Genomic DNA, 72089 nt, shown 5'->3' on the forward strand with positions numbered 1-72089 from the left:
AGTTGGTAGGGGGGTGAAAATCCTATGGGGTGGTCCGGATCGTGAGAAGACGAGGCTATTACTGAAAGGAACTGGGAAGGAGGTCAGAATAGCTTTCGGTATCCTAACGGGACACATAGGACTAGGAGCTCACTTAAGCAAAATAAGTGCGACAAGTGATAGCCTGTGAAGGGCGTGTGGGGAAGATGGTGAGACGTTGGAGCATCTGCTATGTCATTGCCTGGCTTTTGCAGCTAACAGACACCAGAAGACGGTGGCGACACAATACCAGACATGAATTATTTATGGGCGTGGTATGGAAAACAATAAGGGATTTGATTTTCTTTTTCGAGGTTACTTCTTTGCATTGAGAGCACACAAGAAGCCCATAGTGGCATGAACGGATTAACAAACTCTCTATTCAACCTTATCTAACATAGCCTACCCTAGATTTTCACCGTTTCTGTGGAATTTCGTGATAAACAGAATTCTTTTGGATCTCATCAAGAGTGGCACGAAATGAATCTCTTATGTATTCGAGAGATCGTGTTACTGATCCGAGGTAAGTTCCTGTAGACAATCGGCGAGATCATAGAAAGAACCACTGTGCGGCGGCTAATATTGACACTTTGTTTAGATGATTGTTTCATTTACTAATTGGAAGATTGCCAGTGCAAATTTGCCTATGAACATTCTATTAAGGAACAAGGGCAAATTTCTCACATATCAATGAGTGCTGTCCGGTTCAAGTTTAATCTCAATGATAAGGGGCCTCCTTTTTAAAGCTGAGTTCGAACGGCGTGCCGCAGTGCGATACTTCTTGTTGACAAATATTAAAATGGCTGTCATACCAAAGGGTACAGCACCTCACAAATGTCGCTAGCACTTGAAGGGGAAAACCACCGTTGAAAATTTTTTCTGATGTTCTCGCCTGGATTCGAACCCAGACGTTCGGCGTCATGGGCGGACATCTACCATTTTGGCCTCTGCGGGTTTTTAGTTTCTCGCATGTATCGCCAGCACAGAAGAGGGCACGACATAGGCATTTTTATACATTTTCCCGCTGAGACACATACCCTGGTATTCACCACAACTATCCTTTAACCACTGTGCAAGTATGCTTGAAAAACAAGACAATGAGTTTGCACAATCCATTACCAACTGCTAATCAACCCCACCAAGTGGCTTGTAGTTTTTTTGTTCTGTTACTTTGTGGGTGGATTGGATGCCGGTGAACAAGTTTAACTGGCAATAAAAGTGTTAATTTTATTGTAATCTATTTACTTCCATGGGTGTAACGATGGCTACCTCCTTTCATAGCTTCGGCACACCATTTACCCCGCCTGACCTTTGTTTAACGTTTTTGCTTTGTTTAGCCTTTAAGTTCAGCCCTATGGCCCATGGCGTTTTTGCCATATCTGTCAATGTCAGTCATTTATGGTTTTGTTGGCCAAAAACCATGAAAAGAAAAACGAGCCAAAGTTTATGAGCAAATTAGAAAGTTATTTCAAGCAGACCGAAACAAAAATTGCTATGGCTTTGAAACGTTGCTCCAAAGGAGTTAATGTTTTTGAAGAGTTTCATTTCTGGAAGTTCATTCAACAACAGCACGAGCAGAGAAGAGCACAGTAGAGTAATTAAAAAGCCAGGAGTTAGGATGTGAATTTAGGGTTTTCGATTTCTTGAGCTAAACGAAGCGGAAAGGCAGCGAATGAAAAATGTGTAGCGATATTTTGGCGTTGTTTTTGTTGCTGTAGGCAATTTTGATAATATTAAATTAAGGGTATGGAAATTGAATAGATAAGATATGAAGATAAAGCTAAATTTGCTTTAAAGATATTTATGGTAAAGACATATCCTGTCTCCTAATTCAAAAATAATCCAGACCTTGTTTCATCATAAAATATTATCAAGCACGAACATTTTTTTTATAATTAGGAAAATTATATCAAATCAGAAAAGTTTATGTCGGTTATAGACATCCAACAAAACTTACAGCATAGAAATATCCACATTATTTTATGTTATATTCTGTCCACTGGTTAGGTTGTTTCTACCTGTTTCTGTTTTGGGGAACACGCGTATTCCGCAGGTCATAATGGAAAGGACATTTTCGTCATTCATATCATCGAAACCCGATAGAATATTTCCGGTATTACAGCAGAAATAAGCGGGGCAACTCGAACCTGTGCATATAGAGCCTAGTCTTGAGCTCATAGTCACAGAAATTATGTCCAAACAGACAATAAAAACCTTCCTGCCAAATTTCACCGAAACAGGATGAACAAGTTAAAAGGCGTTAAGATCGGCCGGGCCGAACATTGGATACCCAGCACCTCGGGAATATACGTAAACCACCTTTCGCCATAATTGAGTGGTCTTATAATTAAAAGTCATTGTTCACTTTTGTAGAACCAAATATTGGTCTTTTTGGAAGCTATATCCAAATATAGACCGATCTAAACCATATACGACACGGATGTCGAAAAGCTTAACATAAGGCACTGTGTAAAATTTCAGCGAAGTCGCATTATTCGCCTTTATGGGCCCAAGACCTTAAATCGAGAGATCGATCTATATGGCAGCTAAATTGAAATCTGCACCGATCTGGGCCAAATTGAAGGAGGTTGTCGAAGACCCCATCACAACTCACTTTCCCAAATTTCGGCGACATCGGACAATAAATGCGCCTTTTATGGGACAAAAGCTCTAAATCGAGAGTTCGGTCTATATGGCAGCTATATCCAAATCTGAACCGATCTGGGCCAAATTGAAGAAGGTTGTCGAAGACCCCACCACAACTTACTGTCCCAAATTTCGGCAACATCGGACAATAAATGCGCCTTTTATGGGCCCAAGACCTTAAATCGATAGATCGGTCTATATGGCAGCTATATCCAAATCTGAACCGATCAGGGCCAAATTGAAAAAAGATGTCGAAGGGCCTAACACAACGCACTGTCCCAATTTCGGCGAAATCGAACAATAAAAGCGCCTTTTATGGGCCCAAAACCTTAAATTGAGAGTTCGGTCTATATGGCAGCTTTTTCCAAATCTGGACCGATGTGGGCCAAATTGAGCAGGAATGTCGATGGGCTTAAAACAATTCACTGTCCCAAATTTCGGCGACATCGGACAATAAATGCGCCTTTTATGGGTCCAAGACCATAAATCGAGAGATCGGTCTATATGGCAGCTATATCCAAATCTGGACCGATCTAGGCCAAATTAAAGAAGGATGTCGAGGGGCCTAACTTAACCCACTGTCCCAAATTTTGGCAAAATCGGACAATAAATGCGACTTTTATGGGCCAGAGACCTTAAATCGAGAGATCCAAATCTGGACCAATCGGGGCTAAATTAAGGAAGGGTGTCAAGTGGCCTAACACAACTCGCGGTTCCAAATTACAGCAAAATCGGATAATAAATGTGGCTTTTATGTGCCTAAGACCCTAAATTGGGTGATCGATTTACATGGGGGCTATATCAAGATATAGTCCGATATAGCCCATCTTCAACCTCAACCTGCTTATGGACAATAATAGAATCTGTGCAAAGTTTCAGTTCAATATCTCTATTTTTAAAGACTGTAGCGTGATTTCAATAGACAGACGGTCATACGAACGGACAGACGGACAGATGGATGGATGGACGGACAGACGTACGGACAGACGGACGGACAGACGGACGGACAGACGGACGGACAGACGGACGGACAGACGGACGGACAGACAGATGGACAGACGGGCGGATGGACGGACGGACGAACAGACGGGCGGACAGACGGACGGATGGACGGACGGATGGACGGACGGACAGATGGACGGACGGATGGACGGAAGGATGAACGGACAGACGGGCGGATGGACGGACAGATGGACGGACAGACGGACGGACATTTTATGGGCTCAGCAATTTCTATCGGGAGAACAATCTATATGGCAGCTATATCAATATATGGTCCGATCTTAAAAAGATTCAGTAAGAAGGTGTACGGGTTACCTGAACTAACTGTGCCAAATTTCATTTCAAAATCGGGTGAAAAATGCTCTTTTTATAGGCTCATGACGCTATATCGGGAGATCGGTCTATACGACAGCTATATCAAAATATCGACCGATTTGGTCACATCTCACAGAAATAGGTAGGGGTCTATCAAAACCCGCTGTGCCAATTCCATTGAAACCAGATGATATTTTTATAGGATCAAAAAACCCCATCTGGAAATCGGTGTGGTGCTCGTGCCGGGATAGCTGTGAGCACCATACAGGCTGGAACATTAAGGTCCGATCTGTGTGGTATTCATTGCTGTCACGAGAAGCTTAGCTGCGATCAACCGGGCGCATACACAGGTTGCGGATGGTGGAATGCTCCATACGGAGTAGCTGCAACGGCATTCGCTGACAATCAGCGGTATTAAGCGAAGAGTCTCAGCGAGAGACCGGGCAGCAAAGACTCTTGCACAAATACTGAGTGCCTATGATGCTCCATATGACAAGGCGAGTTATTGGCGCCAGTAAATAACTAATGGTAACCCTGTTCCAGCGGCGATCGGTCTTTTGGACTGGAACGATCTTACTCACACAGAAGCTTGACGAAGATCGCTACCTCCACATGAAATTGTGGCTACAACAGCAACAACAACAACATCGGTGTATATGACAGCTATATCCAAAAACGGTTACAGAAATTGGTAAGAGCCTACCAGAATTCACTGTGCCAAAGTTTATCGAAATTCCATAAGTTTTGGCTGAAATTTGGAACAAAGACTTGAGTTATGACTTCTAGCATCTATGCCAAGTATAATCCGAATCGGTATATAAAGAGATATAGCACCCATATAAACCGATTCCCGGATTTGACTTCTTGAGCCCTTAGAAGTCTAAATTTTCGCCTGATTTGGCTATAATTTGGCCCAAAAACTTTTCTTATGACACACAACATCAGTGCCAAGTTTTAACCGAATTAGTCAATATGGTGATATAGGTCCCCCTAAGTTATTCTTGAGACGAAAATAAATCAAATCCAAACTCTGTCAATACGGGGACATTTGTAGCGGAATCCATGGTGATGGGTAAACAAGATTCGACCCGACAGAACTTAGCAAGCTTTTGCATTTTATACCCACCACCGAAGGATGGGGGTATATTCACTTTGTCATTCCGTTTGCAACACATCAAAATATCCATTTCTGACCCGATAAGGTAAATATATTCTTGATCAGCGTAAAAATCTAAGACGATCTAGCCATGTCCGTCTGGCTGTTAAAATCACGCTAAAGTCCTTAATAGAGATATTGAGCTGAAACTTTGCACAGATTCTTTTTTTGTCCATAAGCATGTTAAGTTCGAAGATGGGCTATATCGACCTATATAGACCGATCCGCCAATTTAGGGTCTTAGGTTCACAAAAATAACATTTATTATCCGATTTTGCTGAAATTTGGGACAGTGAGTTGTGTTAGGGTCTTCGGCACCATTTTTCAATTTGGTCCAGATCGTTAAAGATTTGGCTATAGCTGCCGTTTAAACCGATCTAAAGATTTAATGTTTTGGGCCCATAAAAGACGAATCTATTGCCCGATGCCGCCGAAATTAGGGACAGTAAGTTGCGTTAGGCCCCTCAACATTTTTCTACAATATGGCCCAGATCAGTCCAGATTTGGATAAAGCTGCCATATAGACCGATCTCTTGATTTAAGGTCTTGGGCCCATAAATGGCGGATTTATTGTCCGATTTCGCCGAAATTTGGGATAGTAAGTTGTGTTAGGCCCTTCAACATATTTTTTCAATTTAGCCCAGATCGGCTCAGATTTGGATATAGCTACCATATAGACCGATCTCTCGATTTAAGGTCATGGGCCCATAAAAGGCGCATTTATTGTCCGATGTTGCCGAAATTTTGGACAGTAAATTGCGTTAGGCCTCTCAACATCTTTTGCAATTTGGCCCAGATTTGGATATAGCTGCCATATAGACCGATCTCTCGATTTAAGCTCTTGGACCCATAAAAGGCGCATTTATTGTCCGATGTCACCGAAATTTGGGACAGTGAGTTGTGTTAGGCCCATCGACATTCCTATTCAATTTGGCCCAGATCGCTTCAGATTTGAATATAGCTGTCATATAGACCGGTCTCTCGATTTAAAGTACTGGCCCCATAAAAGGCTCATTTATTATCCGATTTCGCTGAAATTTGATATCGTGACTTAGGATAGGCTTTTCGACATCCGTGTCGTATATGGTTCAGATCGGTCTATATTTGGATATAGCTACCAAAAAAAACAATATTTAGCACTACAAACCTTAACAATGTCTTGAACTTATTAGACCACTCAATGTTCGTGCAGAATCTGGCCCAAAATCGGACCATATTTCAATAAAGCTGCTATGGGGCCATAAATTATGCCTTTTGTTACCGGACTTTGACGAAAGGTGGTTCACATATATACCCGAGGTGGTGGATATCCAAAGTTCGGCCCGTCCGAACTTAACGCCTTTTTACTTGTTACTTCAAATATTCGTCTTAAATATACGTGATAGGAAATAAAGATGAGGAGGCCACCGTAGCGCAGAGGTTAGCATGTCCGCCTATGACGCTGAACGCCTGGGTTCGAATCCTGGCGAGACCATCGGAAAAAAATTTTCAGCGGTGGTTTTCCCCTCCTAATGCTGGCAACATTTGTGAGGTACTATGCCATGTAAAACTTTTCTCCAAAGAGGTGTCGCACTGCGGCACGCCGTTCGGACTCGGCTATAAAAGGGAGGCCCCTTATCATTGAGCTTTAACTTGAATCGGACTGCACTTATTGATATGTGAGAAGTTTTCTCCTGTTCCTTAGTGGAATGTTCTTGGCAAAGTTTACATTTTACTGCAAATCGGACGAACACATATATGGGAGCTATATCCAAATCTAAACCAATTTCTATGAAATTCACCTGCAATGTCGGGAGTCATTAGAAAATCCTTCCCGTCAAATTTAGAGAAAATCTGTTAACAAATGACCATTTTATTGCAGTATTACTGCAAATCGGACGAACATATAGATGGGAGCTATAGCCAAATCTGAACCGATTTCAATAGGCTTCGTCTCTAGGCCGAAAAACACGCCCATACCAAATTTGAAGACGATCGGATGAAAATTGCGACCTGTAGTTTGTACACAAATTAACATGGACAGACGGACAGACAGACGGACAGAAAGACAGACAGACAGATGGACAAAGCTAAATCGAATCAGAATGTGATTCTGAGCCGATCGGTATACTTATCAATGGGTCTATCTCTCTTCCTTTTGGGTGTTACAAAATAATTCACTAAGTTATAATACCCTGTACCACCGTAGTGGTGTAGGGTATACAAATTGAATTTTAGCAACTACATTTATATGGGTATCCAAAGTTCACTGCATTTTTACCTGTTTTTATGTAATTTGGAATTATGTTTTTTCTTACGAAAATTAAACTTTTTATTATTCTCTAACAATTTTACCCTTAATAATATTTCCCAGGATAATAAAGTGCTCCATCATACAATGATATATAGTACTAGCGTAAAACAGAAATTTTCCTAAGGAGCTCAGCTTAGCATTTTCTTTGGGCATAAGTTTTTGTAAAGAATTATATTCCTTTGAGGTAGCACTAACTTTAATCCTTAATCACTAGGGTAAAAACCAAGTTTTGTGCTGCCTCGAATCAATTATTCCTGTGTTTTTGCCAATAGCGTAGAATGTCTTAAAAGTGGCAAATCATTCGCCGCCACTTTATCTCTTGTGCCATCCATTTGTGGCGGCATCCTCCTTCTTTGGCAATCTTGTTGAACATCTTGGTAGAGGGCAAGTCATCAGACTTATTAATAACATTCATTAAAAATTAATTAAATAACTTTCCCTCTTACTAGCAACAAATAATTTCCTCCTAATAAATAAAACATTTCACTGAAAAATTTAAAACAAAACTGGTTTCATGGAAAACGTGAAACAAAAGGAATTTGCGCCAATGGTGAACTCATGGCAGAGGCCATGAGTTCAGGTTAGAATGTCAAAGTTTAAAATAAATTTAAACTGTTGAAAATTGGCCTACATCGCTTCTAAGGGAGTCAGTGGGCAGGGAGGGGATGAGTTGCCAACGTTTGGCAAATTTACACCTTAACTTCAATTTTTAATTAAAATCGATTCTCATCTGTCGCCATCCCCCGCAGCAAAACTTGACTTTACTATTTTAGCGTTACAAATCGTTTGAATGGCGGACGGAATTTTAATTTCCATAACATTTGGAATGTAATTCATTTGTCTGGCAGGTATTTCAATGTTTTGTGTGTGTGTCTGTACGTTTGACATTTCGAGATACAATTGAATTTTATAAACAATGCATAACTGCCTAATTAGGCAGTTTGTTTGGCTGGCTGTCTGGCTACCTATTGAGGGGAATGTACCATGACTTAAACGTTAAGAACACAAGTAATTGAACAAGCAGCATTGGAATTTAAAAGAACCCAATGTGAAAGTTCAAACCGCATAACTGCAAAACGGTTAAGTGGAAAATCCCGTTTAAGTGAAACTTAAGGAAAGCAAATATTTTGGGTGTAATTCAATGCAATTGAATTCGCTTAGGTGAAAACACCGCTAAACTGAAAAAGATTTTACATCCCAAATTCCGTAATTATATGAAACAGAAATCGTTTAAATGAAAAATTTATTGCTATTGAAACTATGCGGAATTAAAAAAAAAACAATCGCGTCACCAATAAAATTCACAGAAACATATTGGGTTGCCCAAAAAGTAATTGCGGATTTTTCATATAGTCGGCGTTGACAAAGTTTTTCACAGCTTGTGACTCTGTAATATAATTTTTTCTTTTGTCAGTTATCAGCTGTTACTTTTAGCTTGCTTTAGAAAAAAAGTGTAAAAAAATTATATTTGATTAAAGTTCATTCTAAATTTTAGTAAAAATGCATTTACTTTCTTTTAAAAAATCCGCAATTACCCAATATATTGATATGACGCTTATGATTGTCTATTACTTTTATGGTGTACTACTGTGCATAGCTCTTTTTCAACTCAAGTAAAACCATACGTAATTAGAACGTTGGTGAGAAAATGTTCTTGCACTCATGTTTATATCGCTTAAATGAAAACTAATACCATTTATCCGAACTACGTTTAACTGAAAACCAGTAAGGAAGGACAAAAGTCGGGCGGTGCCGACTGTATAATACCCTACACCTTCCTTATAAGTACAAGGTGGAAGCTATATCCAATTCTGAACCAATTTTGATGGACCTCGGCCGATGTTTTCAGATGGGTTATTAAACAACCAGCATCAAATTTAGAGCAAATATGTTCAAACTGTAATAAATACGGTGGACAAATGACAACATAATTGCAAACTACCCAAAATCTGACGAACATATATACGGGAGTTATTTCTAAATCAAAACCGATTTCGAGTCATTGAGGAAAGAGTTGTGCAATATTTTGGCAAGATTGGTCAATAAATTCGCTTGCAGTGGCCTTTGGAGTCAAAATCGGTCGATATACATAAATGACAGCTATATCTGAATCTGAATCGATTTGGAGCAAACTTCTAAGATATTGTGATAGTTGATAAGGAAAACGTTGTACAAAGTTTTGGCAAGATTGGTCAATAAATGCGCTTGCAGTCTCCATAGAAGTGAAAATCGGGCGATATACATATATGGCAGCTATATTTAAATATGAACTGATTTCTGTGAAATTCACCAGCAATGTCAATAGTCAAGAAAAAAATCCCTCCTACCAAATTACAAGGAAATCGGTCAACAAATGAATTTTTTTTTTTTTGCATTATTGCTGCAAATCGGACGAACATATATATGGGAGCTATATCTAAATCTGAACCGATTCTGAGCAACCTTCTCAGATATAGTGGTAGTAGTCGGGGAAAGCGTTGTACAAAAATTTGGTAAGATTGCTAAATAAATGCGACTGCAGTGGCCATAGAAGTGAAATTCGGGCGATATATAAAGGGTGATTTTTTTGAGGTTAGGATTTTCATGCATTAGTATTTGACAGATCACGTGGGATTTCAGACATGGTGTCAAAGAGAAAGATGCTCAGTATGCTTTGACATTTCATCATGAATAGACTTACTAACGAGCAACGCTTGCAAATCATTGAATTTTATTACCAAAATCAGTGTTCGGTTCGAAATGTGTTCATTCACAACATAGATGAATTTAAGCCAAAATAATAATATGGCATTGGGCAAAATTTCAGCCTGATCGGACTAAATGTGAAACGATATGACTCATTTACATTCCCAGCTGGCCTACATCAATGAGAAGTATGTGTGCAAAATTTCAAGATGTTAGCTTTAGGTTACGTTAGGTTTAAGTGCCAGTCTGCCATCAGACTCACTCAGAGGTTTTCGCCCCTTGTGATATCACAGGAACAGAAGAAGGGAGATGCCTTCAAGTTCCAACCGTTTTACCATTCAGATCGCTTTAAAAGCTCAACATCTTGCGAATGTTTACATTTGCTAAATCAGATAGGTTCTCAAAGAAATGAGAACCTAAAGTGGAACTCCTTCTGACTGCTAGTGGAGGACATACACACAGAAGGTGTTCTATAGTATCTTCTTTATAGAAGTTTGGTTTATTCGTTGAAGAGTTAGAATGCTTTTGGACAGACATTATCCTTTGGTGCAAGTTATACAAATTTTGTAACCTAACAGCCCTGGTGTTGCAATATGGCAACGCTCGGACTTATTGGCATAAAAAGTTCACAAAATCTGTGAACTATAAAAATTTATACAGCGCAGAGAAAATAATAATTTTCCAAAGCATGTCTTTTCAAATCAAAGAAATGTGAACGGTTCCAATATAGATTTGCCAATTTTTCATGAATTTTTTAAGGCCTATTTTTTATCCATTTTATATGAGAACCAATCACACGGCTTGAATAGACCACCACTTTTTAGAAAGACGCATAAACATTTACACAATCATTTGCAATTTTACAGTTAGCAAGCTGCGTGTACTTTGGCGTTGCCATATGGCAACACCAGGGCGATCCGGGTTAAACAATAATTAGATATTGTCCCACATAATATCCCGCAATTTATTTAGTTCAGAACAATTCATATTTCTCTTTGATTCAATTTCTGTGTTCGCATATGATATAATAAGCAATTGTTAAAGTTAATGACATTAATAAATAGAATCCACTTACCTCAAAGATAATCAATACTTCTAAGCCATTTCATAGTCCAATAAGTCTATAAAAAAAGCGTCTCTTTTTCCCAATTTGGTTTTGAGAGTTTCACACATTTTTACCGGTTTCTTTTTTAGAAACTTTTCCCTCTAATATACTGTCCAATTCTGTTATTTCACACTAACATTTATTTAAACCCTTCGCTTTTATTCAATGTTCTCATAACACATGCTTTGTGTCCCTATAACACTTCTCTCTACGTATGCAGAATGTTAACATAACGTCGCTGCTCTTGCTTGTGGAGATAACGTTGACCTGTTGCTTTTGCTGTTACACGACGCGAACTGCTCTGCCGGCAGAACTACATACGAGAGTTCACTTTTATACACACACACACTTACTTCACTTCTTTTTTATGGTTTTGCAAATTCTTTTTTTTCGGCAACTTCAATTGTTGCAACTGCTTTTTTTGGATTGCTTTACATGTTGTTATTTAATTTATCATTTTCACTGCCTTTTAATGCAAACACAACTATGTACAACTTTTCGATTCAGCAAAAAAGCAGCAGCAAAAATTATTTTACCGCAATCTGCGACACTTTTTTCTAAAAGTATTTCCACTTGCTAAACAATTAATGCATTCTTTTTAGCTTGAATATGTTTTTGATTTGTTGACATTAACTTTGAATACCCGATGACGAAATTCACCGAAATTAAGGAAGATTTACATGTTAACGCGACGATCACTAAACAACAACTAATTGAAACTGTACACAGCTAATGTCTCAACGATTTTTAAAAGGTACAAAGTCAACAAAATTGTTTGAGAGTTGAAGAAAGACAAAATCAAATAAGATTGAGAGAGGGGGAAAGAGTGAGTTCAATCCAAGTTGAATAGGATAATATCGAAGACACTTGAAAGCTTTATATCCCCTTTTCAATATATTGCAAAATGCATTCATATATAGATGCCGCCCTTAGTCACATTATATAAACGGCCAAACGACTGATTGGATTTTAATGAAATTGGCATCAATCGAAAGATAATTTTCGAGAGAAGCGATGAATATAGATGAAAAGTAATTTTTCAAAAGAAAAGCCATGAAACACAAAACCATGAAACGCAAATTGTTGTTGATTGTTTTTTCTAAAGCATTCATTATTGGTGTGAATGCAAAGCCATAGGAGGGAGTAAAAGTGGTGAGAGTAAGAGAAACAAATGGTGCGAGAGAAAGAGTATCATTATTTAGGTGAGAGTGTGATGGGGTTTCGATGTGCGTGGCCCTACTTGGCATGTAGGTCAGCCAATTTCTTAAAGCTTGTCTTTGGTGTGCGAGGCATTTACATTTGGTTGTTTATATACATATGTTTGCGAAGCTGCACAACAAAAAAATTATAACTACAGGTCACTACATATTACGGCCAAACGGCTGAATGGATTTAAATGAAAATGGCATAATTTTCCGAAAAGAAAATACACGAAAATTAGGAATTTATTTTCAATAAAAGTAGAAGAAGCCTAAACATATCAATTTGTTGTTAGTTTTTTATGAAGCATTCGTGGGAGTAGGAGAAACAAATGGTGCGAGAGAAAGAGTATCACTATTCAGGTGAGGCTGTGGTGGGTTTGTAATGTGCCCTACTTGGCATGTAGTTCAGCCAATTCTTTAAGGCTCGGCTTTGGCGTGCATATTATTTGTATTTTTGTTTGTGTTTGTGGTTTATATTGCGGTAAAATGGCTGAATAGATTTTGATGAAATTGGCATTAATCGAAAGACATTTTTCAAGAGATATGCAGAATATATATGAGAACTAATTTTCCGGAAAGAAAATCCAAGAATATGAGTAATTAATTTTCAATAAAAGAAGCAGAAACAGCAAATTGTCGCTTTTTACTTAAGTATTCGTTGCAGGGCTGTCAGATAAATTTGGTAGAAAATCTGCACTTTTCAAGAAAAAAATCTATTATAGGCACTTTTTTTAAAAATAATCGGAACATTTGTTTTAACAATATAAACATTTGTTTTTAATTAAAAAATAAGTAAAAGCGTTTTAAGTTTGGCTGAAATAATAATACATTTTAACCCGGATTAAGAATCCACCTATGTGATGTCGAGATATCACCATATTTACTTATCATTCGGTCCAATACAGCCCAGACCTTCAAATTTGGTTTAGCAAAATCAGATAAAAATGTGTCATTCATGGAAGCAAGCAGGATATATGTATTTCTGAATGATAGATATATCGGGATATGGTCCGATTTAGACCAGATTTGACGTAGATATCAGGGCTGTTATACCACTTCATATACCAAATGTTTGGAACTAAAGGCAAAAATATCTGTCAAATGAACTCAAGAAGTCTAAACAATCGATATTCATAGCACCTATCTTCAAATCACTTCCAATTTCGAGTATATACGGTATATATAGGGTCTACAATAGGCTTAAACAAAAAAGCAAAAGAAATGTCATCAGGAGACGAAAAGCGCTTGAAAATTATTGAATTTTATTAGCAAAATGCGTGCTGTGTTAAAAAAGTTCAACGTGCGCTTATTCCATCTAACGACGAACCTCATATAAGCCAGAAGCATTGCAAAAGCTCTAAACGCATCCAGAAAAAGTCACAGTTTGGTGCGGTTTATGGTCTGGTGGCGTCATTGGACCGTACTTCTTCAAAGATGAAGCGAATCGTAACCTAACTGTGAATGGTTAGCACTACCGTGAGATGATATCCAATTCTTTTTGCCCAAAACCCAAGAGCTTGACTTGCATGGCATGTGGTTTCAACAAGACGGCGGCACATGGCACACAGCACACATAACAATGAACTTATTGAGAGGCGAGTTCGGTGAATATTTTATTTCATTTTGGGGACCGGTCAATTTACCGCCTAGATCGTGGCATTTAACGCCTCTAGGCTTTTTTGTGTGGGACTATGTTCATGTGTATACAGCCAAGCCCGCTTTAATTGTCCCATTGGAAGACAACATTTATTCATTTCATTCATTCATTTATTCGTGAGATACCAGCCGAAATGTTGGAAAGAGTATGCGAAAATTGCACTATGCGGATGGACCATTTGAGTCGCAGTTACGGTCAACATTTGCATGAAATAATCTTCGAACGTTATATGGACCGTACTATCGATACAAATAAGTTTTCATGCATTTTTCCGAATTTCAATACTTCTGTATTTTGAGGAAGAGGAAATAAAAATATATAAAATTCAGTGCAAAAAAAATCATTTTATTATTTCATCATGGTCGCTTTTGTCAAAACAGGTAAGAATTATGGCTTCAAAGGGCTTATGAAGCCAGTTTGTGAGACGAGTTACTATGGGAGTTATATCACATTATGGTCTGATTTGGATTATGTTTGACATGGACATTGAAAGTCATAGCAGAAGTCATCCTGCAAAATTTCAGAAAAATCACCTAAGAACTACGGACACTCGGGGCTTGAAAAGTCAAATCCAGAAATCGGTTTATATGGGAGCTAAATCAGATCATAAATCAATTTGAACCAAAATTATTATATTTGATGAGAGTCCTAACACAAGACATTATGCAAAATTTCAGCCTGATCGGACTAAAATTGAGCCCTCTAAGGGTAAAATAGGTTAAATCGGGAGATAGGTTTATATGGGAGATACATCTAACTGAGAAACGATATGGCTTATTTACATTCCCAGCTGACCTACATCAATGAGAAGTATATGTGCCAAATTTTAAGAAGATAGCTTTACTCGTTCGAGAGTTAGAATGCTTTTGGACAGACAGTATCCTTTGGTGGACGTTATAAAAATACTGCACCCTAACGTCTCAAGTGCGGCCATATGGCAACGCTCAGATTTATTGACATAAAAAGGTCACAAAAATCTAAAATTTATCAAAAAAATTTACACAGCGCTTTAAAAATACGTCCAAACCTTTCCAGAAAACAAATTTCCCATAGCTTGTATTTTCAATTCAAAGTAATGTGAACAGTTACCAATATAGACTTGCCAATTTGTCAATTTTTGTTTGCCAATTTTTTAAAGCCTAATTTTTTATACATTTTGTATGAGAATCAATCACACGGCTTGAATAGGCAACCACTTGTTACAAGGTCGCACTTCTCCATTTCAGAAACATACTAAAATTCATAATAACGATATACAGTTGCAATTTTACAGTTAGAAAACTGCGTGTATTTTTGCGTTGCCATTTGACAACACCAGGGCTATCCGGGTTAATGAACTTTTGTGTTTATATTTATTGCCTTTGTTTTTCTTACGACAATATCCAACAATACAATCATACAATTATTTGATTCAGAACATTTCATATATCTTTTTGATTCAGTTGCTGTGTTCGCATATGATATAATAAACAATTGTTGAAGTGAATGATATTAATAAAAAGGATCGACTTACCTTACAGATAATCAATACTTCTTAGCCATTTCATAGTTCCATTAGTCCATAACAAAAAGCATCTCCTTTTCCAATTTGGTTTTAAGAGTTTCACACATTTTTACTGGTTCCTTTTTTAAGAAACTTCTCTCTCTAATGTACTGTCTAATTCCGTTATTTCACCATAACAAAATTGTTTAAAACGTTAACATTTATTCAACGTTCTCACAACACCTGTTTTGTGTTCCTATAGCAGTTTACACTTCTCTCTTTTCTTTACTTATGCAGAATGTTAACATAACATCGTTGCTCTTGCTTGTGGAGATAACGTTGACCTGTTGCTTTTGCTGTTACACGACGCGAACTGCTCTGCCGGCAGAGCTGCACTCGAGAGTTCACATTTATACACACACGCACACACATTTACTTCACGACGGTAAGGAAAAAAAAACTTTTTTTGGTTTTGCAAATTCTTTTTTTTTCGGCAACTTTAATTGTTGCAACTATTTTTTGGATTGGTTTACAAGTTGTTATTTGCTTTACCATTTTCACTGCCTTTTAATACAATGACAACTAAGTAAAACTTTTCGATTCAATAACAAAGCAGCATACAAGAAAACAAAAGAACAAACTTTATAAACTGCAGTTAACATTGCAAATATTCTTTTACTGCAATCTATGACACTTTTTTTTAAGATTTTCAACTTGCCAAACAATTAAAGCATTCTTTTTAGCTTGAAGCTGTTTTTGATTTGTTCACATTCACTTTGAATACCCGAAGCCGAAATTCACCGAAATTCAGGAAGATTTACATGTTAACGCGACGATCACTAAACAACAACTAATTGAAACTGTACACAGCTAATGTGTCAACTAGTTGTAAAAGGTACAAAGTCAACAAAACTGTTTGAGAGTAGAAGAAGAAAAGAAGAAGACAAAATCAAATAAGATTGAGAGAGGGAGAGAGAGTGCGTTCATTGCAAGTTGAATAGGATAATATCGAACAACACTTGAAAGCTTTATATCACCTTTTCAATATATTGGAACATTTATCTGTATGCAGATGTTGCCCTTAGTCGTATTTTATGTATATTATTAAAAGGCTAAGGGTTTTACAAAGACGATTTTGTGGTACATATTACGGCCAAACGGTTGAATGGATTTCAACGAAATTCAATCGAAAGATTTTTCCATAGAATCGACGAATATGCATGTATGAAAAGTAATTTTTCGAAGGGAAAAGCCACGAAAATGAAGAATTAATTTTCTATAAACACAGCAAATTGTTGTTGGTTTTTTTTTAGAAGCATTCGTTATGAGCCATAGGAGGGGGGATTGGCGCCATGGGAGGGGGGATTGGCGCCATGGGAGGGGGGCATTGGCGCTGAGAGTAAGAGAAGCAAATGTGCGAGAGAAAGAGTATCACTATTTACGTGAGGGTGTTGGGGGGGTGCAATGTGCGTGGCTCTACGTTGCAAGCAAGTCGGCAAATTTCTTATGGCTCGTCTTTGGTGTGCGAGGCATTTGCTTTTTTTTCGTTGTTGTTGTAATAGTTTGTTGTGTTCTATATTTCGTCTGCTTGATTCTGTTGAGTGTGCCGATGCATACAAGCGGCTGCCATGGGATTGGTTGCATTTTGTTGTTTGTATGATTTGCGAGGCTGCACAACAACAAACAAAAATTATAACTACAGGTCATGTGCAGTAGGTGGGCTTTTTTAAAGCGAGTGTGTGGTTCATATTACGGCCAAACGGCTGAATGGATTTTTATGAAATTGGCATCAATCGAAAGGTGTTTTTCCAGAGATATGCAGAACATAAATGAAAATTAATTTTTCGAATAGAAAATCCATGAAAATGGAGAATTTATTTTCAATAAAGGAAGAAGAAGCAAAAACAGCATATTGTTGTTGCTTTTTACTTAAATATTCGTCTTTTTTTTGAGAATGCAAAGCCATAGGTGGGAGTATTTGTGGTGAGAGTGCGAGAGGTGACTGGTATGTGCGAGAGAAAGTGTATGCTGAAAGGGATTACTTTTGGGGTGCGGGTGTGTTGTTGTGGTGTGATGCTTGTAGCCCTACTTGGTGTTCTTTGGCATGCAGGTCAACCAGTAGCTTTAGCTGTGACTACGGACAATGACGTTTGCGGTTAAATACGTTGGCAACGATTAAATGAAACTTTGACAACGCACTTATTTAAACATTGAAGTTTACATTAAAAGGAGTCAAAGTAACTAACTGTGTGGCCACTGCATGCACTTAATGAATGAAATAGTAGGCAGAAAGTTAAAACAAGTAAAGGAAAGAGGGTAAAGTTTGCTAATTTTTGCTAACATTATGTGATGGGTCCCATATGTTTTAAGGTAAAAATTCAATACCTTTATGAATGTTTCTACTTTTGTATAGACTAAGATTAACTTGCAATATTCAGATAGTTTATAACGATCATATGATGAAAATGATGCAATTTATGTAGCGCTATCAGGTTATATGCGATCTCGAATAGAAGCCAGAACTAATTTGACATAAAATTATGACGCTAAGTGTTTGGGTGTCATCGTTTTTCCCTAAACCACCTATTATGACAATGAGGGTTTAACAGGTAGAGTACGAACCTTACTTTGAAATATGGATTCAACTTTCAGATAGTTTTTCCCGCAAAGGAACCAATGAACATCTAGCCTTACGGCTCAAATTCAAGTTATTTGAGAATAGAGTAGGAACTTGATATCGAAAATTTGCGCCAACAACCTCAAGAGCCTCCAAAAATGCTCGAAAGCACATGTTGCCGATTTAACTAAATCTGGGTCTATATGAAAAGGTTTTAGGAGTACAGTACGAACGTAACATTCAAACATTTAACAAGTGGTTGAGAGTCCGCCTTTTACCAAAGTTGACATGTAGCCCAATAATAGTCATATGGTTTTCAAGTGAAGGGTATGTGGCTGCAGTGTTAAGATTTGTTCCGTCCACATGTAAAAACACTAAACAGCAACTATGACTATATAAACTCAAGTTTCTATCGCTCGCCTAGGGATCCCAAAGTCGACTTTCGTTTAATCGATTAGTCGATTTTTTGTGTGAAAAAGCCCAAGTTGACTTTCAATGATTAAAAGTCGAATAGTCGAAAAGAAAGCTGCACAGAGATACAAGTTTGGCTTTGGTAATTTTGCTGCTAAGTTTCTAGATAAGAATTTTTTCCAATATTTCTGAGATGCATTTGAAATTAAGAATTTAGTAAAAGAAATAAGCCATACTGGCTGCAAGATAGCAGGGTGGTTTGATATAAAAATACGACAATTTTGCATCTAACATCTTTATTAATGCCTCCTCTTTATGAAAATACAGGAAATGATTATATCTTGATGACAAAAGTTTACAAAACTTGTAGAAAATAGAAGTATCTTACTTAGAAAATTTTGCAAATTTTTGACAAAAAGTCGAAACGTCAACATTTTGATCAAGTCGAAAAGTCGACGATTTGCAAAACTAAGCCTAAAAATCGACTTTTGTTATTTTGATAAAAGTTGAAAAGTCTAAAAGTCGACTTTTTGTCCCAACTTGGGATCCCTACGCTCTCCGCTCTTTTAATTACCACTGAACGGACATAAAGGGTGATTTTTTTGAGGTTAGGATTTTCATGCATTAGTATTTGACAGATCACGTGGGATTTCAGACATGGTGTCAAAGAGAAAGATGCTCAGTATGCTTTGACATTTCATCATGAATAGACTTACTAACGAGCAACGCTTGCAAATCATTGAATTTTATTACCAAAATCAGTGTTCGGTTCGAAATGTGTTCATTCACCGTAACGTTGCGTCCAACAGCATCTTTGAAAAAATACGGTCCAATGATTCCACCAGCGTACAAACCACACCAAACAGTGCATTTTCGGGATGCATGGGCAGTTCTTGAACGGCTTCTGGTTGCTCTTCACTCCAAATGCGGCAATTTTGCTTATTTACGTAGCCATTCAACCAGAAATGAGCCTCATCGCTGAACAAAATTTGTCAAAATTTGAACACATTTCGAACCGAACACTGATTTTGGTAATAAAATTCAATGATTTGCAAGCGTTGCTCGTTAGTAAGTCTATTCATGATGAAATGTCAAAGCATACTGAGCATCTTTCTCTTTGACACCATGTCTAAAATCCCACGTGATCTGTCAAATACTAATGCATGAAAATTCTAACCTCAAAAAAATCACCCTTTATAACCCGATACTAGCAATATGGGGCTTTAATTAAGGAAGAGGACTACGAATCCTGGGCTACACAAAATAAAATTAGTTGAAAGGCATAAAGCTAGTCTACGTACCAAATTTCTGCCAAACCAGGCTAAAATTAAAGCTTCTAGGACCCGAACAAGAATTATGGAGTGATCGGTTTATATGGGAGCTACTTCAGGTTAAATACCGATTTGTACCGTACTTGGAACAGATATTGGAAGACGTAACAGAACGGGACGTGCCAAATTTCGGTAAAATCGGACAAAATTGTGGCTTTTAGGGGATCCAGACGTAAAATGGAGAGATCGGTTTATATGGGAGCTATATGAGGTTATATACCAACTTCAACCGTAGTTGGCACAGTTGTTGGAAGTAGTAACAGAACGTTATATGCAAAATTTTAGCCAAATTTGTCAAAATTTGCGGACTGTAGAGGTTCAAGATGTCAAGAGGTTCAAGATCGGGAGATCGAGTTATGTGGAGCTATGTTAGGTTATAGACCGATTTCAACCGTAGTTGGCACAGTTGTTGGAAGTCGTAACAGAACGCTACATGCAAAATTTCACCCCAATCGGATAACAATTGCTGCTTTTAGCGGCTAATATTTTAAATCGGAAGATCGGTTTATATTGAAAGCTATATCCAAATCTGAACCGATGTGGCCCATTTGCAATTCCCAACGATCTGCATCAATAAAATGTATGTGTGCAAAATTTCAAACGGATAGCTTTATGCTTTCATCCGCTATAGTGATTTCGACAGACGGACGGACATGGCTAGAACGAGTCAAAATATCGAGACGATCAAGAATATATATTCTTCTAACAGCCCAATTATATATTTTAATGTACATGTTTAACGTCACCACCATTTAATATGCTATGCTAAGCAGAGTAAATATTAATAAGAGCTTGTCAATGTTAATAATACTAATTTCTGTAAAATACATTTATGCTCTATGTTAGCCTTTCATCGAGTAAAACTGTTGCTCTCTTGATATCTTTATATTGCTGTCTCACTCTATCTTACATGGCTTATACCTGTTCTCTCTTTTTAATACTGAACATGATTGTGACTTTACTTACTCTTGCCCCAAATCTTGATTGTTATGAATAATTGTTTTGTGATTTTTTCGATTTGTTTTCATCCTAGATGATTGAATTGATTTTATTAAAGTCTTAATGGTAACGTACATGTTAAGCTTATGCATCATTCTTGTTTGACTGTTGGAGAAGAAACTTGAAAACCGAAAAGTCCCTGTTTTACTTCGAAAGGCATTAAAAATTATATACGAATAAAACCATATCATTCGCTCAAACTCGGGAAGATCTTTTAGACTACCGCAGCTAGCGAAACCCTAAAACGAATACTGTGCTTTAAAGTACATCCCTCAACCGGACAATTAACCTGTCCATGAGGACTCTTCCCTTACATTCTTTATGGGGTCGCAGATCAATATTTCGAGGTGTTACAAACGTAATGACTAAGTATACCCCCATCCTATGGTGGTGGGTATAAAATAAAACATTTTGGGCTAAGTGCCTGTGCGGCTGTAAAAACTTAACTTTTGGTGAATATGCACTGCATTCAACCGAAAGGTATTGGCAAGTTTATAATGCCAACAATATGGAGTATAATTGAAGTCAAGATACACCCATGAGACCTAGAAGATTAGACCAAAAATATAAGTATGCATTATTCTGTGTATTGTAGAAGACACAGCGGAGCGTGGGTGGGCTAGTTATCATTATTAAGCCAGAAATGTATATATTGCAGCCTTCGAATGAGTGACAGATGGTAGATACTATAAAATGCTTTGGAAATATCCAAAACCAGTACCTTGCTCCCAACATGGATGGAAATGACTGTAGCGTACTCATGCATTCATACCATTGAATCAATGATACTTGTAGCGTCCTTATATCATGGAATCAATGTCACAACCAACAAGAATGGTTCAAACACAGAGAGTGTCAAATTACACTAAGCAACACCCAACATGAGTGAATGCCCAAACGCTAGCTAAGCATAAACAGCAATATGAAAATGCTTCATCATGGTTGCCAGTGAACTTTTGGTCGTTTGTGAAGAGAGTGAAAGGCAACTCATCGGCTATCCCGACTCTCATTAAAGACGACCAGATATTCACTGACCCGGTTGATAAGGCTAATCTGCTGGCTGACATGTTTGCGGGAAATTCTTTCTTGTCGGATAGTGATCAATCACTCCCCGTTATTGAAGACGTATTTAGTTCCATGCCTCAGATATATTTTCGAGCTCGTGGAGTCAAAAGGATCTTGTAGATCTCGACGTAAATAAATCAACGGGACCGGATGGCATATCGTCACTTGTTTTATCAAATTGTTCTTCGACACTCGCTCGTCCTTTACGTTATGATCCGGGCTTTACAAGGTTATGGAGAGCATGTACAATTTCCATCTTGTGAGATAGTCAGAGTCCAATAGTCTTCTTACCGACCGACAATATGGGTTCCGCAGAAATCGCTCCACGGGTGAACTGATGGCCTTCCTGTCAGAACGTTGGGGTCATTCTATTCCCCAGTTCGGTGAGAGTAAGATCGTGGTTCTGGATATCTCCAAGGCATTTGATAGGGTCTGGCACGGTGCACTCCTTTCAAAGCTTGTCGCTTTCGGTGTCGATAATAACTTTGTTCGATGTATATCTAGTTTTCGCAGAGATCCCACTGTAAGAGTTATTATAGATGGATTCTCATCTGACGAATATATAGATTGACCGAAGGAGTACCACAAGGCTTTGTCCTTTCTCCTTCTCTTTTTCTTATTTTCATTGACGATCTACTGGGTTTGACTTCGAATCCGATTTACTCGTTCGCGGATGACAGCAATCTCTGTCATTCATTTTAATTCGACCATAGGCAGAGCCATCGAGAGATTGATGACAGGAGACGGATTATGGACGTAACACTCTGCCAGGATTTGCTGGCCATTTCTGAGTGGGGTCGAATGAACAGAGTAGATTTTAATGCACGCAAAACGCAGTGCTGTTTTTTGTCCCACAAACGATTCACTGACACTTTACAATCGTCAATATCTATCGACGGTATAGATATCAAGCAGTCAGAGGCTCTTGTTATCCTTGGCATAAAAATTCAATGTGATGTCCGTTGGTCAAAACATGTATTCGAAGTGTCGAAAGAAGCATTCAAGTGCATGGGCTTTCTTAAGCGGTGTCAGAAATATTTCACTCCCTCTGATCTTTTTAATATCTACACTTCGTTCATCAGGTCGATGATGGAATATAACTCACATATATGACCCAGAGCTCCAAAATCTTCCTTGGAGCTAATTGACCGAGTCCAGAGGCGGGCGTTTTTGTTGATTGGAGATGGTAGGGTATCCAACTCTTTTGTTTTCCTTGAACATCGTCGAAATGTGGGTTGTGTGGCACTGCTCTATCGATTCTTCCGAGGTGTGGGTTCTTCGGAAATCAGTTTTCTGATTCCTGACTTGAGGTTTTTTGTCAGAAATTCAAGATTTTTTAGAAGTGCGCACCGGATCGGATCATGCACTACCGAGAGTATACTATTTTCGCAAGGACGGTTCGGATGTGAAATCGACTTCCGGCAGATGTCTTTCTCACTACTTACGACATCCAGAAATTCAAAGCAAATGTCAATAAACACTACTCCCTCTTTCCCCCCTCCGATTCTTAACTAACCTCTCCAACGCAATGCACTGCACATAAACGGGACATCCCCCGCATGTTGGTAAGTTGAAAAAATAATGTGTCCAGAGGCGGGCGTTGGTGTTGATTGGAGATGGTAGGGTATCCAACTCTTTTGTTTTCCTTGAACATCGTCGAAATGTCGGTTGTGTGGCGCTGCTCTATCGATTCTTCCGAGGTGTGTGTTCTTCGGAAATCAGTTTTCTGATTCCTGACTTGAGGTTTTTTTTTGTCAGAAATTTAAGATATTCTAGAAGCGCTCACCGGATCGGACCATGCACTACCGAGAGTATACTATTTTCGCAAAGACGGTTCGTATGTGGAATCGACTTCCGGCAGATGTCTTTCCCACTACTTACAACATCCACAGATTCAAAGTAAATGTCAATAAACACTACTCCCTCTTTCCCCCCCTCCGATCCTTAACTAACCTCTCCAACGCAATGCACTGCACATAAAGGGGACATCCCCTGCGTGTTGGTAGATTGAAAAAAAAAATGTGGAGCGATATCTGCGGAGTCTATATTGTCGTCGTTAAGAGGTTTTAATGGCAATCTGCCATCAGACACACTTAGAATTTTTAGACCTACTATACCTCCCGTATAAATCGATCTCCTGATTGTACTTTTGGAGCCTCTAGAGGGCGCAGTTCCTAGCTTATTTGGCTGATATTTTGCACAATGACTTTTATATGGTTTCCAGCACACGGGTCAAGTATGGCTTGAAACGTTTCATTATCTGATGTATGTAGCTTCCATATAAACCCATCCCTTGCTTATACATCTTAAGCAACAAGTGCATTGTATACTCTCTTTTGAAAAATTTCCTTGCATTGAACGTTCTTCGTTAATATCTTAATCTTCTTGTTGATTACCTTAATTCGTTACGAATTTAATTTCAATTGTGTTGCTTCCAGGTAAGAGCACTCGTCCGTAGGTGGGAGATAACGTGCTGTCCGAACAATCTGCTTGTGTGCACCATGTGTTGTCGTATTTTATCATTAATGCTTAAACATATTCCAGTGAATTGAAAAGCATATCTGTTATTATCCCCATTTGTATGTTTGTGAGAAAGGATGAATGGTTTTCCATATTTGTACGTGGGTGTTTCATAATGGACGGTATCTCAAACATAATCATTGGCTACATCCAGTAAAATGTTCAATCGGTATGTGACTTATGTGCCTAATATCAAAAGATTTTTTAAAAGAAGAATTCTCATTCGATCTTTACAACTTTTTTAGTTTTTAGTTTTTGATATGGCTATACAGATGTATTTAAAAATTAAAAACAAAAACATATGTTCTCTTTGCGCCACTGTTCCTTATTGCCATCATTATCTCCAGCATATAACACTTGCGTGTATGTGAAATGTTAGCAGAACGACTCAGCTATTCCTATGATATGGAGAAACGTAACAACAGTAAAGAAAAGGATTCACGTAATGTGTCAGTGTGTTTGTTATACAACATTAATTAACGCTAATTCGAAATTACAACAAATTGGCTATTTTAGTCGCCTACAACTCAGAGTTCTAGAAAAAAAGAGAGAGCGAGCAAAAAAGAAGACGAGGAAGGCCAAAGATTTTCTGAAAACAATAAACATTAAAACGTCAACCACACAAATAAACTACACACGTTCACACTAATATCCTGCAAACATTTTCAATTGACAAAAAAATCTTGCGCAAATTTTCTAGATGAGTATTGTGATTGCTGACAAGCTCGTGTAACAGCTGTAGACGATTCCCCCGCCTTGAGGAGTTTTGAGCTTAAGACCAATCTTCTGAAAGAGTGTTTCGCGAATATCTTCCATAAAAGTTTCTTACTAGTAATTCCGAAGAGTTTTGGTCTCCCAATAATCTTGTGGATAGGTTACATATGAATATTTTGGAAGATTTATTTAATACTCTTCAATGAGAGTTGCATATTATTCGCCTTAATTGTGTTAATGTGTTTTGTAATATTTATTAAATAATGTTCTTGAACAGTTACGCGTTATTCGTTTGAAAGATCTAAAACTTCATATCAACATTAGTCTGTTCATCGAGGACATGTCTATTTCACATTAGTTCCACTAGCCGAACGCAGATTAGCGTTCTAAGCGCCTCGACCTCCTGCGCTCATTTTATAATCTCTGATACGGTTTGCGTGTACCACCTCAATTGCCTTCAAAAGACTTCTATATCCATTCTGCCAACATGACCTAACCAACGTCGTCATATAGCCCATAAAGCTCGTGGATCATACGACGCCTATATTCTCAATTAACGCAAACTGGTCCATATATTTTACAAAGAATCTTTCCCTCAAACACTCCAAGCACTGCCTCGTCTGGTTTCATAACCATATAGCCTCACAACCATATAATAACATTGGTAGTATCAGTGCCTTATATAGCGTAATTTTCGTCTGTCGAGAGGCAACCTTGTTTCTAAACTGCTTACTTAGTCCAAAGTACTATCTGTTTGCCAGTATTATTCTTGCAAATGTTCACATCCGCTAAGTCAGACAGGTTTCCAAAAAAATGATAACCTAAAGTGGAACTCCTTCTGACTGTTAGTGCGGGACACACACGCAGCAGGTGTTCTATATTCTTTTCTTCTTCTTTGTCCTCACAGCTTCTGCAAAAGTCGGACACAATTACTGAGACGTCTGTTCTAGCCAATGACAGCAAACCAGTAGACCTCTTCAAGTCTAGATAAGGCCACATAGTTTTGGAATGTTCACAGTCCCCTCTTTGTGGCCATTATTGAACTTTACTATCATTGTTCATTGTAAAATCTTCAGCAGCTTCGACTATGGTGAAATGATCGAAAAATCGGAAACGATTTTTCGATTACTGGACTTAAAATTATTCTCCTGCGTTTCTTCAACTAGAGAGAAGGGGTGAGTTTTTCAATGTTAAGACCAGTGATGGCCAAAAATACTCACACTATTGCACATTACTTTATACGTACACATGAAAATAATCTCATGCAATCACATGGGCTTGCACATAATTGCGATAGTGTACTCATCACTGGAATAGACGCATTCTCACACACAATGTTGCTTCCTTTTTATACCCAAAACCATAGAATGGGGATATGCTAATCTAGTTATTCCGTTTTTAACACCCCCCCTGGAAACCTAAATTTCTACCCGGTTTGGCTGAAATTTTGCACATAGTTTTCTGTTATGACTTCTAATAATTGTGCCAAGTACGGTCTAAATCGGCCAAGAACCTGATATAGCTTCCATATAAGCCGATCTCCCGATTTGACTTCTTGCGCCCCTGGAAGTCTCAATTTTCATCCGATTTGGCTGCAATTTTGCACATAGTGTTCTGTTATAAATCTGAATAACTTTGCCAAGTACTGTCCAAATCGGTCAAGAACATGATATAGCTTCCATATAAACCGATCTCTCGATTTGATTTCTCGAGCCCTTGCAAGCCGCGTTTTTTGTCCGATTTAGCTGAATTTTTGCATTAACAACTGTGGTTAGTACGGTCCAAATCGGTATGTAACCTGATATAGCTCCCATGTAATGATTTGGCCGCAATTTTGCACACAGTGTTCTGTTGTGAATCTCAACAACTTTGCCAAGTACGGTCTAAATCGGTCAAGAACATGGTATAGCTTGTATATAAACCGATCTCTCGATTTAACTTCTCGAGCCCTTGCAAGCCGCGTTTTTTGTCCGATTTGGCTGAATTTTTGCATATAGTATTGTTTCATGACTTTCAACAACTGTGCTAAGTACGGTCCAAATCGGTCTATAACCAGATATAGCTCCCATATTTTAGCAGAATCCATCGTGGTGGGTTTCCAAAATTCGGCCCTGCCGAACTAAGCACGCTTTTACTTGTTTTTACTAAGCAATCGAACGAGCAGCTCAGCATACTGACTGCTCGTATGTTGAGCTGCTCGGATGAGTCCAGATAGTCATCTCTATAAATCACAAATTTTAAAGTTTCGCTTTAGGTACCAAAATAATCATTACAACAACAGACAAATGACTGCCAGGTACAAGACAACACAACAAGAACTTCTAAGACACATACATTGTTTGGCGATAAAGAATTATTTTTATACTCAACACAATAAAATAGGGGATATATTCATTAAGTCATTCTGTTTGTAACACATCGAAATATCGATTTCCGATCCTACAAAGTATATATATTTCGGATCGTTGTAAAATTCGAAGACGATTTAACGATTTTCGTGTGTCCGCCCGAGTGTCCTTCAGTTGTAATCACGCTACAGTCTTTAAAAATTTAAATATTGAGTTGAAGTTTTGCACAGACTCGTATTTCTTCTATACGAAGGTTAAGTTCTTGAATGGGCCAGATCGGACTATTGGTTGCCCAAAAAGTAATTGCGGATTTTTCATATAGTCGGCGTTGACAAATTTTTTTACAGCTTGTGACTCTGTAATTGCATTCTTTCTTCTGTCAGTTATCAGCTGTTACTTTTAGCTTGCTTTAGAAAAAAAGTGCGAAAAAAGTATATTTGATTAAAGTTCATTCAAAGTTTTATTAAAAATGCATTTACTTTCTTTTAAAAAATCCGCAATTACTTTTTGGGTAACCCAATAAGTACCAATCGTCACGTAAACCAAGTGAAAATTCTGTTTAAGGTGCCATTACACACAATGAGTTGTCCAATGATATCCTTGAAGAGTGTTTCGCAACTCATACGAACGATTAAGTGCAATGGGTTGTAAGGGAATCGTCGCAAAGAGTAACTAAAACTTCCGCACACGCAATGAATTGCTCAATGATATCTAAGAAAAGTATTTTGCGATGCATATAAAACAAAATTTGCGTATAAATTTTCGAGAAGATTGTTTTATTCATCGTGCGGATGAAGGCTTATCCAAAATTATTGAAAATGTTTGCAGGGTACGCACATACACTTACCTACACACTTTAAAAGTGTAATTTCCTTATGGCTTAGACATATTGAAGGTAAGTTGGAGTTTTTGTTAAGCCATAGAGGTGAGGGTAATGGGGAATAGACGTTCTCACAATCTCATTATTTATTTGTGCGCTTCACATAAGCAAAGAACAAAAGTCTGAGTATTAATGCCATTGTCACAAATATGTAAATACATCGATGAGCCACAATAACATTTATCTTTATAAATGTTTGTTATGCCCACTACCATAAGATGGGGGGGGGGGTATAATCAACTAGTCATTGCACTTGTAACTCCTTGAAATATTGATCTGCGACCACAGAAAGCATATAATGGGTTGCCTAAAAAGTAATTGCGGATTTTTTAAAATAAAGTAAATGCATTTTTAATTAAACTTAGAATGAACTTTAATCAAATATATAATTGTCATTTTGTTCGATAACCTTTTGCCATCTTCCTGGCAAATTTAGTATTCCACGCTCATAGAACTTCTGGCCTTTATCTGCAAAAAACTGAACCAAGTGCGATTTTATAGCCTCATCATTGCCGAAAGTTTTACCATTTAAGGAGTTCTGCAAAGATCGAAATAAATGGTAGTCTGATGGTGCAAGGTCAGGGCTATATGGTGGATGCATCAAAAGTTTCCAGCCAAGCTCACTCAGTTTTTGGCGAGTGACCAAAGATGTGTGCGGTCTAGCGTTGTCCTGGTGGAATATGACACCTTTACGATTGACCAATTCTGGTCGCTTCTCCTTGATGGCTGTATTCAATTTGTCCAATTGTTGACAGTAAACATCCGAATTAATCGTTTGGTTCCTTGGAAGCAGCTCAAAATATACCACACCCTTCCAATCCCACCAAACAGACAGCATAACCTTCTTTTGGTGGATATCACCCTTTAAAGTGGTTTTGAGCTGGTTCACCATGCTTGGACCATGATCGTTTTCGACTAACGTTATTGTAAACAATCCATTTTTCATCTCCAGTTATGATTCCTTTTAAAAACGGATCGAATTCATTGCGTTTAAGGTGCGTTGATTCGGTTTGTTAAATGAATTTCTTTCAATACATGTGGTACCCATATTAAAATTGACGCCACACAAACAAATGTAAACAAAATTTCGCGCACTTTTTTTCTAAAGCAAGCTAAAAGTAACAGCTGATAACTGACAGAAGAAAGAATGCAATTACAGAGTCACAAGCCGTTGAAAAAATTTGTCAACGCCGACTATATTACTACTATATTACCGACAATTACTTTTTGGGCAACCCAATATATCAGGTTATAGACCGATTCAGACCGTAATTGGCACAGTTGTTGGAAGTCATAACAGAACACTATGTACAAAATTTCAGCCAAATCGGATGAAAATTGTTGCTTCCAGGGGCACAAGAAATCAAATCGGGAGATCGGTTAATATGGGAGCTATATCCAAATCAGAACCGATATAGCCCTTTTGCAAACCCCAACGACCTACATCAATATAAAGTATCCGTGCAAAATTTCAAGCGGCTAGCTCTATGCGTTCGACCGCTATCGTGATTTCGACGGACGGACGGACGGACGTGGCTAGATCGACTTAGAATGTCAAGACAGTCAAGAAGGGACAAGGGATCCTAGATCAATATTCAATAGCCCCCATATAGACCGATCTGCCAATACAAAGTCTTAGGCCTATAAAAGCCACAATTATTATTTGATGTTGCTAAAATTTGAGACAGTGAGCTGTATAAGGCCACTCGAACTCCTTCTTGAAGACGGCTCAGATCGATCCAGATTTGGATATTGCTGTCATATAGACCGATCTCTTGATTTGAGGTCTTGGTCCCATAAAAGACGTATTTATTATCCGATTTCGTTGAAATTTGATACAGTGACTAAAGTTAGGTTTTTCGACATCCGTGTTTTATATATATATATAGCTGCCAAAAAGAGCAATATTGAAACAAAATTTAACAGTAACTAGGATTTATTCGGTTGCCCAAAAAGTAATTGCGGATTTTTCATATAGTCGGCGTTGACAAATTTTTTCACAGTTTGTGACTCTATAATTGCATTCTTTCTTCTGTCAGTTATCAGCTGCTACTTTTAGCTTGCTTTAGAAAAAAATTGCAAAAAAAAAGTATATTTGATTAAAGTTCATTCTAAGTTTTATTAAAAATGCATTTACTTTCTTTTAAAAAATCCGCATTTACTTTTTGGGCATTCCAATATATCGTACGTCCGATATGGCCTTTTAAGACTGTAGAATCCACAATGTTCGCCCGATTTTACATGATTTCATTAAAATCAGTCTTAATTTAGATATAGCTCCAATGCGTATATTTTATCCGATATAGACTTTTAAGGCAGTAAAAACCACAATTTTGGTCCCATCTTATTGACACAGGTTTCGATATAACTCCCATATAATCTTTTATCCGCTATGGCCTTTTAAAGATGTGGAAATCCAAATCTTTTGTCCCAGGGTAGGAACTTCTTACAAGGTTCTAAATTGCTACTCCAATTGGTAACCGAATTAAAGACTGACTAGATTTCGAGATAAGTTCTACATATAAAAAGTACTACATGCACTAGGTGGTGTTGGGTATTCTATAGTCGGCACCGCCCGACTTTTGCCTTTCCTTACTGGTTTTTAATGCGTTTTGACAATTGTTCGGGCGAAAAGTCAAAGTCAGTATTAGGCTTTTAAGTGTCTTAGCTACTGGCAAAGAAGTGTAATCGATCTGTATTTTTCTTCCATGCTCGATTTTTTTCCTGGATTCAGTAGCGGGACCACTTTTGCCTTTTCTTAGAGACATACCAATTTTTAAGAGAGGCACTACGACAGTGGTCAGGTACTCTACTTGGGGTACTTTCAAATTTTTCACCATCAGTGGACCAGTCAGTGTTGATATTTGAGTGAGACTTGAAAGTCGATCAAGACTTATTATTACCACAACAATACCTACTTCGATGACACCATCTTAGAATTCAAGGCCTAAGTATCGCGTATGACTTGACGCGATAAATATATCTAATTGGATAGTAGGCTAACACTATCACCTATCTTTCCTTTAGACTTGATCTACCAGGACCTGGTCAGTACGTGTAGTGTATGTTGTATTCGACTAGCTCAAGCTCCATATTCTATAAATCCTAAGCATGTAATTTGTGATATTTTTCTTTTATTTTGCCTCTTTCATTTATTTAACACAATTCCAATTAAGTTCCCCCTCTCTCTATCTCTCTTAGCTTTCGTAAATCCTTTTTAATATCCCTAAACTCATTTGTTGCATCAACAGATGAACAACGGATGTTAGTCTGGTCTCATATGTTGGCTGGCAATCCCATTATAAAACGTTTGCGTAATGCCTAATTAATTTTTATTGCACAACATGTGAGTGTGGAAGGGCGGGATTACAAATGAAAAAAAAAAGAAAAAAAGAATAATTGGCGTATCTTCCTTTTGCCTTGAGCTAAATCACAAAATATGTTATTAAATTGTTCATGGCTTCCGGTTACTTTATTTTCCCCCCTTTTATAAGGATCAAAGGTAATCATTCTTGGGTGGACAATCGAATAAAGTGCGTTAATTAAATAAAACTGCCAGAAATTGAAAAGAGAACATCTCTTTGTTCACGTATTGTAATAAAAAGGGATACAACTAAAAACAGAAATAATTTCAGGTAGTATCTCTTCTTGGAAAAAAGGGAAAGGTGATGGATGAAGTTGTAACTAATAACAAGGGGTTTGTTGACACTTCAAGAAATAAGCATTGTTTGGTGAGGGCATGTTATGCTAACAACATTATTTGAAATAAAAACTTTAACTTTTGATGCACCTACGAGAAATGGGTAGAGATGGGCAATGGGTAAATATCCAAAAGGTATTTATCCTGTAAATGGGGTAAATACCCGGGTATTTACCCATTTATACCCAAAAGCTGGGTATTTACAATTCTGCAGATATCTTGGGTATAAAAACATTTTCCAAACATGTTTTGATGATTTCGTATTCTTTGTACATGAACTTGACTTTCAGATCTCATAAAATAGGATTTTAGTTACATATAGCCGCTAAATAGACCGATATCCAGACTAATAGTCTTGAGGCAATAAATTGGTTATTTTTTATCCGAGTTCAATGAAATTTGGCACAGTGAGTTCTGGTAGACCCCTACCCATTTCTGCCAAGTATGGTTCAGATCGGACCATATTTGGGTATAGCTGGCCTATAGACCGACCGCCCGCCCGATCTCCCGATATAGAGTATTGAGGGCATACAAGTTCCATTTATTACCCGAATTCGATGAAATTCTCCCCCCTTACCTCTCCTGGACCCTCCCCCTTACCCTAATTTTCAGAAACGCCTGATCTCGGAGATGGGTGGTGCGATTTAAGCGAAATTTTGTGTGTTCTCATATAGTACCCTAAAAATAAAAATTTGGTATCCAAATTTTGAATGGGGTACCTCGGGGGCTGCCCCACCCTAAAACCTACCAAACATATATTTAGACTAATCACGACAATATGGGACTCAAATGAAAGGTATTTAGGATAAGATAACGTATCTGATATCCAATTGTAGGACCTAGTGTTAGGGGGACCACCCCAACCCCCAAAACACCCTAAAATCGGACATATTTACCGACCATGCCAATATGGGACTCAAATGAAAGGTATTTGCGAGTAGAATACGAATATAATATCCAAATGTGGGACCAAGTATCTGGGGGTCCACCCCTTCCCCAAAACACACCCCAAACTGGACTTATTTACTGACCATGGGAATATGGGGCTTCAATAAAAGGTATTTGAATGTAGAATACGAATCTGATATCCAAATATGGGGGCCGCCTCTCACCAAAAACATCCCCCAAAGGGGACAAATTTACGACCATAGCAATATGGGGCTCAAATGAAAGATCTTTGGGAATAAAGCACGAATTTGATATCAATATTCGAAAAAATTGTCTATGGGGCCAACCCACCCCCACAACACCTCCCAAATAGTAAGTATTTTTTGACTATTGCAAAATGAGACTCAAATAAGAGGGTTTTTAAAGTGGAACACGAATCCAATATAAATTTTCGAGGCCAACTCACTCAGTGGCCGCCCATCCCCCAAAACACCCCCCAAGCCGGTCATGTTTGCCGACTATGGAAATATGGGGCTCAAATTAAAGGTATGTGGGAGTAGATTACGTATCTGATATCAACATTAGGGGTCAACTGTCTAGCGAACGTCCCACCACCATAACAACCCCAGAGTAGGACATATTTTTGCTCACCAAGTCAATTTGGGTCTTAAAGAGAGTGGAACTAAATATTCATGATTTTTAGGGCCAATATCCCAAACCGGACATATTTGCTGAGACATTTAAATGAGATTAGAAAACGAATTTGTTATCCAATTTTGAGGCCAATATGGGGTTCAAATAAATGATAAATAGATATATGAGAATAGAGCACGTTGCTGATATATTTTTCGGGCTTAGTGTTTGGGGGACCATCCCAATCCCCAAAAGGACATGAGGGGTAGAGCAAGAATTGATAAAGGGTCTACCCCTTTCCCAAAATAACCCACAAACAGCAATTTTTTAGTGAACATCGCAATATGGGGCTCAAATAAAGGTATTTGGGAGTAGAATTCGAATTTGATATCCAAATGTAGTACCAACTTTCATCACCCCTTTCCCAAAACACCACCAAAGGAACAAAAATTTTCGACCATGTCAATATGTGGCACAAATGAAAGGTATTTGAGATTAGAAAACGAATTTGGTAACCTATTTTGAGGCCATGTGTTTGGGGTACGACTCATCCTCAAGAAGTCGCAGCAGAGCGGGCCCGGTTCAGCTAGTTTTTATATATAAGAAGATATCAGTTTGCAGACCGATTCAAAGCATTTTTTTTGCACATATGTTGTAAGTCATAATAGAAGTCTTTGTGCCAAATTTCAGCCAAACCAGATAAAAATTGAGGTTTCTGGGGACTGAAGAATTCAAATCCGGTGATCGGTTAACATAGAGGCTATATCTAAATCCGAACCAATATTGCCCATTTGTAATGCCCCAACGACCTACATTAACAACAAGTATCTGTTCAACCGCAGGAGGCCACCGCAGGTTAGCGCAGAGGTTAGCATGTCCGCCTATGACGCTAAACGCCTGGATTTGAATCCTGGCGAGATCATCAGAAAAAAATTTTAGCGGTGCGTTTCGCCTCCTAATGCTGGCAACATTTGTGAGGTACTATGCCATGTTAAACTTCTCTCCAAAGAGGTGTCGCATTGTGGCACTGCGTACGGACTCAGCTATAACAAGTAAAAGCGTGCTAAGTTCGGCCAGGCCGAATCTTATATACCCTCCACCATGGATCGCATATGTCGAGTTCTTTTCCCGGCATCTCTTCTTAGGCAAAAAAGGATATAAGAAAAGAGTTACTCTGCTATTAAAACGATATCAAGATATGGTCCGGTTCGGACCACAATTAAATTATATGTTGGAGACCTGTGTAAAATTTCAGCCAATTCGTATAAGAATTGCGCCCATTGGGGCTCACGAAATAAAATAGAGAGAACGATTTATATGGGATCTGTATCGGGCTATAGACCGATTCAGACCATAATAAACACGTTTGTTGATGGTCATGAGAGGATCCGTCGTACAAAATTTCAGGCATATCGGATAATAATTGCGACTTCTAGGGGTCAAGAAGTCAAGATTCCAGATCGGTTTATATGGCAGCTATATCAGGTTATGAACCGATTTGGACCTTATTTGACACAGTTGTTGAAAGTAAAAATAAAATACGTCATGCAAATTTCAGCCAAATCGGATAGGAATTGCGCCCTCTAGAGGCTCAAGAAGTCAAGACCCAAGATCGATTTATATGGCAGCTATATCAGGTTATGGACCGATTTAAACCATACTAGGCACAGTTGTTGGATATCATAACAAAACACGTCGTGCAAAATTTCATTCTGATCGGATAAGAATTGCGCACGCTAGAGGCTCAAGAAGTCAAGACCCAAGATCGGTTTATATGGCAGCTATATCAGGTTATAGACCAATTTGAACTATAATTGGCACAGTTGTTGGATATCATAACAAAACACGTCGTGCAAAATTTCATCCCAATCGGATAAGAATTGCGCACTCTAGAGGCTCAAGAAGTCAAGACCCAAGATCGGTTTATATGGCAGCTATATCAAAACATGGACCGATATGGCCCATTTACAATACCAACCGACCTACACTAATAAGAAGTATTTGTGCAAAATTTCAAGCGGCTAGCTTTACTCCTTCGGAAGTTAGCGTGCTTTCGACAGACAGACGGACGGACGGACGGACATGGCTAGATCGACATAAAATTTCACGACGATCAAGAATATATACACTTTATGGGGTCTCAGACGAATATTTCGAGTAGTTACAAACAGAATGACGAAATTAGTATACCCCCCATCTTATGGTGGAGGGTATAAAAAGGAGGTCCCTTATCATTGAGCTTAAAACTTATGTGAGAAGTTTGCCACTGTTCCTTAGTGCAATGTTCATGGGCAAAATTTGCAAATTTTTATACCCTCCACCATAAGATGGGGGGTATACTAATTTCGTCATTCTATTTGTAACTACTCGAAATATTCGTCTGAGACCCCATAAAGTATATATATTCTTGATCGTCGTGAAATTTTATGTCGATCTAGCCATGTCCGTCCGTCTGTCTGTCGAAAGCACGCTAACTTCCGAAGGAGTAAAGCTAGCCGCTTGAAATTTTGCACAAATACTTCTTATTAGTGTAGGTCGGTTGGTATTGTAAATGGGCCATATCGGTCCATGTTTTGATATAGCTGCCATATAAACGGATCTTGGGTCTTGACTTCTTGAGCCTCTAGAGTGCGCAATTCTTATCCGATTGGAATGAAATTTTGCACGACGTGTTTTGTTATGATATTCAACAACTGTGCTGAGTATGGTTCAAATCGGTCCATGACCTGATATAGCTGTCATATAAACCAATCTTGGGTCTTGACTTCTTGAGCCTCCAGAGGGCGCAATTCTTATCCGATTTGAATGAATTTTAGCACGACGTGTTTTGTTATGATATCCAACAACTGTGCCAAGTATGGTTCAAATCGGTCCATGACCTGATATAGCTGTCATATAAACCGATCTTGGGTCTTGACTTCTTGAGCCTCTAGAGGGCGCAATTCTTATCCGATTTAAATGAATTTTTGCACAAAGTATTTTGTTATAACATCCAACAACTGTGCCAAGTATGGTTCAAATCGGTCCATAACCTGATATAGCTGCCATATAAACCGATCTTGGATCTTGACTTCTTGAGCCTCTAGCGTGCGCAATTCTTATCCGATCAGAATGAAATTTTGCACGACGTATTTTGTTATGATACCCAACAACCTTGCCAAGTATGGTTTAAATCGGTCCATAACCTGATATAGCTGCCATATAAACCGATTTTGGGTCTTGACTTCTTGAGCCTCTAGAGGGCACAATTCTTATCCGATTTGAATGAGTTTTTGCACGAAGTATTTCGTTATGATATTCAACAACTGTGCCAAGTATGGTTGAAATCGGTCCATAACCTGATATAGCTGCCATATAAACAGATCTGGGGATTTGACTTCTTGAGCTTCTAGAGGGCGCAATTCCTATCCGATTTGGCTGAAATTTTGCATGACGTATTTTATTTTTACTTTCAACAACTGTGTCAAATAAGGTTCAAATCGGTTCACAACCTGATATAGCTGCCATATAAACCGATCTGGGACCTTGACTTCTTGACCCCTAGAGGTCGCAATTATTATCCGATATGCCTGAAATTTTGTACGACGGATCCTCTCATGACCATCAACAAACGTGTTTATTATGGTCTGAATCGGTCTATAGCCCGATACAGATCCCATATATATCGTTCTCTCTATTTTATTTCGTGAGCCCCAATGGGCGCAATTCTTATACGAATTGGCTGACATTTTACCGGACCATATCTTGATATCGTTTTAATAGCAGAGCAACTCTTTTCTTATATCCTTTTTTGCCTAAGAAGAGATGCCGGGAAAAGAACTCGACAAATTCGATCCATGGTGGAGGGTATATAAGATTCGGCCCGGCCGAACTTAGCACGCTTTTACTTGTTTTCATTTGCATCTGTTCAACCGCTATTGTGATTTCGATAGAAGAAAGAACGGACGAACGGCTATTGCTAGATGGACTCAGAATGTTGAGACGATTCATAATGTCTCAACGATATGGGGTCACAGGTCAATATTTCGAGGTGTTACAAACGGAATGACTAGATTAGTATACCCCCCTCCTGTGGTGGTGGGTATAAAAATGAAAATCGACTTGCAACTGCCTTCGCAGATTGCAAAATACTCAAGCAGATCTCGGGCAAAACGGCACAAAAAAAATTTAAGTCAAATATCTCCGAAACCGATTTTTATACCCACCATCGAAGGATAGGGGTATATTCATTTTGTCATTCCGTTTGCAACACATCGAAATATCCATTTCCGACCCTATAAAGTATATATTGTATATTCTTGATCAGCGTAAAAATCTAAGACGATTTAGACATGTCCGTTCGTCTGTCCGTCTGTCTGTTGAAATCACGCTACAGTCTTCAAAATTTGAGATATTGAGCTGAAACTTTGCACAGATTCTTTTTTTGTCTATAAGCAGGTTAAGTTCGAAGATGGGCTATATCGGACTATATCTTGATATAGCCCCCATATAGACCGATCCACCGATTTAGGGTCTTAGGCCCATAAAAGCCACATTTGCTATCCGATTTTGCCAAAATTTGGGACAGTGAGTTGTGTTAGGGCCTCCGATATCCTTTTTAAATTTGGCCCAAATCGGTCCAGATATGGATATAGCTGCTATAAAGACCGATCTCTCGATTTAAGGTCTTGGACCCATAAAAGGCGCATTTATTGTCCGATGTCACCGAAATTTGGGACAGTGAGTTTTGTTAGGCCCATCGACATTTTTATACAATTTGGCCCAGATCGGTCCAGATTTGGATATAGCTGCCATATAGACCGATCTCTCGATTTAAAGTCATGGGCCCATAAAAGCCACATTTATGACCCGTTTTTGCTGAAATTTGGGACAGTGAGTTGTGTTAGGTACTCAACATCCTCCGTCAATTTAGCTCAGATCGGTCCAGATTTGGATATAGCTGCCATATAGACCGATCCTCCGATTTAGGGTCTTAAACCCATAAAAGCCACATTTGATATCCGATTTTGCCAAAATTTGCGACAGTGAGTTGTGCTAGGGCCTCCGATATCCTTTTTAAATTTGGCCCAAATCGGTCCAGATATGGATATAGCTGCTATAAAGACCGATCTCTCGATTTAAGGTCTTGGACCCATAAAAGGCGCATTTATTGTCCGATGTCACCGAAATTTGGGACAGTGAGTTTTGTTAGGCCCATCGACATTTTTATACAATTTGGCCCAGATCGGTCCAGATTTGGATATAGCTGCCATATAGACCGATCTCTCGATTTAAAGTCATGGGCCCATAAAAGCCACATTTATGACCCGTTTTTGCTGAAATTTGGGACAGTGAGTTGTGTTAGGTACTCAACATCCTCCGATTTAGGGTCTTAAACCCATAAAAGCCACATTTATTATCCGATTTTGCTGAAATTTGGGACAGTGAGTTGTGTTAGGCCCCCTTACATCCTTCGTCAATTTGGTCCAGATCGGTCCAGATTTGGATATAGCTGCCATATAGACCGATCTTCCGATTTAGGGTCTTAGACCCATAAAAGCCACATTTATTTTCCGATTTTGCTGAAATTTGGGACAGTGAGTTGTCTTAGGTCCTTCGACATCCTCCGTCAATTTCGCCCAGATCGGTCCAGATTTGGATATAGCTGCCATATAGACCGATCTCTTGATTTAAGGTTTTTGGGGTCATAAAAGGCGCATTTATTGCCAGATTTCGCTGAAATTTGGGACAGTGAGTTGTGTTAAGCTCTTCAACATTTATCTGAAACTTGATCGAAATCGGATATAGCTGCCATATAGACATATATCTTGATGAAAAGCCTTGGCCCAATAAAAGTCGCATTTATAATCCGATTTCACTGAAATTTGACACAGTGACGTATGTTAGGCTTTTCGACATCCGTGTCGTTTATGGTTCAGAGCGGTTTTTTTTAGATATAGCTACTAAACAGAGCAAAATTTTGTTTTATACAGTTGAACAATGACTTTTACTTATTAGTATTTGGTCCAAATAGGAACATATTTCGATATAGCTGCTATGGGTCATAAGGTATGCATTTTTCCCCGGATTTGACGAAAGGTGGTTTACATATATACCCGAGGTAGTGGGTATCCAAAGTTCGGCCCGACCGAACTTAACGCCTTTTTGCTTGTTTTTCTTATGTTCGTAAGTGATTTTTCCTATACTTACTGTGGGGATAACGAAAAAATGCACGGGCATATTAAAGAATTAATATTTTTTTTTTTTTTTAATTTTCAAATATTTTAAATTTGCAATGGATGGTGGAGGACATCATAACGCAGAGGTGAGCCTATGCGCCTATGACGGTGATTATTCCCTCCTAATGCTGGCGACATTGGTATTGGTGATGAGGTACTATGCCATGTTAAAACTTCTTCCTTGCTGTTACTAATGTTGAAGAATGGCATAAAGCTGATATAGCAGATGGTAACCATGTAGAAAATGGAATTTAAGCTCTTTTATTTAAAGCACATAAAGAGATGTCTTACGCCGTTCGAATTCGGCTATAAAAAGGAGGCGTTTTATCACTGAGCATAAAGTTGAATCAAACAGCACTCAGTGACTCATTTTGCCACAGTTCCTAAATGCAATGGATTTTCAAAGGATTTTCATCCGAAATTTCAATCTTCTACCACTGTTCTATGGAATTTAAATTCTTTTGAGAAGCTTTTTAATGTTTGTGTTAAAAATTATAATTAGATGTTTGGCAGAAGCTTAAATTTTGGATCACCTTGCAGTGAAATTTCTTCATTTCAAAAAGGGTCTGTGCTACGGTTAAAATCTTTCTGCATTTACATTTTCGCCAAAAAAAGAGCTTCCATATGCCAATTATGTTATTGGCAGCACAAATTTTCCTTAAAAATCATCACAACTTAATCGAAATATATTTAAACTTATTGTTGGGCTTCTTGCTACGGTTAAGGTTAAAAATCAATTTCATTGGCAGAGTAATCTTTTTTTCTTTTTGGGACGCTGCTAAGGAAAATGTTATGATTTCAAAGAGAAACGCTCAGTCACAAAGGATATTTTATCGCAACAATAACAACCATTGAATCGCACCCACCCGCCAATCCTCCATCCAAGCAGCAACACACCCAAAATAAAGTCGCTGCGTCACATGAATGAAAAATCATTCTACCACACACAGAGAGAGAATTTATTTTCGAAATTTGTTGAACCTGAAATAAAATGTTTTGAACAACACAACAAAGTTGAGCCTTTGGCAAGACCCACTCCCCCTGGTTTTCGACGTTCTACATCACAGTGAGCGTTAAGGTGAATGAGAAAACACTGGAGGGGGGGTGTGTTGGGGCAACACTTTTCTACACTCGAGTTTTCTTTCGTCGGATGTTTCCTTGTTCACTCGATGACTTAGTTTATGGTGTGTGTTAGTGTGTGTGTGTGTGTGTGTGTTCAGGTGTGTTGTTATGGCTGTAGATGAGTAGGTCTACACTTGCTAAGAGGATATCAAAGATATGTGAACGTTGTCTTTAAGGTAAGTTTATATTGGTGTGCGTGTGTGTGTGCCTTCTGTTTGGTTTTATATTCGCATGAGAAAGTTTTGCTCTTTTTTGCCAGTTTTAATAACTTTATTTGTATTAAATTTTGCTTTGTCGCTGGCCTTTTCATTTTATTTTGCTGCTGCTGTTGGATTTTGTGTTGATGGCACATTCTGTTTTTGGAAAATTAAATGGAATATAAACGAATTGTAACAGCTTTCTATTTAAGAAGAAGAATAGATTTAACATATATTTAATAGAGCATACATTGGGAAAACAAGTAAGAAAGGCATAAGGTTTTAAGGCAACAAAACCTGGAGATGTAAGCTTTACCAGATAGCCAAAATCCGCATAAAAGCCAAATTCTTCAACATCTGCCTTATTTGTACCCATGCCCCGACGGAAGACAAAGACGAACAGACCAAGGATATTTTCTACGAGCGCCTAGAGAGAGAATATGACCGCTGCCCCGTCCATGATATTAAAATCGTTCGGGGAGATTTTAATCCGAAGATAGGGAAAGAGGACATTTTTGGTCCAACAATCGGAAAGTTTAGCCTCAACGAGATAACGTCCAGTAATGGGTTGAGACTGATAGATTTACCGCGGCAAAAAAACATGGTAGTTAGTAGCACCAGATTTCAACATAAAAATATTCACAAAGCCAAATGGCTGTCACCCCATCATAACCCGAGAAACCAAATTGATCACGTTGTGATAGATGAAAGGCATTCATCCAGTGTGTTCAATATTCATCCAGCGATTCGGATCATTACCTTGTTGCAAACGTTCGCACCCGTTTGAACATGGCGAGGAAAACACGATCTGACACTCCACTGAAGCTGGACATTGAAAAGCTGCAAACACAACAGATGTCAGCGGCATACTCTACTCGACTGACCCAACTGCTTGATGAAAGCACTCCTTGTTCCGAGGATATAATGGCACAGTGGCAAACTATTGCCCATTCCATGGAAAATGCCGCGAAATCCGTACTTGGGTACCGGAAGCCTCCTCCAAGAAACCCATGGTACGACCAAGAGTGTCGAGATGCCAAGAATGCGGCATATAGAGCAAGGAGAGGTATCGGGAGAAGGAGAGCAAGGAGAGGTATCGGAAAAAAAAGGAGAGAGGAGAAACGTCTATTCCGCAGAAAGAAAAAGGAAATGGGAAGACGTGAGTGTGAGCGAATTGAGATGTACAGGAGTCAGAATGAAGTCTGGAAATTCTACCAAAGAATTAAACATCAAACCGATGGCTTTGGTACAGGCACATCCTCCCGCAGAGACAAAGAAGGAAATCTGGTAACTGGCACAGATAACATGCTGAGGATATGGAAAGAACATTTTACTCTACTGCTAGTGTCCGATGTTGGCGGCGAAGAGGATGCCGCAGAACCAATCCCTGATGATGGTATAGAATGTTTACCACCTAGTCAGAATGAGGTCCAAGTAGCAGTGACCCGACTAAAGAACAACAAGGCAGCAGGAGCCGACGGGTTACCCGCCAATCTATATAAGACCGGAGGCGACACGCTGATAAGGCGTATGCATCAGCTTATCTGCGCAATCTGGCTAGAAGAACGCATACCCGATGATTGGAACCTCAGCATACTATGTCCCGTACACAAGAAAGGAGACAAGACGGAATGGGCCAACTACAGAGGAATAAGTCTCCTCCCCATCGCATACAAGATACTCTCGAGCGAACTGTGTGAAAGATTAAAACCTAAAGTCAATGAGATAATTGGGCCCTATCAATGCAGATTTAAACCTGGTAAATCCACCCTAGAACAGATATTCGCACTGCGCGCATGATACTGATACTGGACATGATACTGGGAACCATTGTAAACAATATTAGCAACAATATATATTTGGCAAAAAAATGTTCGTTCAAAAAATTCATTTTGCAAAACGTGTCTTTAGTGAGGTATGTAGACTTTTCGGCGTCACTGTACTACTGATCGTCGAAAATTCTAAGACGATTTAAAGATGTCTGCCTGCCGGTTTGTCAGTTGTAATCACACTACAGCCTTCAAAATTTGATATATCGAGGTAAAATTTTGTACGGATTTGTATTTTTTTATACGCAGGTAAAGTCCTTAAACGGGTAAAACGGGACCATATTTAGATTTAGCTACCATATATGCCGATATGGCGGATTAGGGTCTTAAGTCTATTAAACGCGCTTGTATTTCCTGATTTCGCTGAAATTTTAAAAAGTGATTTTATTTGGGTCTCCCACCATCCAACCTGAAAATCTTCCAGATGGGACCATATTTAGATATAGCTGCCATATAGACTGATCTGCCGTTTAGGGGTTTTATGCTGAGAAAATCCGCATTTATTACCTGACTTCGCTGAACTTTTAAATATTGAGAGGCTAGGTTCGAATGATCCTAAGACTCTCACTATTTGAAAGATAGACTCCCCAAATTGGGCTCGGGGATTCGCTGCATAGGCTACCCCAAAGACTACACGTCTACATTCGGAAACTGCACCGCAGTCACCTGGAGGGCATCCCATCCCTAAATGAACCAGGGCGAACAATAGTAAGATGGGTCGAAGAACCTTTCTAAAGTCGCTAGGGACAGTTTGGTGATGGCAGTTGTCAACAAGGCTGCATACCTAGGAATAATTTGAGTGGGATAGTCAATGTCTTCAGTTTACTCCGATGTGCTTGCGGAATTTCTTTGGTCTCCTCCAGTTTGTAACGATGCAGGCTGGTATCGGGGCCCATACAAACTAATTGCCTTCGGCGTTGAACGCGCAATTGAAATGTATCGTTGCGCTCTAAAAACGAGTGAGATCTGGCCATTCGCAGCACTGGATTTAGTCAAGAAGGAAAATATTCCTTATCGACCAATGACTCACACTTGGATACCAAGGATTTCCTCAGATCCTGAATCCACGCTTGTAGTCTTCCAAAGGAATGTAATCCCAATCTTTCAACCACCTACTGGAAGATTGGTAGAATGGATCAGGTTGATGGTGATCGGAGACATGCTGCATTCGTACTAAACTCCGGCTGTCTCGTAGACCTCAACAGGTCTGATTTAGTTCAACAAGTATAAACTGAGTCTATAGAAGCGGTGGGTTTGGGGCATCAGCAGACGACTCAGCAGTTGTTGCTAAACACTTGCCTGAGGAACTGTCGACCACATCGCTAAGTCTGGCGGATTGCAGGAGACTAAGCATCCCCATGCCACGATCCAGACAAGAGGGGAAGGCATCGAAACGGGACCCGACAAGCCCTGTGGGTGAACCGGTTGGACTGGGCTCAATGTGTGTGCCAGCGGAAAAGGACGGAACTCAAAAGTACTTCGACAGCAGCAGTTAGTTAAGCATCTAAGAAGGAATCCTTCACACCGAAACTGTCCAGTGTTCTAAGGAAGCATCCTTCCAATGCTTTCTCACCTACACCTGAATGCGTACGGAGGCTCATCATGACAAGGTCTAATGAATCTTGTGAGTATGAACTCCTGTCGGAATCAGAAGACGAGGCTAATGCAACAGCGGTGGAAGTTCTGAACCCTGATTGGTGGTCCGGTTTCTACAGATAAATCTCCACCGTTGCAAGGCCGCGTCGGCGTCACTAAAGGTCCTCCTGATTGCAGGGTGATTTGATGTGGTTCTTATCCAGGGACCATGGGTGTGTGGAGGAATGGTTCGTGGACTAAGAAATCCGGGATTTAAACTTCTCAAGGGTACGGGGAATGGGAAACACAGAGCCTGTTTTCATATGGCACACGATTCGGAGATGCCGCCTTCAAACCAAATTTAAATTGTTGGACATTAAACCACGAACACGCTTATGTAGAATGCGAACTAAAGAAAATATCGCAGCTGTATTGGCCAGTGTTAATGATTATCATCGATTATCGATTCGTCACAGTTCGCAGCAATTGGGCCTCTGTTACTTAACAACGTGGAAAATTCTGCGGAAGGATTTAGGTTTGAAGGCTTTCAAAATACAGCAGATGCAAGAATTGAAGCCGAACGACCTACCGCAATGTAGAATTTTCGTGCATAGGCTTTTTATCGAAAAATTGTGTTCAGCGACAAATCTGATTTTTGGCTCAATGGGAACGTAAATAAGCAGAATTGTCAATTTTGGAGTGAAGATCAGCCAGAATCATTGCAAGAGCAACCAAAGCATCCAGAAACGGTCACAGTTTGTTGCGGTTCATGGGCTGGTGGCATCATTGGGCCGTACTTCTTCAAAGATGATGCGAATGGTAACATAACTGTGAGCGCTACTGTGAGATGATATCCAAAATTTTTTGGCCCAAATTCAAGAGCTTGGCATGCATGACATGTGAGTTCAACAAGATGGTGCCATATGCACGCCGCACATTACGCATTTGGTGAACATTTTATTTCACGTTCGGGACTGTTGACCGCTTAGATCATACTCATGTCTACACAGACAAGCTCGCTGCAATTGACGCATTGGAAGACAACATTGAAGCATTTATTCGTGAGATACCGGCCGAAATGTTGGAAAGAGTATGCCAAAATTGAACTAAGCAGATGGACCCTATGAGTTGCAGTCACGGTCAACATTTGCATGACATAATCTTCAAACATTAAATTAAACATTATGTGGGCCGATCGGAAAATATGGGATTCAAATGAAAGGTATTCAAGAGTAGAGAACGAATTTCACAATAAAAGTTGGGTCCAAGTAAAAGTGGACCGGTAAGGACAATATGGGTATCAAATGAAAAGTATGCGGAAGTAGATAACAAATCTGGATTCATGTCGAAATATAGGGGGTCTACCCACCCCCACAAAAACGCCCAAAATGGGCACATTAGCCAATCGCAGATATATGGGACTCGGTTTGTTTGATCGATATAGAATGAAAAACGGCAGAACCGATTTTCTCGAAATTTTCGAATATTGTGTAGGTTGGTCTGGAAGGGAACATACGTTATATAACTTTTCGGTATGGGGAGGGAGACGGACCCTCCCCCTTATGCCAAAAACACAATCCAAAATCAAAAGTGGACCGATCGGGACAGTATAGGTATCAATTGAAGGGTATCGGAGAGTAGAATACGAATATGGTATTAAAATATGAGTCTAAGTACCCATCGGCCCGCCCCAACCCCAAAACTCCTCCAAACAGACATATTGAACGTTCATTTCAATATGGGGCTCAAAGGAAAGGTATTCGGGGGTAGATTTCGAATCTGACATACAAAATCAGATCGATAACGAATATGACATTAAAATTTACGTTCAAATCTAGGTGGCGCTTTTCCTCCTAAAGATACGTCAAATGGGTTATTTGACCCATTATGAAAATATGGGACTCAAATGAAAGGTATTTGAGAGTAGCAAACCAATTTGATATCCAATTTTGGAGCCCTAAAGCACCCGCTAAGCTGAACTCCATTTCCGTTGGGAATAAAGAACGAATATGATATCTATTTTTAGTGGAAGTGCCGGTGACCGCCCCATCCCCAAAACACCCTCCAAACGGTTCATATTTACCGGCCATGTCTATATGGGACTCAAATTAAATGGATTTGGAAGTGCAGCACGAATTTGAGTCGAAATGTCTGAAGTGAGAACATTACCCTAAGGAAGAACATTACCACCAGGAATAGAGAATGGGGCAAATTCTTACTCATCAATGAGTGCTATCCGATTCAAGTTTAAACTCAATGATAAGGGACCTTTTTTTGTAGCCGAGTCCGAATGGCGTCCCGCAGTGCGACACTTCTTTGAGGAAAATTTTTTAAATGACCATGCATGGCATTGTACCTCGCGAATGTCACCAACAATAAGAGGGAAATAAACACAGCGTTGTCCGATGTTCTCGCCAGGATTCGAACGCGTTCAGCGTCATAGGCTACAATGGCACGAATTCGATATCCGAATTCTGGGTGAAGTGTCCCCACCCTAAAAAGATATTACAGAGTTAAAGCAGGCGCAGCGGAGCGGGCCCGGTAGGGCTAGTTTCCTATATAATTACCCGGCTTTCGCGGCTAAAGATACCGGCACTTAGGTGGGGACACAATACCAGACATGAACAAACAACAAAAACAAAAAAAATTAAGAATTTTTTTATGAGTACCACGGAATTCCTAGCTTAAAATTTTCTTTTTCGAGGTTCATTTTTAGTTTTTAGAGCGCACAACAAGCCGATTACAGGCTTAGTGTATGTCCATAGTGTCCATGCCACTATGGACATACACTGCACGCTATTTTCAACCTAACCTACATTTTTCTGAATTTTATGTGTCTCTTTTTTTGTGAAAAACTTTCCTATAGCTCTTAAAAACTCAACCTTTATAAAGACAAAATTATCTTAAATTAACGCTCCAACATATTTTTCAACTTTTTCCCTTCTATTCCCCCTCGATTTTCCATTGCATTACCAGTAATTTATTTAGTTCAAAGAAAACTTTATTTGTTTTCCACCACCCTCCGCTTGGGGTGGGGGGGAAAACTGAAAAGCAATAAAGTTCGTGACTTAGTTATGAGTGGTGCATCACCTACCTCAATGCTACAAAACTGAACAGAATAGCAAGTTATTGCCTTTCAAGGGAAATGGTGCTCATCTCAATGCATAAGGAATATGAATTGGTTGAGTTTCAGCACTTCAGTATAGTCCAAACTTGTTGCACACTTACTTTAGTTCTGATTAACTTGTTCGAAGTGATTGACCCCAATATTTATTAGCTATGACCTAGTTATTAGATAAGTATGTTAGATTACGCTATAAGAACCCATAAATACACCACGCACATATGTTATGCCGAGGAAAATTGGGTAAAATTGTGTAATGTAGATATTGGGATGGGAAAAATGCAGGACAGACAGACCAAATTTTATAAAAAGTTGAGTAAGTTTTACAAGTTGAATACCTATTCTTTATATGATGTTATACAATACACAAATTAGAGAAGACATGATTTGTTTAGAATTTTAACAATAAAGTTAACTCATTTATGTTTTAATTCATTGCCGACCAAAAGAAAAAACACTCATGTCACGTGGGCTCACTTGCAGTTTCTGGTAGCTGACAATATACACAACTAAATCATGTTCTGCATCCCTATGCTAGTTCTTTTATACATATAGAGTATCACCTGTGCCATGTCATGTTTGTCATAAGTAGGAAACTTTGATATGAAAACTTTTGATGTTTGATAAGTGCGTGTGGAAAGTGTCATTTTCAAAATAGTTGCTAAAATGCACATAGTAGCAAGCAACTTGTTGGGAAGATTTATTCAAATACCCTTCGTACAAACACAGTATGCCAAAGTGAATTATTTTATCCTGAGTTTAACAAAAATATATACATATGTGTGGGATAAAAGAGAAGATATTGTGGCCGGCTCTATGAAATAAGTCCCCATGAAATAATCCCCCAAAAACCAAAAATGTAATAAGTCCCCAAAATTCCCTATAGAAAGCAAACAAGTAAAAAGGCATTAAGTTCGGCCGATCCGAACTTTGGATACCCACCACCTCGGGTATATATGAAAACCCCCTTTCGTCACAATCCGGTGAAATCAAAATCAAATTCAACACGGATATTGAGTGGTCAACTAAGTATAAGTCACTGTTCAATTTTTTATTTCAAATTTCAACAAAATCTGGTTATAAAGAAAGCTTTTATGAGCTTCAGACCCTTAATCGGCACATCGGTCTATATAAAAGCTATATTTAATTACAAGCCGATCTTTATCATATTAAGGTTGGATGGCGGGTGGCGGGCCAAATTTCAGCGAAATCAGATAAAAAATAAAGCGTTTATTCGCTTCAGACCCTTTATCGGGATATCGGTCTGTAAGGCAGCTATATCTAAACATAGTCCGATTCAAACCATATTTGGGACGGATGTCGGGAGAACTAAGACTACCCACCGTTCAAATTTCAGCGAAATCGGGTATTACATAGAGCTTTTATGGGCTTCAGACCCTTTACCAGGAGATCGGTCTATATGGCAGCTATACCTAAATATAGTCCGATCTGAACAATATGTGAGTCATATGTTAAGAGGCGTAAAACTTCTCAATCGGATAAAAAATAAAGATTTTATGGGCTTTAGACCCTTTATCTGGGGATCGGTATATATGACAGCTATACCTAAACGTAGTCCGATTTAATCCATATATAGATCAGATATCAGGAGGCTTATGCTAACCCTCTGTTTCAAGTTCCACCGAAATCGGGTAATAAATAAAGCTTTTATGGACTTCAGACCCTTAATCGGGAGATCGGTCTATATGGCAGCTATATCTAAATATAGCCCGATCTGAACCATATTTGGGTCCTGTGTTAGGAGGTTTAAAACAACTTACTGTTTCAAATTTTAGCAAAATCTGTTAAAAAATAAAGCTTTTTTAGGCTTCAGACCCTCAATCAGGAGATCAGTCTATATGGCAGCTATATCTAAATATAGTCCGATCTAAACCATATTTGGGTCCTGTATTAGGAGGTGTAAAACTACTCAATATTTCAAATTTCAGCGAAATCGGGTAATAAATAAAGCTTTTGAGGGCTTCAGACCCTTAATTGGGAGATCGGTCTATATGGCAGCTATATCTAAATATAGTCCGATCTGAACCATATTTGAGTCTTATGTTAAAAGGCGTAAAACTACTCAATGATTCAAATTTCAGCGAAATCGGTTAAAAAATAAGGCTTGTATGGGCTTTAGACACTTTATCTGAGGTTCGGCCTATATGGCAGCTATACCTAAATATAATCCGATTTGATCCATATTTAGGTCAGGAGGCCTAAGATAACCGTCTGTTTCAAATTTCAGCGAAATTGGGTAATAAATAAAGCTTTTATGGGCTTTAGACCCTTTATCGACAGATCGGTATATATGGCAGCTTTATAAAGGGTGATTTTTTTGAGGTTAGGATTTTCATGCATTAGTATTTGACAGATCACGTGGGATTTCAGACATGGTGTCAAAGAGAAAGATGCTCAGTATGCTTTGACATTTCATCATGAATAGACTTACTAACGAGCAACGCTTGCAAATCATTGAATTTTATTACCAAAATCAGTGTTCGGTTCGAAATGTGTTCATTCACCGTAACGTTGCGTCCAACAGCATCTTTGAAAAAATACGGTCCAATGATACGATAGTCCGATATGGACCATATTTGGGTCAGATGTCGGTAGGCCTTCAAACTACTCACTGTTTTAAATTTCAGCAAAATCGGTCAAAAAAATAAAGATTTTATGGGCATTAAACCCTTTATCGAAAAATCGGTCTATATAGCAGCTATATCCAATTATGGTCCGATTTAGCCCGATCAAGAACTTAACCATCTTAAAATTTCTTAAAATTTTACGACGATCCGAAATATATATACTTTGTAGGGTCGGAAATTGATATTTCGATGTGTTGCAAACGGAATGACTAAATGAATATACCCCCTATTCTACGTAAAAAAATGAAATAATTCCTCAAATTATTTAATTTTTTTTTTGGGATTTGTTTCCGTCACTAAAGGAGCATTTTTCATCTGATTTGGATGAAAAATACTCCTTTTATGGGCCCAATACTCTATATCGGAAGATCGGTCTATATGGCAGCTATATCCAAATATGATCCAATCTGGACGACATTCAACAAAAAGGTTAAAAGGGGTACCGAAACGCACTGTTTCAAATTTCATGCAAATCGGATGAAAAATTCTCCTGTTATGGACTCAATACTTCATATCGGAAGATCGGTCTATATGGCAGCTATAACCAAATATCGTTTGATCTGGACTACATGTCAACAAAAAGCTGTAAATACGTACCAAAGCTCATTGTTTCAAATTTCATCCAAATCGGATGAAAAATGCTTCTTTTATGGTCTCAATACTCTATATCGGAAGATCTGTCTATATGGCAGCTATATCCAAATATGGTCCGATCTCGACCACATTCGACAGGAATGGGTAGGGATCTTCCGGAATACACTTGCCACACGTCATCGAATTCGGATAATAAATAGATATTTGTTGGCCTCAATACCCCATATCTGGAGATCGGGCGGTCGGTCTAAGGGCAGCTATATCCAAACATAGTCCGATCTGAACCACACAGAAATGGTAAGGGTCTACCAGAACTCACTGTGTTTCATCAAAATCGGATGAAAAATGTCCAAATTATTGCCTCCCGACTTAAAGTCTGGAAATCGGTCTATATAGTGGCTATATATAACTAAAATCCGATTTTATGAGATCAGAAGATCAGGTTTATATACAAAGAATGTTTTTATACCCAAAAAAGTTATTTATTGGGTATTTACCCAATAAATACCCAAGCGTTGGGTATTTACCCGGTAGAAACAGCTATGCAGAAGGTCCGAAAGGGTGTTGCATATGGCATACGACTGGCCAGAGATCTCAGTGTTAACCCAGAGAACACTGAAATATGCCTGTTCACGAGGAAGACGAAGGTGGGCCAGTTTGACGCATTACGTTTCCTCAATGAAACGATTTCTATATCTGACATGGTCAGATACTTAGGTGTGATCTTAGATAGGAAACCTAATTGGAAGTGTCACATTCAGGAGCGTACTGAGAAGGCTCACAGATGTTGGGCACTATGTAAACAGGCCGTAGTCTTGAAATGAAGCCCGAATCCGAGGAAAATGTTGTGGAAAGATTTACAGGGTGGCTGATGAATATTGCTACAATGATGAATATTGCTACATTTTTTTTTCGGTGTATGGAATACATTTTTCTTTTATTCATGTTAAATTAAATTATTAAATTAATTATTAAATTATTATTAATTAAATTAATTAATTAATTAATTAAATTAATTATTAAATTATTATTATTAAATAGAAAAAAAGTTATTACATTTTTTTTTGGTAGCGGCTTTCATCAGCCACCCTGTAGATGTGAAGCCTTTCAAAATACAGCTTCTGCGGAACTTTTGCTAAATGGACTTTCTAAGAAGTTGGCCGAAGATCTACTTTTTTATCGAAAAATTTTGTTCAGCGACGAAGCTCATTTTTTGTCTCAATGGGTACGTAAGAAAGCAGAATTGTCGATTTTGGAGTAAAGAGCAGCCAATGCATGCACAAAAAGTCTCAGTTTGTTGCGGTTTATGGGCTGGCGGCATCATTGGACCGTACTTCTTCATAGATGGTGCGAATCGTAACGTAACTATGAATGGTGAGCGCTACCGTGAGATGATAACCAACTTTTTTTGCCTAAAATGTAAGAGCATGACTTGCATGACATGTGGTTTCAACAAGGCTGTGCCACATGCCACTTAGCACGCGTAGCAATGGATTTATTGAGAGGCGAGTTCGGTGATCATTTTATTTCACGTTCGGGACCGGTCAATTGGACGCCTAAACCGTGCGATGTAACGCCTTTAGACTAATTTTTTAAGAGGCTATGTTAAAGCTCTTTCATGCATTTCATGCATTTTCCTGAATATTATGTGTTTGTTTTTTTGTTTTTTTTTTGAAAAACTTTCCTATAGCTCTTAAAAAATCGCCCTTTGCGACGAATGGGTAGCAAAAATGTGGCTCCAAGCTAAGATACCAGCTGATCTAAGCATACTCGATATGCTTAAATCAGTTTTCTAATAAAACTCCCCTTTCCAAATTCTAGTTAAATTGAATAAAAATGCGAATCTGGAGATTGGTCTTAATGGCAGCTATATCAAAATATGGGCCGATATGGATCATATAGGGCATTGAAGCTGATGTGTAAATTAAAAACAAATTTGTAAGAATTTCAAAAAAATTGGACATATACATATATAAAAGAGTTGCTTGACTGACGATTGATCATCGCCCAACCAAAACGACTTAAACTAATATTATGAAATTTTACCCAATGTTGGTCTTGAGTCGTAGGCACGGAGGGATAAGGATGTATTTGGTGATATTCGTACGTTTAGGTACTAAAAAGTACCAAAAAGTACGAAATGCTACATATTTTCCAAGGAAGTTCTTGGGCTCAAAGAACTAAAGAGCGTCTCGAAATAATAAGGTTTGGTAAAAATATTTTAGAAAATCGTACCGGAAGTGTGAGAAATAGTACGTTTAGTATCGCAATTGGTACTATTTGGTACTTTCTTTGCAAATTGAATTAGAGTTCTGAATTTTGTAACTAAGGTACACTCTATCAAACTACACGGCGTGCCGCAGTGGGACACCTCTTTGGAGAGAAGTTTTACATGGCATAGTACGTCACAAGTGTTGCACCTCACAAATGTTGCCCCGCTGAAATTTTTTTTCTGATGGTCTCACCAGGATTAAAACCCCTGCGTTCAGCGTCATAGGCGCACTAGCTAGCCACGGTGGCCTCCAAAGGTACTAAATGGGTAAACTTTGTACAGAGCTGATGGATAGAGGTAGATTTTTTAAAATTGACTTAAAAGACGTCTGGTGCAAAAGGATGAGGGTGAAAAGTAAAAATGGAAAAATAATACTGGTAACGGGAGAAAACGTACGATTAGTACCGCAATTGGTACCATATGGTACTTTCTTTACAGATGAAGCTAGAGGTCTGAAATTTGGCATGTAGCTAAAACTAGAGAATATATGATGGGTGACTAAATGATCTATTCGAAATTCGTATATTTTTGCACCAAAATTGCTACCATTTGGGACTTTCTTTATAGATAGAGCTAGAGGTCAGAAATTTGGCATGCAGGTACAACTACAACGTTTTGGTACCAATATTAGTACCATTTGTACATTTGGGTACTAATATAAGTACCATTTGTACATTTTGGTACCAATATTAGTACCATTTGTACATTTTGGTACCAATATTAGTACCATTTGTACATTTTTGTGCAGATGAAGCTAGAGGTCTGAATTTGGAAAATACGTAAAACAATGAAATATATGATGCGTGACTAAAAGATCTTTTCAAAATTCGTACATTTTGGTACCAAAATTGGTACCATTTGGTACTTTCTCTACAGATAGAGCCAGAGGTTTGAAATTTGGCATGCGGGTAGAACTAGGAAAAATATGACGGGTGACTATTCGTACATGCTGGTACCAATATAAGTATCATTTGTACATTTTGGTACCAATATTGCCACCATTTGTTACTTTCTGTGCAGATGGAGCTAGAGGTCTTAAATTTGACATGTAGTTGCAAGGGGAAATTATATAATGGGTGACTAAATATATATGCCGATATAGCTTATCTTCGCCTACAGCGTACCGGGACTGGTAAAATTAAGTAATTTAAAAAAAACATTATTGCAGTCTTGAAAAAAATACGACATGTGGAAGAAAACTTACTAATTGTGTAATTGGTACTTCGAAAGAATATATTGGGCAACCAGAAGGAATTTTTTTACCCACCACCGAAGGATGGGGGTTTTGTCGTTCCTTTTGCAACACATCGAAATATCCATTTCCGACCCTATAAAGGATATATATTCTTGATAAAATCTAAGACGATCTAGCCATGTCCGTCCGTCTGTCTGTTGAAATCACGCAAGTCTTCAAAAATAGAGATATTAAGTTGAAATTTTGCACAGATTCTTTTTTTTGTCCAAAAGCAGGTTAAGTTCTAAGATGGGGTATATCGGACTGTATCTTGATATAGCCCCAATATAGACCGATTCGCCGATTTAGAGTCTTAGCCCCATAACAGCCACATTTAATACTTGGTTTTGCTGCAATTTGGGACAGTGAGTTGTGTTAGGCCACTCGACATCCTTCTTCAATTTGGCTCAGATCGGTACAGATTTGGATATAGCTGCCATAGAGACCAATTCTCGTTATAAGGTCTTGGGCCCATAAAAGGCACATTTATTGTCCGATGTCGCCAAAATTTGGGGCAGTGAATTGTGTTAGGCCCCTCGACATTTTCCTAGAATATGGCACAAATAGGTCCAGATTTGAATGTAGCTGCCATACAGACCGATCTCTCGATTTAAGGTCTAGGGCCCATAAAAGGCGCATTTATTGTCCAATTTCGCCGAAATTTGGGAGAATGGGTTGTGTTAGGCCCTTAAACATTCTTCTTCAATTTGGCTCAGATCGGTCCAAATTTGGATAAAGCTGCAAATATGACCGATCTCCCGATATAAGGTTTTGGGCCCATAAAAGGTGCATATATTGTCCGATTTCGTTGAAATTTGGGACAGTGAGTTGCGTTAGGCTCTTTGACAACTTTCTGCAATTTGGCTCAGATTGGTTTAGATTTCGATATAGCTGCCATATAGACCGATCTTTCGATTTAAGGTTTTGGGCCCATAGAAGGCTCATTTATTGTCGAATTTCGCCGAAATTTGGGTCAGTGAGTTGTGTTAGGCTCTTCGATATCCTTCGATTTGGCCCAGATTGGTTTAGATTTGAATATAGCTGCCATATAGACCGATCTCTCGATGTTTTTTTCATATCGTACAGTTATTTATACCTTGACAATATATATTGGGCGATTTAATAATTTTTCCCATTATTACAGAAGGGGCCATATTTCTGCAATTTTATACGATATCATTAGAAAACTTAGAAACAGAGGTAGTCACTCAGTTTTTGGAAGTCCTACACTAAAAACGGAGTCAACGAAATGGACCACCGGGATGCTATTTTATTATATTTAAAATGCAGTCAAATTTTCTCCAAAGAAAAGATTCCAGTGAAATTTTCTCTAACAATAGACAAAATTTGTAATGAAATTTTCTTCACACACAAAAACTTGGAAAACACAGTGCCTCGCTGTGCACCCAACGTGGATATGGAAACGCCAAAAGCCAACAATATGCAAGCACCATAAATGTTTCATAAATAAAGTCTTTGATAAACTTTTGTTTCTTCTTTCTTCTTTTTCTAAACTCTTCAGTATTCTATGAAGTTAGAGCAGTGTTGATGTGAAATCTATAACTACGAAGGAAACCACAAAATAGCAAAGAAAAGTTTATCAAAAACATAACTTGGTTATATCATAAACGCACCTCCCCACACCCTCTCCCTCTCTCACTCTCGCTCGATTTCTCTGAAGGCACATTATTGTGGTTCTTTGTCAGCTTTTGATTCAATAACACGAAGAGTAAATTTAGATCTAACAACGGATACATTTAAAGCGTATAAAGATGTTTCGTTTTGTCTGTATCCTTTTTTACATTTTGTTGTCTTTTTTTGCCTTTTGCATTTGATGGAAACTCTAAACGTTTTTCTTGGGTTGTTGCTTGAACAATCATTAATAACTTTCTTTGTTCTACCCACAAGAAATTCAACCAGAGCAAAAGGGGACTTTGGCAAAGGGGATTTCACGAAATGTGCCTTAGCTACCAATAGCTGTGAAATTGTGACAAAATGTAAAGAATTTTTAATTAATTACGCACAAAAACGAAAGGGTTTCGCTTTCTCATTTGCTTTTAGGCTTCCTTGCCAAAAAAAAAAAAAAAAAATGTAAAACGGTCGACCTTTTAAATTGTTGCCTTTAATAATAGAGGTACACAAAGCTCTTTGTAAACGAGAGTTTTGCATGAGACTCGCGAAACTCTAGTCTTATTGTTATGCATAACGAATTGAAAATGCGGGTTACCTTAGAACACTGCCTTAATGAATGAATTCTCCAAGGCAGCCTGTTGCCTCAGGAAAGTTCTGCTTGTATTGTTGATTGTAAGCAGTAAAATAGTAGGCGGTAATAAATTAATAGAAAATAATTATGGTTATTTGTAGAGCCATTAAAATATGCCGTAGTGCTAAATAGAATTTAATTGAAATTCCATTGAGATTAACAATGGACTATTTTAAGCATAGAATACCTAGTGTGTTTAAAATTGCTTCAAATTGCCTTCTACTAGCCATTACAGGAAAATAATATAAAGGTTGAAATATTTGTCCTGGATGCCGATCGTTGGAAGGCGTTCATTCTCAGAAGAAAAACTGCAGTGGAGATATGGCCTGTAAAACAAGTAAAAAGGCGTTAAGTTCGGCCGGGCCAAACTTTGGATACCTAACACCTCGGGTATATATATAAACTACCTTTCGTCAGAATCCGGTAAAATGCATAATTTGGGCCCTTTTATGGGCCCAAAACCTTAAATCGAGATATCGGCCTACATGGCAGCTGTATCCAAATCTGGACCGATTTGGGCCAAAATGCAGAAAGTTGTCGAAGAGCCTAACAAAATTCACTGTCCCAAATTTCGGCGAAATCGAACAATAAATGAGCCTTTTATAGGCGCAAGACCTTAAATCGAGAGATCGGTCCTGATGGCAGCTATATCAAAATCTGAACCGATCTGAGCCAATTTAATGAATAATGTTGAAGGGCCTAACACAACTCACTGTTCCAAATTTCTGCGAAATCGGACAATAAATGCGCCTTTTATGGGCGCAAGATCTTAAATCGAGAGATCGGTCAACATGGCAACTACATCCAAATCTGGACTGATCTGTACCATATTGCGGAAAGATGTCGAGGGGCCTAACTTAACTCACTGTACCGAATTTCGGCGTGATCGGATAATAAATACGCCTTTTATGAGCCCAAAACCTGAAATCGAGAGATCGGTCTATATGGCAGCTATATCTAAATCTGCACCGATCTGAGCCAAATTAAAGAATAATGATGAAGGGCCTAACAAAACTCTTTGTCCCAAATTTTGGTAAAATTGGATTATACATGCGCCTTTTATAGGCCCAAGACCTTAAATCGTGAGAACGGTCTAAATGGCAGCTATATCCAAACCTGAACAGATCGGGGCCAAATTGAAGATGGATTGTCGAGTGGTCTAACGCAACTCACTGTCCCAAATTTTAGCAAAATCGGATAATAAATGTTGTTTTTATGGGCCTAAGACGGCGGATCGGTGTCAATGGGGGCTATATAAAGATATAGTCCAATATAGCCTATCTTCGAACCTAACCTGCGTATGGACAAAAAAAAGAATCTGTGCAGATGACAAAATGAATGTACCGCCATCCTTCGGTTGTGGATATAAAAATATTAGATGGCCGATATAGGTCTATTTCCGGACCTTAACTTGTGGGTAAGGTTAGGTTAGGTTGAAAAGAAGATGTGGATTGTTATAAGCCTGAGTTCAAGTCTGGTATTGTATACGTATGCAAGTGCTGGAGTCTGCTAACTACTAAAGCTGGGAATTGACATAAGAAATGTTCCGACGCACAGTGGGAGAAAATCAAAAAAGACCAATAAAAGGTATGCCGAGTGAGAACGGGTAGCGATATCTTTCAAACTTGGAATGGTTAGAGTTGAGGTTAGCGAGATCGTGTGCAAAATTTCAAGACCCTCGGTGGTCCGGGCGCTTTTTGGCAGGCCCCTAAAGCTGGTTACCTCGGTATTTCGAAGTTTTGTTGAACAAAGATAAATCTTTACCCGTTCTCACACGGTATATTTTTGTACCCTCCCTAATAGGATGGGGGTATACCAATTTCCTCATTCTGTTTGTTAAACCTCGAAAAATACGTGTAAGACCCCATAAAGTATATATATTCTTGATCGTCATGATATATGAAGTCGATCTAGCCATGTCAGTCCGTCTGTCCGTCCGTCCGTCTATCTATCGAAAGCATGTTAACCTTCGAAGGAGTAAAGCTAGGCGCTTGAAATTTCGCACAAATACTTTTTATTAGTATTGATCGGTTGGGATTGTAAATGGGCTAAATCGGTCCATGTTTTGAAATAGCTGCTATATAGACCGATCTTAGGTCTTGACTTCTTGAACCTCTAGAGGGCGCTATCTTGTCCGATTTGACTAAAATTTTCCACCTAGTGTTTTGGTATCACTTCCAACAACTGTGCTAAGTATGGCACAAATTGGTACATAACCTGATATAGCTGCCATATAAACCGATTTGGGATCTCCGCTAGAGGGCGCAATTGTCATCCGATTTGGAGGAAATTTTGTACAACTGTTTCTCTCATGACCTTCAACATACGTGTCCAATATGGTCTGATTCGATCTTTAGCTTGATACAGCTCCCATATCAACCGATCTCCCAATTTTGATTCTTGAGCCAATACAAGGCACAAATCATATCAGAATGGACTGAAATATTACACAATAACTACTATAATGTTCAGCGTTCAATTCATTCATGGTCCGAATCAGACTATAAATTGACTAAGTCTGGTAGAGCAGTAGTAGGGTAAATTTAAAATTTTGAAGAAAATATGCCGAAGATTACAATTTTCACTTGAAAATTTTTAATTGGCCTTACCTCCTGAACTAAGCCTCGCAGAGCAAAAAGTAAGGTTAAATCGCAATCATTCTAAAAACTCAAATTTTGGATGAAAATTGGCCGAAAATGGCCGTTTGGATTAAAAATATAAATTGGCCATATTTCCTAAAACTTTGATGAAAATCGACAGCAAATTGCCATTATCAGTTAAAATACTTAAATTGGCCATATCTCCCAGACTAAGCCTCGTAGAGTAAAAGAAAGGTTAATTCGTGATCACTTCCGAGAAATCAAAATTTGATAACATTCGGCCGAAAAGGGCCATGTTCAGTTAAAGAACTCAAATTGGATATATCTCCTAAACTAAGCCTTGTAGAGCAACAGTAAGGTAAATCCGTTATCACTTAAAAAATTCAAAATTTTGATGAAAATCGGCCGAAAAGGGCAATATTGGATTAAAAAACTTAAATTGGCCATATCTCTTAAACTAAGTCTCGTAGAGCAACAGTAAGGTAAATCCGTTATCAATTCCAAAAATTCAAAATTCTGATGAACATCGGCAGTACGTTGCCATTTTCAGTTAAAAAATTAAAATTGGTCATATCTCCTAAACTAAAAAATTGCAAATTGCCCATGAACATTCCACAAAGGAACAGGGCCAAACTTTCCACATATCAATGAGTGCAGTCCGATTAAAGTTTAAGCTCAATGTTAAGGGGTCTACTTTTTACAGCCGAGTCCGAACGGCGTGCCACAGTGCGACACCTCTTTGGAGAGAAGATTTACATGGCATAGTACCTCACAAGTGTTGCCAGGTACCTCACAAGTTTTGAAGGGGAAAACCACCGCTGAAAAATTTTCTGATCGTCTCGCCAGGATCCGAACCCAGGCGTTCAGTGTCATAGGTGGACATGCTAAACTCTGCGCTACGGTGGCCTCCTAAACTAAGCCTCATTGAGAAAAAGAGAGATCAATTTGTGATCACCTCAAAAAATTCAAAATTTTTATGAAATACGCCCGCAAATGGATGTTTTCAGTTAAAATTTTAAATTGACCATATCTCCTAAACTAAGCCTCGTAGAGCAAATATAAGGTTAATTCGTGATCATTTCCAGAATCCGTCAGATTTTGAATCCATAGTTGGAAGAATAGGGGATTGAATCATAATCGTTTAACCATCGACTAAAAGTATTCAGCATTCGTAGTAAACTCTGGCTGTCTCGAAGACCTCCACAACTAGCTAAAGCTGATGGTCTACGGAAACAGTGTGGTTGGGGAATCAGGAGACGACTCAACTGTGGTTGCTGAACGCTTTTCGGACCACATCTCTTTGGTCTGGCGTATTGCAGACGACTGAAAATCTCCCTGCCACGATCAGAAGAGAAGGCGTCGAAACGGAAGCCCACAATCCCGGTGCGGGTGGGTCATCCGGTTACATTGGGCTCAAGATATGTGCCAGCAGGGAAAGCAAATGCAAATTTGCCCATGAACATTCCATTAAGGAACAGGGGCAAACTTCTCACATAGCCATAAGGGGCCTCCTCGATTGTTGCAGATCTCAACAGTTCAAAATTCACCTGTTCTGGGTGCCGGGCTACAGAGATATTCCAGGGAATTGTAAAGCTGAAGAACTTGCGAGACTAGGAAGTTCCATTCTAAATTCTAGGGGAACTAGAATCAGTGGGTATAGCTTTAGTCAAAGAACAACGTCAGACATATGGTCACAAAGTGAGGATTGTGATGTGCCCAATCTAGACATGAAGAGTTCTACCGCTTTTCTGTAGCTGGCTGGAACAGACGTCTCAGTCTCTGTCATCACTATCTAACCGGAAAACATGCTGACAGATTGAAGGTTGCAAGTAAAGACTTCTGCAGAAGCTGTGAGGGCGATCGAGGAAGAAGATGTCCAACATTAGCAGTCGCTGTCACTAAGTGAGTCACTGTCACTTAAACCCAACCAAGCGGCTATGTCGAAATATGCTCCCATGCCTTGTGACGAGGAAAGTGCGTACGCTTGTTTTCCTGTTCACATATTGACTGCCATGTAGTTTTAAGTCTTTAAGCATGAATTATTTTTGTGAATTATGAAATTACTGAAGTATTAAAGTATTATTGAATTATTATTGAATCATTATAGAATTACTGTACTTAATCCGTTTTGCTGCGAAGGGAAGCTTGGCAAAGTTAAGCCATTTTCACAAAGGATCGACCCTTCTCGTATGGCAACAACAAAACACTAGTGGTGATTTTTCACCGGTAAAATAGGCAACAACACCACACAACAGTGAGTTTTAGCATTGTCCAACGTGTACAACAACTAAACACCGGCCTCAGCAACAGAGTTAATTATGATAAACATGTTGCCGTTATCCCGAATGGTATAAAAAGGGCAACACCAGCTTGTAAAGTGACAAACAAGTGTGAAGTGAAATTGTGTCAGTATTCAGGTCAGTGGAGTGGAAAAATTAGTGTGTGCTGAGCCTGAGTGTCAAAGCCTAGAGAGCAACATAGACGGCAGCTTTTTGCACGGTGTCCACTAGACATAGCAGCCGCTAAGCCAGTTAACATGCGACTCGCCATCTACGACCGCCACCCCGTGATCTAGTGACGACCCACGCCGTCAGTGAATCACGTCACTGAGTTACACGTAGCCAGCACTTCGTCTTTTTCCTTCAGACATAAGATCCGCTGAGCTCGCGAACCCAAATGTTAAATGTGTTCGACCGTGATTTAGTCCCGTACCCACGCTGTGAGTGAATCACGTCACCAAGGGCACACGTAGCCAGCACCTCGCCTTTGTCCTTCAGATATTAGAGCCGAACACACACTTTTGCTCTCTGTGTACGACCGCCACATCTTGATTTTGTGCCGTACCGACACCGTTAGTGAATTACGTCACCGAGACAAACGTAGCTAGTACCTCTCCTTTGTCCTTCAGACACAAAAGCCGCTGAGCCCATGATTGATTTGTGATTTTTGTCAACGACCGCCACACCGTGATTTAGACACGTACCCACGCAGTGAAAGTTAAAAGGCAGACACATGAGCCGCTTATCCTACAAATACATACTCGTGCTATCTGTCTACGACGGCCGCAGCTTGATCTACTGCCAAACCACGCCGTGAGTAAATCACGTCACTGCGACACAGGTAGCCAGCACCTCGCCTTTAATCTTCAGACATTAGAGCCGCTGAGCCCACGAACACACAATCGTGCGAAGTGGCTACGACCGCCACACCGTGATTTAGTCCCGTACTCACGCCGTGAGTGAATCACGTCACAGAGTTATACGAAGCCAACGCTTCGTCTTTGTCCCTCAAACATATGAGCAGCTTATCTCACAAATACATACTCGTGCTATTTGTCTACGACCACCGCAGCTTGATCTAGTGCCAAACCATGCCGTGAGTGAATCACGTCACCGCGACACACGTAGCCAACACATCACCTTTGTCCTTCAGACATAAGAGCCACTGAGCCCTCGAAATATATTCGTGCTATCTGTCTACGGCCACCGCACCTTGATTTAGTCTCGTACCTAAGCCTAGAGTCGATCACGTCACCAAGGGAACACGTAGTTATTACCTCGCCTTTATTCTTTAGACATTACAGCCGCTGAGCTCACGAACACACACTCGTGCTAACTGTCCACGACTGCCACACTGTGATTTAGTCCCGTACCAACGCCGTGAGTGGATCACGCCACCGAGTTACACGAAGCCAACCCTTCGTCTTTGTTCTTCAGACATATAAGCCGCTGATCCCACAAACAAACACTCGTTCCATCTGTCTATGACAGCCATACACTGCTGAACATACGCAGTGAGTGAATCATGTCACCGCGGCACACGCAGCCAGCACCTCGCCTTTGTCCTTTAGACAAAAGGACCGCTAAGCCGTCTACGACCGCAACCCTGAGATTTAGTGTCGTACCCCCGCCGTGAGTGAATCACGACACCGAAACGTAGCCAACACCCTCCTTTGTCCCTCAGACATAAGAGCAGCTGAGCCGGCGAAATCGCACTCGTGCTATCTGTCTACGACCGCAACACCGTGATTTAGTCTTGTACCAAAGCCGTGAGTGAATCATGACACCGGGATACACGTAGGAAGCACCTCGCTTTTGTCCTTAAGACATAAGCAGCGCTGAATTCGCGAACACATACTCATGCTATCTGTCTACGATCGCAACCTTGAGATTTAGTGTCGTACCCCCGCCGTGAGTGAATCACGATACCGAGACACACGTAGCCAGCACCCTCCTTTGTCCTTCAGACATAAGGGCACCTGAGCCGGCGAAATCACACTCGTGCTATCTGTCTACGACCGCCACACCGTGATTTAGTGTGCCGTACGTGCACCATGAGAAAATCACGTCACCGTGGCACACGTAGCCAGCATCTCGCCTTTGTCCTACAGACAGAAGAGTTTGCTGAGCCCGCGAACACACACTCGTGCCATCTGTCTATGACCGCCACCCAGTGATTTTATGCCATATTCATGCCGTGAGGGAATCTCTTCTTTGAGCTTAATCCAGCCCTCAGATATCCGACTAAAACTTAAATATGACCCCATAACGCCTAGATTAAGTACCAACTGCCAAATAACACCCAATAAAACGAATACAACTAGCCTTTTCTCTCTCTGTCACTGACACAAATAAATTTCGGTGTCTGACCCTGCCCCCGGTGAGCTGTAACCTAGCAACCAGAGGAAACTCGTTGTTACAGCTTATTATGGCTCTGATACTTTAAGTCAGCAGATCGGTATAGATGTCAGTTACATCTAAATATAGACAGCTATCGACCATATGGGTCATGGATATCGAAAATCCTAACACAGCTCACTGTGCCATTTTATTTTTTTTTTTTTTATTTATTTGATAAAAATGTAATGATAGTACAACAAGCATTACTTATAAATTACAGTACTATCCGATATATGTCAATAACTAATAGTTTCACAAAAATAATACTATTACATAGGTATTTAAGTATAAACAAAGAAATTAATGATTAAAGAATTATACAGAAGATAAATAATTATTAGTGTAATTTGATGTATATATTAATAAATGTGAGCTAATATTTAAAGGGTCAAAATTAAATTACTTCCTAAGTGAGATGATGTTTTAGCTTAAGTTTAAAGTTCTTTTCATTAGGACTATTTCTTAAATTGATTGGGAGGGCGTTCCAGAGACGAATGGTGTAAACAAAAAATTGTCTGTCACATACCAAGTAGTTACTTTGCAGTGGAACCATGCAATTGGTTCGAGAAGATCGTGAGATTTCCAACCGGTCGTAAAGATATTTGGGTTCATGTGTATAAATTAAGCGATGCATGAAAGTCAGTGCACGAAATTTCAAAAAATTTTCAAATTCCATCCCATAAAACTGTCTAGAAGCCGATGATATACTATCCGCACGTCTGATACTATAAACAAATCGTGTAATGTCATTCGAAACTACTTTTAATTTACGCTTATGGACGTAGTCACATTCTGCGTATATCTCACAACAATACAAAAGTTTAGGTAGTAAATAGGCATGAGCAATTGCGTGACGCACACTGAATGGAATATATTGGTGAATAGACCAAAGAGTCCGTAACATACCATAAATCTGTCCTATAGCCAACTCAATATGCCTATTCCAGGACAGAGTATTGTCAAATAATACCCCTAAATTCCTTGCAGTCTGCACATACTCTATGGTCTTGTCACCTAAGGCAAGCCTAGGCAAAGACAATGTATCTATAGACTTTCTCGAGATAACAATGCACTTCGTCTTATCAGGATTCAACTTCAAGCCATTCTTGGTTGCCCAATCACTGATGGCAATTAACTGCAAATTAATCCACGCCACATATGACCTTGTATCACTCGTCCTGCAAGAGAAACACAATTGCACATCATCAGCGTATATGTGCATGTCATATCCATCAGGTATGCTTGCAATATCATTGACATATAATGAAAATAATAGTGGTCCCAGCACAGAACCCTGAGGAATACCACGAGTAAGCTCCAAGAAATCAGACATCATACCGTTAGAGTAAACAGCCTGTGTGCGCCTGTCCAGATATGATGCAATAAACCGAACTGCTGTGTCGTCAAAATTAAACAAGGTTGTAAGTTTAGATGCCAATATCGTGTGATCCACGGAATCGAATGCCTTAGAGTGGTCTAATAGGACAAGAAAGCTTACGTGGTTATCATTAATATTGCGTCTAATATTTTCGACTACATCAATAAGTGCAGTCGTACAACTACGGCGTTTACGAAACCCAGATTGCCTATCTGATAAAAGGAAATTCCTGTTTAAAAATGTATTTATCTGATCATACACAATATTCTCAAATGCCTTAGACAAGAATGGCAAGATCGCAATTGGTCTAAAATCATTATTGGACTTAGGTACCGGAATAACCTTTGCCCTCTTCCAGCCACTGGGAAAGATCGATGACAGAAGTATATAGTTAAATATATGTGTAATAAATGGTAAAAGATTCGGTAATATTGGTTTCAGAAAGTTAGGGTCAATACCATCAACACCTGTGGCATTGGATTTTATCCTCAAAATTGACTCCAGAACGTCACATTGATCAACAAGTCGAAATCTGAATTGCTCGTCAATGCCATTCACGTCAGTCTGCAATCCGCCCAAGTAAACATTACCTTGCGCAAACGGTACATTAATGGCCAAAAATTGCCGGTTCATATCATCGAGTTCGGGTTTGGAAAGATTCGCATCTTCGCCAGTCTTCTTTCCAATTCCGATACCAATGTCTCTGATCACGCCCCATTTTTGCCTGCAAGTGACAGCAGAGTTGTACCTTTCACCATAGAACGACATCTTGTTCTCCCGGATCTCCTTTACAACCTGATTCCTGAGTGTTCTATATTCGTCATGGAGTCTTTCAGTCCTGAACCTCTTCCACCTACTGTAAGCCCGATTTCTTTTAGAAATCAATTCAGTCACTCGTCCGGTTATCCAGGGCTGCTGCCTTGATTTGACAACCCTACGTTTCAAAGGCACGTATCTCTCGTAGAGGCGGATCACATTCTCTTCAAGAAATCTTACTTTCTCGTTCACATCCTCGTAGTGGTATATCGCACTCCATTCCACTGAGAGCAGATCCGTCAGTAAGTTCTCGTTGTCTACATGTCTAAAGTCTCTATACCAAATAGTTTTATCCTCGTATTCCATAGTAAAATTATAATTTAAGAAAATAATGTCATGCCTGGAGAAACAACTAGCAGAAAGTTGGTCATAAAGCAGCACCTTATCCACTGACCCAACAAGAAAAAGATCCAATAGAGTCTCAGATGTATTTGTATAATGAGTTGGAGTATCCGAATTAACAGAATGTAAGCCATATGTATTAAAGTCACTAATCAAGTTATTATCTAAAAGCAAATTCGAGTTGAAATCACCTGTGATGATAATTTCATTGAACGACATAGAAACCTCATGTATTTTCTCCATCAGTTCATCCGTGCGAACCAATTTATTCGGCCTATAGACATTACCGATCAAAAGCGTTTTATTGTCTCTTCCGACTGAAATAAATATATATTCCATATTATCCTGCGGGTCTGAAACAAGTCGTATCCTAGAAGCAATACCATTCCTAACATATATGGCCACACCCCCTGCATGTCCTTGTCTATCAACCCGGTATAAATAGTAACCATCAAGCTTAGCCAATTCGTCAGGCATGTCGCTTCTGAACCATGTCTCGGTCACGCATATAAAATCAACATTGGATCCGACAAAAATAAAGCGAAATTCATCAATCTTCTTTAGTAGGCTCTGGGCATTCAAATGTATTATATTCATACCATTTTTCATTTTAGCCAAAACTCTAATCATGGCATGCAAATTATCTCTGGAACTCCTGTTATTACTATTAGCACTCATCATTGAATGCATAATTAACTATCATCTCACCTAGACTGAAAAAATATTTAATGAGGAAATGGTCAGCATTAGAAGTGACAAAGCGCGTATGAAATAAAATATATAATGCACAAATTGTCAATAAACATAGTGTTGCATTGTTTAAATAATAGGAAATGTATGTATCTTTTAAATTAAACACAAATATAAAACAATATTGATCAAAGCCTGAATTAGCGAAAAAGTCTATTTAGTTCCTCAAAAGTTCTAATGCATAAAGGTTCATCTGAATCATGTATTTTTATATAAACTATTCCACGTAATGTATAAACTGCCTTAATTCTATTCTCCTTTTTGATTTTTAATGCCGATGAAAAGATTTTATGATTGAAAGGCGTGAGGTTTTCATTGATGTAGAAAGGCACATCTCCATCAATACCAATTTGTTGAAGTTTCAAATGTCCTTTTATATTCCGCTTATACTCAGCGACTACTTTAAGTAGAAAGTTTTTTTCATATGGCGTTTGTAATTTAGCTACAATGGCTCCATCTTTTATGCCACGTATATTCTTTATATTTCTTACGCGATATATTGAAATAAGGTGTATATTGGATATATTGAGATACTTGCATATATTGTCAAAAATAACTGGCAGATTTTCGTTTTCATACTCTGGTATACCATTAATACGCACATCGTTGGCTACAATCAAATTCTCTTGTTGTAAGAGGCGCAAGTTTAAATCGTTGACAGCCGATTTTACGTTAGCATTCTCGATACTTGCCAATTCAAGTTTCTCTATTCGCTCTTCAAAACTAGAGATTTTTGTAGTCAGTTTATCAATGACTGATTTGAATTCATTTTTTAACTCGTTTTTTACCTCTTGAATAATGTCATGTTTAACGTAACTTAACCGATTATTCATTTCATTTAGAATACGTTGCTCCATTTTTTCCATCAAAAATTGTATTTCTTCGTGCTGTTTGTCAAACCTTTTTTGAATAATATTTATAATTCGAGTTGGTGACTCATAGCTTGCCAGCTTCGGGGTTTTAGAAAGGTTTTCACTTAGAGGGTCATGCAGCTCCCTCAGGCGTTTTGGGGCTAAACTAAGTGAATCCCTAGGCTTAGCAGAGGTTGATGGTGATGGTGATGTTGTGTGATCCATTGTGATGAATTCGACGTTTTTTGCGTTCATACGTTGTTACGTTACGGTTTTACGTAGTTGAACTAACCGATGATCTGTTCCCACTATTTCCCAGTATATTCGTTGGAGGGGATCAGCTGATGATGTTTATATTTGTAGTTTTCGTGAAGTTATACGTCCCACTCTCACAGTTTGAGTGCAAAATAATAGTGTTTTGTTATGAAATAAATTAAATTACCATAAAATTAAATTGATGTTTAATCACACGGGCTGCGTGGTAACAGGACAACTCGATCAATACGTGTAGTAACATAAAAAATTCAAGGATTAGGCCAGGTCCGTGATGTTTCTGGGGTGTATTTTTCGGTAAAAAACTGTGTTGACGAGAGCACCAGCAAAACACGTACTTGCTTATCCAGTGGTTAAATTTTTTTGCCATATTTCACAGAAATCTGTTAAAATATGCGCCTTTTATGGGCCAAGAACTTTATTCGGGAGAACGGTATATATGGCAGCTATATCCAAATATAGTCCGATCTGGACCTTATAGTGCACAGATGTCTAAGAGTCTACTGAAGTTTATTGCGCCCAATTTCATCGAAATCGGATAATAAATGCACTTTTATGGGTCCAAGGCCTTAAATCGGGAGATCGGTATATATGGCAGTTATATTTAATATCAACCGATTTGGCCAATACTGAACAGGGATGTTAAAGAGCCTAATGCATTATATTAAGTGAAATGGGTTAACAATTGCGCCTTTTAGATCCCAAGAATTTAAATTGGGTGATCGGTCTATATGGGGGCCATACTACGGTATAGCCCGTTTTCGAACTCCTCCGTTAGCCAAATTTTCAGAAAAGCCAAATCTGGTAGATGGGTGTTGCGATTTAAGCGAATTTATGTGTGCTTTCTTACAGTGACTTCAAGACAAAAATATGGTATCCAAATTTCGGGTGGGATGCCTAGGGAGGGGGGGGGGGGGCTCCCCATCCACAAAACCCACCAAATATTAATATAGACGAATCATGACAATATGGGACTCCAATGAAAGGTATTTAAGGGTAGGAAACATATTCGATATCCAATTACGGGACAAAGTGTTTGGGGGACCACTCCGGCCCCCAAAACATCCCTAAATCGGATATAATCATCGGCCATGGCAATATGGGACTCAAATAATAGGTACTTGAGAGTAGAATACGTATCTGATATCAAAATGTGGGACCGAGGCCGCCACTCTACCAAACCACCCACCAAACAGGACAAATTAACCGCCCGTAGCAAGATAGGTCTTTGTGAGTAGAGCATGAATCTGATACCAACATTCGGGAGCAAATGTCTAGGGGACGTCCCACACCCATAACAACTTCCAAATAGGTCGAATTTGCTCACTATTGCAATATGAGGCTTAAATAAAACGTATTTTAGAGTAGAATACGAATATGATATATATTGTTAGGGCCTAGTTACTCAATGGCTCAAATAAAAGGTATTTGTGATTAGAAAACGAATTTGATATCCAATGTAGAGACCAAGTGTTTGGCCTCCTTAAACCAATGGCAACATAGAATTCAAATAAATGATATTTGAAAGTAGAGCACGATGTTGATATTTTTTAAGGGCAAAGTGTTTGCGGGACATCCCCACTCTCCAAAACACCCTTTAATCGGATATATTTACCAACCATGGGAATATAGGGCTCAAATGAAAGGTGTTGGAGAGTAGGGCACGTAATTGATACTCACTTTCGATACCAAGTTTCTGAGGGTCTACCCCTCTCGCAAAACACACCCCAAACAGGACTTATTTACAGGCCATGACAATATGGGGCTCAAATAAAAGCTATTAGGGAGTAGAACACAAATCTGATATTCAAATGTTGGCCCCCTTAAACCAATGGCAATATGGGGTTAAAATAAATGATATTTGACAGTAGAGCACGATTTTCAGGGCTAAGTGTTTGGGGGACTACCCCACCCTAAATGAAAGGTATTTGTGAGTCGAGCACGAAATTGATACCCACATTTGGGACCACGTTACTTGGCGGTCCATACCACCCCCTAAACGCACCAACCACCACCCTGGGGCCCTTCACAAAATCATCATGAGAATAACGGGCTCTAATAAAGTCTTTTACGAATAGAGTACATCTAACATCGAATCTTAAATGACCCTAAACCCTCGGAGAACAAATATGTTCAAACTGTAAAAACATTATGGCAAATTACCCAAAATCTGACGATCGTTTATATGGGAGCTATATCTAATTCTGAACCGATTCAGAGTAAACTTCTCAGATCATGTGGTAGTCGTCGAGGAAAGCATTGTGCAAAATTTTGGCAAGATAGCTCATTAATGGGCTTGCAGTTCATCTTAAAGTGAAAATCGGGCGATATACATATATGACAGCTATATCTAAATCTGGGCCGATTTCTATGAACTTCACTAGTAATATTGAGAGTCATAAGAAAATCCTTTCTGCAAAATTTCGACAGAATCGAATAACAAATGATCACATTTTTGCAATATTTTTAAAAATCAGACAAACATATATATGAGAGCTATATCTTAATCTCAACCGATTTCCATGAAATTCACCAATAATATTGAGACTCAAGAGAAAATTCCTCCTGCCGAGAAAATCGGTTAACAAATGACCATTTTATTGCAATATTACTGAAAATCGGACGAACATATATATGGGAGCTATATCTAAATCTGAACCGATTTTGATCAAACTCTATGTATATTGTGGTAGCCATCGAGAAAAGCGTTGTGCAATATTTTGGCAGGATTGGTCAATAAATGTGCCTGCAGTGACTCTAAGAGTGAAAATCGGGCTATATATACATATGAGAGCTATATCTAAATCTGAACCGATTTTCATGAAATTCACCAGTAATGTCGACAGTCGTAACAAAATCCGTCCTGCCAAATTTCGAGAGAATCGGTTAACAAATGACCATTTTATTGCAATATTACTGGAAATCGGAGGAACATATATATGGGAGCTATATCTAAATCTGAACCGATTTTGATCAAACTCTATGTATATTGTGGTAGCCATCGAGAAAAGCGTAGTGCAATATTTTGGCAGGATTGGTCAATAAATGTGCCTGCAGTGACTCTAGGAGTGAAAATCGGGCTATATATACATATGAGAGCTATATCTAAATCTGAACCGATTTCCATGAAATTCACCAGTATTGTCGACAGTCGTAACAAAATCCGTCCTGCCAAATTTCGAGAGAATCGGTTAACAAATGACCATTTTATTGCAATATTACTGGGAATCGGAGGAACATATATATGGGTGCTATATCTAAATCTGAACCGATTTTGACCAAACTCTATGTGTATTGTGGTAGCCATCGAGGAAAGCGTTGTGCAATATTTTGGCAGGATTGGTCAATAAATGTGCTTGCAGTGACTCAAGGAGTGAAAATCGGGCTATATATACATATGAGAGCTATATCTAAATCTGAACCGATTTCCATGAAATTCACCAGTAATGTCGACAGTCGTAACAAAATCCGTCCTGCCAAATTTCGAGAGAATCGGTTAACAAATGACCATTTTATTGCAATATTACTGGAAATCGGAGGAACATATATATGGGAGCTATATCTAAATCTGAACGGATTTTGACCAAACTCTATGTGTATTGTGGTAGTCATCGTGGAAAGCGTTGTGCAATATTTTGGCAGGATTGGTCAATAAA

Source organism: Stomoxys calcitrans, chromosome 1, assembly GCF_963082655.1.
Source record: "Stomoxys calcitrans chromosome 1, idStoCalc2.1, whole genome shotgun sequence".
Lineage (NCBI taxonomy): Eukaryota > Metazoa > Arthropoda > Insecta > Diptera > Muscidae > Stomoxys > Stomoxys calcitrans.